This window comes from Nuphar pumila, chromosome 13, assembly GCF_984573655.1.
Source record: "Nuphar pumila chromosome 13, dmNupPumi1.hap1.1, whole genome shotgun sequence".
In the NCBI taxonomy this organism is placed as follows: domain Eukaryota; kingdom Viridiplantae; phylum Streptophyta; class Magnoliopsida; order Nymphaeales; family Nymphaeaceae; genus Nuphar; species Nuphar pumila.
The window spans coordinates 70,500,287-70,572,375 of record NC_143261.1 but is presented as its reverse complement, the minus strand read 5'-3'; the positions used below and the strand labels follow the sequence as shown (position 1 = coordinate 70,572,375).

At 36.6% G+C, this 72,089-nt stretch overlaps 1 protein-coding gene across 1 annotated transcript; it reads right to left on the bottom strand.

Moving 5' to 3' along the window:
• Positions 1 to 24,884: 24,884 nt before the first annotated feature.
• LOC149818643 (Tetratricopeptide repeat (TPR)-like superfamily protein) lies at positions 24,885 to 66,047 on the bottom strand. Its single transcript, XM_089986266.1, has 10 exons — positions 65,862 to 66,047; positions 65,646 to 65,703; positions 64,748 to 64,941; positions 63,745 to 63,852; positions 37,213 to 37,389; positions 36,063 to 36,785; positions 27,760 to 27,846; positions 27,354 to 27,533; positions 25,259 to 25,486; positions 24,885 to 24,977 (listed from the first exon to the last, which is right to left on the bottom strand). The coding sequence occupies exons 1-10, from the start codon at positions 65,931 to 65,933 to the stop codon at positions 24,885 to 24,887; spliced, it is 1,920 nt and encodes a 639-aa protein (XP_089842392.1). The 5' UTR covers positions 65,934 to 66,047.
• Between the last annotated feature and the right edge of the window lie 6,042 nt (positions 66,048 to 72,089).

Genomic DNA, 72,089 nt, shown 5'->3' with positions numbered 1-72,089 from the left:
ACCTATAAAAAAAGAAGAGAAAACTGTGTAGTTTGTTGTACAATACAAAAACATTTTTTTTTATTTATTGGTTTGTGCTTGTAGATATTATATTCCATTAATCTCAGCATGCTTAATGACTATTTGAATAATTCATACACCATCTTTGTTAGGTAAGTAGATTTAGAATTTCGATGAATGAGTTTTTGAGATATTATATGAAAAAAAATCATATATTTTTAGGTTATTTTTTTGGGCGTTATAACTCTGGTACCAAAGCGAGAAAAAAATATTGGCTCATGACACGTTCAATCATTCGACATCGCTCATTGAGTAAGTTTAATTTTGTTATTGATGTAATTATAATGATATATTATGGTAAAAATTTAAATTTATACAAATAAGAACTTAGGTGAAATGATAAGGACATCACATGTATTTAGTGCTAAATGGACTTAGAACTCACGTAGATTCTCGTTTGAAGTAGATGGTTGCACGTCAGCTCCGATTCTGTTTGATTGAAAATGAGCCCTTAGAGAAACAAATGCATGCTCTAGGTCAAATTGCAGGACTCGCAAAGCTCAAGAATTAGATTGCAGAAGAGGTAGTTTCGCCTTAATCATCTGCTCGGAAGAAGAGAGGATTTGCAGACAAAAATAGTAACCTGATTGACGTTAAGAAGCCAAGGAATGAACCCCCTATTGTTGAACCTTTTTCTATTTCATCAATTAATGACCCCACATGATCTACTTCATCGAACCCTCTAATGTTGAGTTATGTACTGTGAATGTTTGTAACATGTTAATTTTTACTGTAATGAATATATATGTATTGCAGGTTCATTTTTGAATGAATGAAATGAATATAATGAATACATGTACGACCATGTTTAGTATAAATGAATTGAATAAAGTTGTATTGCACCCTCTCATTAAAAAGTAGATTCACATGATTTTTTTGCGGACTTTACGAAGTATGCATAAAATATAGGTAAAAAATTATCAATATTTGTGAGGATGAGGAAGTCCGCATAAAATATATGTGAAGATGAGGAAGTCTGCATATATTTTATGCAAACTTCTTTAACCTCTCAAATATTGATTATTTTTCTCCTATATTTTATGCGGACTTCGTAAGGTTTTTTTTATAAAATATATGCAGACTTCCTCATCATCGCATAAAATATATGAAAACTTTCTTAACCTCGTAAATATTAGTTATTTTTTGCCTATATTTTATACGAACTTCATGAGGTCTTCTTGATAAAATATATGCGGACTTCTTCATCTTCACATAAAATATATGCAAACGTTTTTGCATTTATTTCATTCTTTCTTGTTTGCATTCATTCTGTTCTTTCACAAAATGAAGGCCTTCGTACATTGTATTCATTTCATTCTTTGACAAAATGAAGTCTATAATAAATTGCATTCATTTTATTCTTTTATAAAATAAAGTTTCGCATACATTGCAATCATTTTATTCTTTCACAAAATGAAGTTGCTCATACATTGCATTCATTTCATTATTTCACAAAATGAAGTTGTTAATGCATTCCATTCATATCATTCTTTCATAAAATGAATGAATGGTAATACATTGCATTCATTCCATTATTCAAAAAATTAAGTCATGTATATATTGTATTCATTTCATTCTTTCACAAGAATGTTGTTTCTCACTGTCTCTTTGATGAGGAAAAAAAACAGAGTATGTGCAAAAGTACATCCATCTCTTGGGCCTCAAGAATGCTACATATTACTACATCGTCATGAAAACGAGTCTTCAGATGATCAATTGCAACACTCGTGAACTTGTAAAAATATTGTTTTTTATCTCACCCATACCATAAGATGTGCTTATCGAAAAAAAACTCATTGTCGATAACTTTTCATCAATAGTGTCGTCGATCTTCTTACTGTCGATACTTGGCTTTGAAAAAATGACCATACTTTTCCAATGGTTGAAAAACACAAAAACTTTAGTTTTTATGAAATCCTAGCTTTGCTTTTATACTATGATCATACAAAAATTCATATATTTTATAAGATCGAATATCTAATTGTGCAAAGAGACGCAAATATATCACATCCCAAAGTTCTTTATGTTCACAACACAAAATAAGTGTTTTCTTCATGAAAGTCATATTTATTTTGTACCTGATTTTACCAAGGTATTTGCAAAGTTATGATCATGAAAGGGTTCGCAAAACTTGTTTTTACATGCTTCGTGAAAACCACAAAAAAAATATATGAACATAAATTTAAGTGAGGGTTGAAGAAAGGAGAAAGGAAGTCCGCAAGGTTTCCCGCATCTTTGGTATAAAATATGTGATTTTACTAAGGTATTTACGATTTTATAATTAACAAGAAAACTGCATAAATAACATAACTTTTTACACGCTTCATAAATCCCGGAAAAAAATATAAGCATCCATTTTAAGTGAGAGTTTGCAATACCCGACAAGCAAAATGATATATCACATGAACTTCAGGAGTTTCGTATATACAAAGGATAAAAAGGTCCTAACAAAATTGGGTATTTTCGATTTTGGTCATCGAGCATATTTAGCTAATTGTAGAGGTTTTAGAAAAACACATCGTTACAATATGGTTATTTTCCAAAAAAATAAACTTTTGGCCATCCAATCATTTGATTGGACACATAAGGACACCAAAACTTGGTGTACACCTACCAGCTTTTCTACAGAAACACTCTATTATTCAAAAACAAAGGATTTAATTAATAAACAATATAGTATTACATAACTTGATTTCTTTTATAACTTTTGATCTTCAAAATACATCTTAATTTGCTTCTCGAGTGCTGCAGTCATTTACTGATATATGTTCTAGATGGATCTAAAAAACTCTTCCTGCATTGCTTCTTGATTTTACTTCCCTTACTGCCAAACTTGGTCATCGCCTGACATCTTTCGAAGCTTCAGCTTTGAAATTTATTGGGCACGAGTAAGCTTCTGAAGGCTACCAGCACTCTTCCAAACAATCCGATTGGAGCACTCAAGTATTTCCCATATTAATCTTTAACAAGTTGAGTTTAGAAAAGGCAGAATAACATAGTGACAAGCATGACCAAAGGTTGTGGATCCAAGACAAGTTCCACTGAACATGGCATAACTATGGTTTAGCAACATAAACCTGACCCTGTCTAGCTCAAATGGATTCATATGCTTCACACTGTGGCATCACAACTCATTGTGATCTAGTGTGCTGGGTCTATTCCCATAAACAATGAATTGATTCACTGACAAAATCATTTATAATCACCAAAAATGGGCTATACAATAGATAGACTACAAAAAAACATGAGGATGAAAGGACACTGCTGTACCTTTCTTCAACATGCTCCAGATGATTGATGCCAGAAGAATGTGGGAGGACCAAAATGTTTCAAACAAGTGCAGCCAGAGACTTTTCCACCCTTGATCAACAGATACAACTTATGCAGGGGCATACTACCGTTACAACTTTGTCCTGCTTGTTGTACTATATATCATTTGTGGTATCATGTACCCATTCGATTACTTGGACTGCAATGACCCTGGAGTTGTATGCCGCTGCCCTGAAATATTTGTAGATCTTTCCATAGGTAATCAAGGAGAGTGCATCTTTGAAAAATTGACTTTGCAGCTTTTGATAATGACCTCTGTACAGTTCATCAAGCTGCAATAAAGGTCAGGATTGGTTCTCAACAGATTGAGACCTGCCTGAAGAAAAATTTCCAAGCTGCAGACAAGGATGCCATTGAAACAAGAATTTCAGTAGTTGCTCTCAGCTAGATTCTATTCAACAGAAATAGCTTCTGCTGACTTTTTCGGCAACATCCTTGAACTAAGAGCAATAATTTTCTCCACAGGTTCAGCGATAAACCTTAGCTTGGCCATAGGAATAGGCAAGTCTTCTAGCCCAGGGGCTTTCAGTGGGTAACCATGATATTGAGGCCCCAATAAGTGCACACCATCTTAGGTTTAAAAGTGCAACAGCCAAATACTCCTTTGAGTCCTTAAAATTTTCAACTATCTGGTGCTCAACTTCTGGGTCCTCATTGAGCACAAGATCCTCATACTGCAAACAGCGTTCATGCTGAATATTTTCATCTTCTGAGATCATCCAGACACTTAATACTTGCAGTGCTTCCACTGCAGTACTATGAAAACCATGATTAACATAAGCACAGAAAGTGTAACGACAAGTAGTAGGATCAGGTTGAACTTTCTCCAGGTGCATCCGCCCAATAATATGCTCAATTATGTCAATTCGGCGCTGGATCCAGCACAAAAGTTGAAATTGTCAATGCATGCTATTAGACAGAAAAAAGTAACAATAATTTTATGTCAATTGCTGCTAAATCAGGGCCCTAGAGACAGCCAACCTATGCATCAGGATTATCAGGTTTTGCTTTGAGAACATGGAATTGCTCATGTCAAATTGTTTTTCCCCCTTTTAGGATTGTAAAGTGGTCATTACAAGGAAAGGATGGAAATAATTTATTTATTTCTGTTTCAACTGATGCACAACACGGAAAGCCGACTACATTGGGTGGCAGTGAAAAAGATGAGAAAATATAACAAGCAATCTTGTTGCTCCACATATAAAGAAAAAAAAAAGCAATGTTCCGTTGGTCAAATTTCAAGAAGTTGAACACAGTGTAGCCAAGGCTTGCTCATTTAATTGCTCAAAAGTAAGGAAATAAGCCCTACTTTTAGGCTATTCCCTAGCATGAATAATCTGGTAAATGAGCACAAGCAACTTTCTCCAATTTGTTATTAAAACTGGGTGAGCAGCAAGATTGCAAAATATACTTTCAGATAGGAAAAACTACTGAAGAACCAATCTGGAATTCCATGGAGGGGTTACCTTGAAATAAGCTTTTTCAAGGATTGCATTGAAAAGTATAACATCAGATTTAATTCCCATGGAGCTTGCTTGATCCAAAAGGTGTAGTGCTTCAACAAAATCTTCACCTGCCACTGTCTGAATAAAATAAAGCATTACAATAAATAATCTGAAATAATGTGAACTGCTGCATATGTAGTAATATCAGGTCAACTACCAATAGATTAAATCCATGTGTACCATGACCACTTCAAAACAAGTAAAATGCTAAAAAAAAATAAGATAGACCCTAGTAAGAAAAATACATGCAATGAATGACCAACAAATAACATGGTGTTACAGCTGCCACGAATGCAATGTCGAAGAACAAGCTAGCTGCTAGACACAGTAAATTTATGTATGTAGTTCTTTGCGATAAAAACCAGAATGCCAACACCCAGCAACTATACGGAATAATCAAGAGGATTATTTACAAAATGTTTATCCAGGCTGCGAGTGTACCTCAATAAGTGAAGTGAAAGTGCGAATAACCGGTTGGAATCCATCACGCAACATCATAGCCAACAGGGAACAGGCAGAATGATAACATTTAATCATACTGCAACAGTGCATCATAATATTATATGTCATTGTGGTGCAGGGTATCCTAAATAGCTTCATTTTTCTGAAAATTTCAGCTGCCTTGTAACTCTGTATAATAAAGACAATATCAAGAACAAGTACAGTCGATCAATGCAAAATAACTGAAAGGTCCTTATAAATATTACATCAGTGAGAGGTTAAAGCTGACTTACTTCCCTGGTTTCAACGAGTTCATGAAGTACTGTGTTATACATAGCTGTAAATGCACAAGCATCTCTATTACTGACAATTTTTTCTGCTATATCAAAATAATGAATCATCTCCTTAATCATCCCCTCAGCTCCAAGGACTCTCATCTGAAAGAGATCCAGAAAAGCCTTGTCAAAATAAGCAAAAGATGCAAAAAATTCAAGAAAAAAGGTGTAGATGGATCAACCATACTCTGGGATACAAGTACCTATTACTTCCATCTAATTACTTTGTAGGCAAAATATCTTAAAAGGAAATTGCAGACAGAACATCTTAAAGGAAACTTCAGACAAAAGCACTTCAACAACTTAATCAATCAAATAAGGATTCACTATGACTTGCATTAGTTATATCAGTCTATGCACAATATTTATGCAATGCTGGCCAGTTGCTAATTTTTGTATCCAAATGGAATGTTATCATACTAAAATAATTGGACATTCACATTGTATGACAGTTTGGTGTTTAGCACACTTGTGTCGGGTTATGGTGTATCATTGGAACTCACCCTCTCAAAAGTAGTTTCATACTCAATGAAACCATCGTTGCATTAGCAGACCACAAAAGGCATCACTCCCAACTCCATAATTCGGTCACCTGTCCCCAGCCAAAATGGCATAGTGGGCACCACTGACCCATTATGTGCCAATGCCTATTGCTTGAACGTAGTGATTGTTATGAAAGATAATGAAATCATTTCCACCTTTGGTTACTGTGGCTGATCACTTAAAAAGGGTGGGTTATGCAAAAACTCTATTGAGATTTCTCTCTTGCAATAGGCATGGGATGTGATACTTGGTATGACACGGGAACTTTGTAAAATAAGAACACAGCAAAAACTCTAAGCACATTATATGTGTGTGTGCGATTCTGTACATTTTGCATTCAACATTTGCCATCTAAAGCAATAAAGTATAAATGACTTTTTCAGATTGAAATTCAAAAGAGCAATCTAGTTAATCAAGGAAATAAATTGAACAGGAATCACCAAGAACAAAAAAGAAGGAAAACTAATAAACAATCATATGAAAGCTAACTATTGAGTGGGGAAGAATTTTTTTTATAAAATGCAAGCAGAAATGAACAGATATACATCGTTTTTTATGCTATTAGCGCTAAGGATAGTCGGTTTCTATAGAAGGCTATGTTAGTCATTCAAGTTAAAACATGACTCATGAGTGTATATTAACAGGGTCATTTTCATAATTGTTCACAACACACATATTCATGAATAGGGATGTCATACGAAAAGAGGGAAAATAAATGGAGGGTGGTGAGTCTCTTACGCAGAGACAGGAGGGACTGTTCCCCCTCTATCAATGAAATGGAATTATTTCCATAAAAAGCAGTGTACTCTATATATGATTCCTGCTATTTGAACTACACGTATGATTGTTTTATATTCATCATCAATACACCTGTGCATCATATTGACAGATGATGCTGGTGGATCTGGATCAGATCCAGATCTGAATCTGTGTATGTTCATATTTTGTTCTTTCCTGTATTGCCCTTGTGTATCATGCCTTGTATGTGTAGTCAATGTTGTATGTATCATTACTATACAAAATATCGATGTGATACACACTCGCATCGCAATACAATAGTGTATCATAGTTGTATCGTATGATATGGGGTGTATCGTACGATATGGTATGGGTTTATGTACGATACAGAGTCAGCACACTTAAAAAAGGGTCGAATCATAATTTTTCAGTTTTGGGTTTTAAAGACCTCTTGAAGGCCAATTCCCTCATTTGTGTAGAAGCCATTAGAGAGGTATCCAGGCAACCTAGGACTCGTGAGAGCAATTTGGGGGTTAATTCGTGCGTAAGGGAAAGAGCTTTTGTGGTTTGCTATAGAAAAAGTGCATTTCCATCAGTTTTCACTCAAGAAAATGGGTTAAGGTAAAAAATTTATTTATCATGGGTAAAATTACAAAACTACCCTCCAAAAATTTTTTGCATCGAGGGGGGTGTTGCCCCACTATAATCCTCTGCCAACTTACTGCAAAATAGGATCCACGAAATTAAAGATTTATATCAAGGTAGAAATCAGGCACCACACCAATGGGGGCTCCACGTGGTTAGTAGGAGCTGTCAGTGCACATCTCCTTGTGGTGGGATATTGCAGGTTCAAACCCCAATAGTGGTGGGGGTCTGCCTAACCCCATCTTGCCTTTAAAAAAAAAAAAATCAGACTCCACTATGGAAGCTATACATCTAAAAAAAATCGAGGGATCTGGGTATGGTTAGATGTATCAAAGATGAAACGCAAAGGGTTTTAGTCAAAGATGAGGAGATTAAGGAGAGATGGAAAGATTATTTTGATAAGCTATTTAATGAAAGTCATGCTCAGGATCTTGGAGACTTTTCCATTCATTTTCATGAGATGAATCGTGACTTCATGCGCAAGATTCAAAAGAAAGAAATTGCAGAGGCTTTGAAGAAAATGAAATCAAGAAGGGCAGTTGGCCCAGATGGTATACCTATCGAGGCTTGGAAATGCTTGGGAGAGAAAGGTTTAGAATGGTTGACAAATCTTTTTAGCAAGATTTGGCGGACAAATAAGATGCCTAATGAGTGGAGAAAGAGTACTTTGGTACCTCTATATAAGAATAAGGGTGATATACAAGATTGCACAAACTATCGTGGTATAAAACTCATGAGTCATACTATGAAACTTTGGGAGAGGGTGATTGAGTCTAGGTTGAAGAAGGTTGTCATGATATCGGAGAATCAATTTGGTTTTATGCCTTGAAGATCTACTATGGAAGCTATACATCTTCTTAGACAACTTATTGAGAGAAATAGAGAGAGGAACAAAGATTTGCATATGGTTTTTATTGATTTGGAGAAGGCTTACGATAGAGTACCTAGGGACGTTCTCTGGTGGACAATGATGAAGAAAGGTGTTTCTCTCAAGTACATTAGTATAATTAAAGATATGTATGAAGGAGTAGTAACCGATGTCCGCACTTGTGGAGGGGTGACAACCAATTTTCCTATAACGGTTGGGTTACATCAAGGATCTGCTTTAAGCCCTTTCCTATTTGCTATAGTGATGGATGAGCTTACGAGATCAATTCAAGAAAATGTGTCGTAGTGTATGTTGTTTGCTGATGATATTGTTTTGATTGATGAGTCTAGAGCTGGGGTTAATGCTAAGTTAGAATTATGGAGACAGACATTGGAAGCAAGAGGTTTTAAGTTGAGTAAGAGTAAGACAGAATACATGGAATGTCGATTTAGTAAGCAACGAAATAGAGATGTGAGTGTAGTGAAGCTTGGTGAGCACGAAATACCGGTGGATGATTCTTTCAAATATTTAGGATCTATCATTGAAAAGTATGGAGAAATTGATGGAGATGTAAATCATAGGATAAAGGTTGGGTGGATGAAATGGAAGAGTGCAACTGGAGTGTTGTGCGATCGTAGAATGCCATTGCGGTTGAAGGGAAAGTTTTATAGGACGACTATTAGGCCTGCTTTACTATATGGTACGAAATGTTGGGCTGCCAAGAGACATCATATTCAAAAAATGAGTGTAGCTGAGATGTGTATGCTGAGATGGATGTGTGGAAATACAATAAAAGATAAGATTCGGAACGAGGAGATACGTAAGAAGGTAGGCGTTGCACCCATTGAAAATAAGATGAGAGAGAATCGTTTACGGTGGTTTGGACATATTCGACAAAGGCCTAATGATGCTCCAGTTAGAAGGATGGAGAAATGGGAAAATATATTAGTTAAAAGAGGTCGGGGTAGGCCTAGGAAGACATGGATGGAGGTGATAGGAAAGGATATGAATGCTTTGAACCTCACCGAGGACATGGCATTGGATAGAAATGAATGGAGGAGAAGGATTCATGTGAAAGACCCAGAATGATTTTCTTTGTTGGTTCATATCGCCGACCCCAATTGTTTTGGGATGAAGGCGTAGTTGTTGTTGTTGTTGTTGTTGTTGTTGTTGTAGACTCCACACTCCAACAAAGATGGCATCATATGATCTGGCATGACAATGGGGCACTCAAATAATAAATGAAAATCGGGTACAACTATTGTCATAATATTTTTTTTTATTTAATATAAAAGTATGAATCTTGTGGCATGTTCTTAATTGCAAGATATTTAATATTTTGCATTGTTCTTGTGAGATGGTTGATGTTTGATGATGTCTTATGCAGCTCATAGAGACATACATGCTTCATATGTGATTTTATGGTTGTATTTTTTGCAATTCATCATTGTTTCATGTGTTATAATTTTTTTAGAATTTTTTCTAGTTTTTTCTGATTTTTCATAATTTTTTCGAAAGTTTTTATTAAAAAATTATGAGTTTTTACGATACGTATCTTATTTTGAGCCCGACCAATACAGGTAACAATACGATACTTACAACCTTGTGTATAGTTAAGCTGGGTTATTTTAAATTGTTCAGCATGCAACACTTTTAATATATATAGAGGTTAAGCACACAAAATCCTACATTGGAAATTGTGCAGCAAGAGGCCACTATATCATCTGTTCTTTCTTTTTCTTTTCTATTGATAGATTTGGATATCAAGAATACCATGAAACTAATATCGTATCAGAGTGGAGATCGGCTGAATGGATGTGTCAAGGTATGCTCTAAGAGATCTTGGGTTTCCTTATTTTCATCCTCTCAAAGTTTTCTCTCTCCTCTTGTCTTTCTCTTCCGGATTTGCTGTTTCAAAAACCTTTCTTCTCCTCCAAGTTTTCTCACCTTTTGCTTTTCCTCTTCTAATAGTGTTTTCTCAAAGCCCTAATCTTCCTTTTATTAGTTTTCTGTTTTTCTTATTGAAACCTTTATCATCGCTTAATTCCTTGCTGTTGCTAAAAATCAGATTTGGGTCCCAATCTTTTAACCTCTATTTGCTGCACCTATTGATACATATTTTTTCATCTTCCCAATCTTTTCTTGATTCATTAGCATGAACCAATCTTTATATTGTTCGTTTTTTCTGATCTGTTCTCGTCCTGCTCTTTCTAGTGTGCATCAGACCTGAATAATAACAGGTTTCAGATCTGATCTTGATCATTGTTGGGATTATTGATCACGTCATCCATATATTAAACAAAATTATTTGGATTGTGCATCAAGTGTTTATATTGGTGTTATCCGTTAAGATTGTGGATCGAGTCTGCATCTAACCTCAAATAGGGCTATCTCTTATGGTCGTTATTGCTTGGGGTATTTTACTTCGATGTGACGCGATTATTTGTTATGTTTCTCTCTTGACGTTACATATTCCAGCAGTTTCTTTTTTATCTTTCTTTCATGGATTCCAACTCTCGGCCCTTGTTGTATTCTATATTTTTGCCTCAATTATATTATGAAAGGCTCAATAATTGCAATTTTCAAACTTGGAAGAGGAAAATAATTTCTTTCATTAGGAGTTAAGATCTCTTTGAGCATTTTGATAGTCCATCATCCCTCAACCAGAGTATATTATAAGAGATGAGAAGGATGGCATAAGGGTTGTGACATCTTTTGTTCATGTTATAAATTCAAAATCTGTCACTTGGATGAAAAGGGACCAAGCTTTGGTAGCATACATTATCTCCAAATTGTCTCAGTAGGTTAAAATAGAGATTCCCGATGATTGCACTACCGTAGAGCTTTGGACAAAGTTGGTCCAAACATATTCACATATATTTGAGTCCAGAGTTATGTTTCTGAAGAAGGAATTCTAGAATTTCAAAAAAGGGCTATTGTTCCTGATGGAATACCTTAACAAAATGAAGACTATTATAAACTAGCTTGCTATGGTAGGTTATGAGGTGACTGAAAAGGATAAGGTTTAGCAGGTACTCAGTGGACTTGGTCCAGAATACCATGCCCTCTCTACTACTTTGCAACTTGTTTCCCAGTTCTTCCTACTTTTGAAGAGCTAAGAGCAAAATTATTGCATTATGAGATGACATTAGGCACTCTAATTAGGGAGCATGATGTGTTTGGAGATAATAAGTTTGCCACCAATATGAGTCAAAGGTGTGGAAGAAGAGGGTCATTTCGAGGTTGTAGAGAACGTGGTCATGCAAACAATCAGGGAGGTCAAGGCATTCTACCCACACCAAATACTCCTCCTAACATTGGTAATCAAGGCCAGTCGTCTATTCCCACATGATACATCTGAAAAAAAACAGAACATGTCAAAGCTAACTACTGGTTTAAGGATGATCCTAGATATAATCCAAGGGCTGCACAAAAGAAAAATAAGGACAAGACTCAAGCTGACGAACAGACTAGTGGAGAGAGCATTGAATGATAGATTTTTAGAAACAAATAGTTGTTTGTTGCACTTGCAGGGCTTAATCTAAAGAAAAATGAACAAGGAATACGGTATATTGACTTGGGAGTTACTTCACATATTTCAGGTGATGAAGGTAAACTTCTCAAATTGATCCTGTACAAAAAGTGTTATTATTGGAGATGGAATTTGCCATTTCATCACTCGTGTTGGAAATGCATTTATTTCTCTAAGTCTGGTCCTTTAACTTGTCTAATGTTTTCTTTGTTGGTAATATTAAAAAGAATCTAGTGTCTGTTTCTAAACTTTTTTATTATACAAACTCATATGTTGTTTTTACTCCATCTGTTTGCATCAAGGATCTTCGCACGAAGAAGACATCTGCTGAGGAAGAGCGACGAGACAATATATACATCATTAAACAAGATCCTTTTCCAAGTTTGATGGTCATGTTTTGAAGATTGAGTTGGAGATGTTGAGTTCTTCATGTCTTTTCAGTAGGTCAGAGTCAAATAAGTCAACTGTTTGTAATAATTGTTTAGCCCGGTGTTGTTAAAAGGCATAAAAAATGTGCCTTGAAGCAAGGCGCATCTATATATGCCTCAATGCGCACCTACAAAGTGCAAGAGGGCATGAGGTGTGCACCTTGTGTGCTTTGAGGTGTGCTTTTGCCTCGAGGTGTGCCTCACACATGAGGTACACAACTCATATTCAAATGGTCAAATGGGGTCAAAGGCCCCATTTGACCTTTTCTATGTCATTAAAAAAAAAGAGCAAACAAAATAAAAGTCGTGAAAGGGAAAGGGGTTTAGGGCAAACCTTCTTCCCCTCCTCCACCTCCCTTCTATCGACTGGATGATACTCTCTCTCCACCTTCTTCCCTTTCATTTTTTTCCTTCTTTCAGTTGTTTCCTTCTTCTTTCGTGCCCTTTGTTCTTCTTTTCTTTATTTCATTGTTCTTTTGTTTTTTTCCATCTCCTTTCTGTCTATCTTCTTCTTTTCTTTTTTCCTTCTTTTTTTTTCTTTTCGTTTTTAATCTTTCATTCTTCTTTTTCTTCTTCTATATTCTTTTTTCTATATTTTTTCTTCCTTTTTTTCTCTCTTCTTTTTCTTCTTCTTTGTTCCTTTTTTCAGTTTTTTCTCTTCTTTCATGCCCTTTGTTCTTCTTCTTTTCTTTATTTCATTTTTCTCCTTCTATTTTTTTCCCATCTTCTCCTTTTTTCTTTCTTCTTCTTTTCTTTTTTCCCCTTTCTTTTTTCTTTTCTTTTCATTTTTAATCTTTCTTTCTTCTTTTTCTTCTTTTTCTTCTTTTTCTTCTTTTTCTTCTTTTTCTTCTTCTTTGTTCATGTCATCTATTTTTCTTCCCTTTTTTTATTTTCTGATGTATGCTTTATGATGAGTGCATGTGTGTGTAGGTGAACATGCGGTGTGTGTGTGTGTGTGCTCTGTCTATATGCATTGTCTATGGCACATTGATGTTGAATTTTATAGATAGGGAAACACTCATATGATTTCATCCAAATCATAATGTACTTCCCTGATATAGTTTACATATTGCAACAGTTTGCTTCTTCTTCAATTTGTGTAAAGAAAAGCCAACATATGGTGTATGTGACATTTTGTAAAATGCTTTCACCAGTAACTTAAACCGTGTGAATTTTGTTGCACTTTCAATTTATAAAAGTGCATTAACTGTTATGTTTAATAACTCTAGTTGTTGATATTTTATTAGTTTTTACTTCACAATTCACATATTTATTTATTTACGTTGTATTTATATCAATTATCTCTTGTTCCATGATTAAAAAATCACATCTTCTTTGTTGGATCAATTAAATTATTGTGTTGTAGTTGTTGCTTGGAATTCATTTTAGAATTTAGTGTAGGTTCTTCACTTAATATCCAATTATTCATTAATAGTATATAAATGATGCATCTTTATTTTTTGTTTTTTTACTTCGTCAATTTTTTAATATTTTTTTTAAGCTTATGCTTTACGCCTTGCTTCATGAGTGAGTCTTACACCTCGCTACGCCTCAAGACTATTCACAACATTGGTTTAGCCCCTTGTAGTCGTTTGTTTATTAAAAGATTAGTTTCTTCCAATTTGATTCTAAAGTCTAGTTTGTGTCATGAATCTGATGGTATCTGTTTAAGTAGTTAGTTGTCTATGAGTCATGTACTTCTTTTTTATTCATTCAATAAAAGAGCTTTAGAACCTTTTGAGATGAATGTGTGAGGCCCATCGTCTACATCCTCTTCTTTTAGTAGTCACTATTATGTCTCTTTTATTGATGATTGGTCTCATTATACCTAGATTTACCTTATGAAAGGCAAGCATGGAGTGTTTAACAATTTTAAGAAGTTGAATGCCATGGTTAGGAACCAATTTTCAGCTTCTATTCTGAATTTTCAGTGTGATGGTAGAGGTGAATACTCTTCGAGAAAGTTTAGTATCTCGAAAACAATGGAATCAACCAAAGAGTGTTTTGTCTTGTCCTTGATTATGGTTGGTCATTGAGTCAAATGTTAAAAAAAAAGCATTCTTTCATTGAGAACTCAAGGAAGAAGTGTACATGGAGCAGCCCCCTAGCTAGAGTGGAAACAACCCGACTAGTGTTGTGAAAAGCGTTGAGGCGTAGCGAGGCGCTCCACCAAAATCTGAGGCGAGGCGTAAAGAGTAAGCCTCAAAGTTTTTTTTTAAAAAAACTTTAAAAAAACTATAAAAAATATCTAAAATTATAAAAAAATAAAAAAATCTTTATTGATGAAGCAACAACCAACAGGAAATAAAAAATCTCAAATAAATACTGAAAAAAATATGAAATTAACATGTAAAAGTAACATTAATGCAACAACTTAATCTATGTAAGTATCTAAAAAATAAAACATGGGCATTCATTAAATTAAAAATGGTTTCACTTTCTACAGCTGCATGCTTTCTTGAATTAAAAAAAATAGAAAAATTTAAAAAAAAGATAAACATCGTACATCTGTGCATGAACTGCGGCATAGAATATCAGTAAGCATCCTTGTGGACAAAAAACAAACGAATTATTCTTTTCTAAAAAGAATCAAAACTGCCCTGAAACTTAACATATAGATCACTTTCTGTCAATGTGTTTAATACAGAAATTCAAAACTGTCATTAGGCTTAATACATCTATATCCTGTCATGGAACTTAACATAAATAAATTTCTGTCAATATCCTTAATACAAAAATTTATCAAAACCGAAAGCATGCAATCAATCAAATAAATCTAAGTTGAAAAATGAAATCCTATGTAATCAACATAGAACACTTTGTTTGCTGGGACCCAAGAATGCCAAAAATAAGAATGCACGAGAACTGTTTGCTGAAGTGTGCTACTCTTGGTTCTTTCTTATACCAGGTCTTTCTGACCTGGTTTAAACAAATTGAAATATTATGAACTGTATTTTGCAGCTGTTGTTACTTCAGAAATAAGTCTGACACATTAGAGGAAGTTGAGAGAGCAATGCTGGCGACATATTGTGAGAGAGCAGATGTAAAAGATGGACAGACAATTCTGGATATTCGGTGTGGCTGGGGATCACTTTCTATATACATTGCTCAGAAATACAATAACACCCATGTCACTGGAATTTGTAATTCTGAATTGATGCAGGCCTTCATTTGGTATGGTGTTACTGAAGCCAGGAAAGGCAAATAGTTGAATGAGCACTGGTCACCTCCCCAATAAACAAAGGTGGACTAGGCATCACCAGGTTAGATGTCTTGAACAGAGCCCTGCTGGAGACTGGGGGTGGGTGTGATGCACTAAAGACAAGATCGGGCATTGGGTGGTTTCCAAACATGCCTTATTAAGTGTTGAGACTTCCCCTAGAGCTCACATGTTTTCATGGTTGGTCTCTCTTGACAACCCAGTTTAACCTTAAAAAGAGAGACATTCATGTGGCCAGCAAATGCATTATGTGTGAACACGAGGAAGAAGACTATGCAGAGATCCTACCTCAACCGGCGTTTGGGACTGTTGTTGTTGCGAGAAGGAGGTCGTCGGCGACGGTGGTCCTGCTATCGTGCACGAAAACGAGAGGAAGATGGGGGGCAGAGGGAGATAGGAAGTGATAAAAAAATAAAAACACATAAAAGGGGTCGGTAGGGCTTTGTTTAAGCCCTATTTTTTTGGTTGAATGAGGGTTTTGACCCTCATTTGACCAAATAAATCGAGGCGTGTGCGCCTCAGTCCAAGGCGCGCCTCACCTCAAGGCGTGCGCCTCAAGGCCTATGAGGCGCACGCCTCAAGGGTATTGCACCTTATGTCTGCGCCTCAAGGCACAAAGCCCCTCGCCTTGAGGTGAGATGCGCTTTTTGTGCCTTGAGGCACATTTTTAATAACACTGGACCAGACTCATTACGTATACAAGCTTAAGAGAGCAATTTATGAGTTGAAACAAGCTTCTCGATTGTGGTTCGAGAGATTTTCTTTAAAGATTCAGAAGCATGGTTTCTATAGATCACCTCTTGATTACTCTTTGTTCATTCACAAAGGCAAGGAATAACTGGTTTAATATTTATGTGGATGACAATTGTTATAGGTAGCTTTGAAAAACATATTAAAGAGATAAAAAAACATATTGAACAAGAGGTGTATGTTGAGAATAGGTGGTTTTAAGTGAAGTCTTTTTATATTAGAGGTTATTTGAAATAATTTTTTTCATAAAGGGCTTAGATGTAATTAGTCTTTTTAGCCTCTCTCTATTTAACATAGAGAGATGCCCTAATGAAAGGGTGAAGAGTTTTTCTCTGTGCAGCCGTCTCACTCTCTCTCTCTCTTCTATCTTTCCCTCTATCTCTCTATCTACCTAGGGTTTGGTGCTTCTTTCAACGTGGTATCAGAGCCACGTGCGATCTTGGGTACCTGAGCTCTAATCTCAGCTGCCTTCAAGCAATAAAACCTCTTGGTGGATATTGCATCTCTGCTGATCAGCGATCAGCGCCTCTTGGTGAAGATCAGATCTGGCGACAGATTTGTAGTCAGACCTAGTCACGACAATGAAGATCTGACTGGAGGTCATGACTCACATCTGAAGCCAGATCTGGAAGGTGGATGAAGACCCAATGGTCGTGGGTGCCAGAACTCGTCGTGTACAGGGTGAAGATCTGAAAAAAAAGGGGGAGAAATCAGATCTTACTCAGATCTGGGTATGTTTGTTAGGAAGGCTTGGGAAAGAAAATCAAGTCTTCGATTTTCTGTCATGGTTGAAGTCACCAGCTGCTACCCATCAAGTGGAGATCGGGTCTGCTGAAGATTGACGTGGAAGTTGACTGTGGCGTGTGGATCATGGTTTTCTGCCCTGATTTTCTGTTGTGATGCCGTGATTCCTTGTTGTGTTTATCATTGTCGTGATGCTGTAATTTCCTGCACTGTATTGTTGTCGAGTTCTTTGAAGGCCTATGTTTCTGCGTGCTCAAGTTATCGCTAGTTGTGAATCTGGATGGTGAGTTTATCTCAGATTCTATTTTGTTTGTAGATTTCAGACGATGAATATTAGCAGCCCTCCTGTGTGTGTAGATCTGTTCCCTGCTGTGTCGTGATCTGTTTGGCTGGAAAGTATGTGCTGTGAAAGCAGCATGTTAACTTATTGCAGAAATGTTTTTAAGCAGCAGGCATGATTCCCTGCAGTGTGGGAAAATATTTTGTTTGTGGGAATTTTTTTTTTGTCGAGGGATTCTGTGTTGAGTTCTGCTACTGGTTGTCTTAGTTGCTGATGCGTGATGATAACACACGCTATTCCTTGTGTCACTTGAAGCCTGTCCAGATTTTATCTCTGGTGTGAAAAACTGTGTAGTCGCAGAAAACTGATGTGTGATAGTCTGAAAACCAGACACAACTTTATCGTGTTGGATGTGTGATCTTGATTTGCAACAAATAGCCATCTGCGGTTGAGGTGGAAGGTGCTGGTCAAGGTTCTTTAAAAATTTTAAGTTTGGATCTGAATAGTAGCAAGTCGTTTTTCTCAGATTTCATTGGTGAAATCAAAACTTGATATAGTCGGGTTCGTAGTTGATTGTGGGTGTGCGCGTGTGGTTGCTCCTTGATTTTGTGAATCTAGCCAATTGTTTATATTATGGCTCACGTGGTTAAATCAGACGCAGATTTCTCCAATGATTATGTAACACTTAGCAGGGCTGAATATGACGAGCTCCTTGCATTACGATCATCCACTTCGAAGTCTTCGGTTGCAGAGGTTGTGTGCTCGGCAGGTGATGGCCTATCTGGTCAAGGTGATAGGTGGATCATTGATTCTGGAGCCTCTGGTCACTTGTGCGGAAATTCGAGTAATTTTTGGGGTTTAAAACCTGTGACTGGTCAAAAAGGGATACGTCTTGCTGATGGTAGTTCTTCCCCAATTGTAGGGCAGGGAAGCATGTCTATTACTCCTACTCTTCAATTGTCGCATGTTCTTCATGCTCCTTCGTTTCCACAGAAGTTACTATCCGTCAGTCGAATGACAAAAGATTTGAATTGTAGAGTGATTTTTTATCCTATGGGGTGCACCTTTCAGGACTTGCTGACGGAGAGAAAGATTGGTGGCGGCTATGAGAAAGGTGGTCTGTATTACCTACACCAACCAGAAGTTTCGGCCTATTCTGCTGGTACATCATCCTCAAGTCCTCTATTGTGGCATCATCGTTCGGGTCACCTTCCAGTGACAAAACTTCGTCGTGTCATTCCTCATATACTTCCCTCAGTTTCTATTCAGTGTGAAACATGTCAATTGGGAAAACATTGTCGAAGCTCTTTCCCCACTAGTCAGAGTCCGTCAAATTAAGGATTGTTTGATCTTCTTCATGTCGATGTGTGGGGTCCGAGTAGGATTCCAAATAGGTCTCAGTGTCGTTATTATCTAGTTATTGTTGATGACTTCTCAAGGTTATCGTGGGTGTTCCTGTTAAAAGATCAGTCTCAAGGTCCTGTCATTCTTAAATCTTTAATTGCCGAGATAAAAACTCAATTTGATGTATGTGTTAAAATTGTTCGCACTGATAATGCTCTTGAGTTCAAATCCAAAGACTTCAATTCTATTCTCGTAATGGGATTCAACCTCAATTTACATGCCCCCATACCTCCCAGCAAAATGGGGTGGCTGAGAGGAAACATAGACAAATCCTTAATGTTGCTCGGTGCCTTATGATTCAATCCAATATGCCTGCTTCATAATGGGGCGATGCGGTTCTGACAGCTGGTTTTCTGATAAATCGTATGCCGTCAAGCTCTGTAGAAGACCAGATCCCTATTCAAATTCTCCATCCAGAGGCTCCTCTCTTCCCTATCCCCCCTAAAGTGTTTGGATGTGCGTGTTTTGTGCATAAGCTGGGTCCAAATCGAGATAAACTTGCTGCGCAGTCTATTAAATGTGTTTTTCTTGGGTATCCTAAGAACCAAAAAGGATATCGTTGCTACAACCCTATATCTCATAAAGAGTATGTTAGTGCGGACGTTACCTTCTTTGAGTCTATTCCTTATTTTTCAAGTACTACTCTCAGACTACAGGAGAGCCTTGGTGATATCCTTCCTCTGCCGATTCTCCCTTTCCGTTAGAGTCGCTTCCTCCTCAGTCCTTGGTTCCAGTGTCAGGTGTGTCTCGCTTCTGAAACCCTCTCATAGTATACACGCACAGGGTGCCTCCTACCTCCATGCCGCCATCACCTCCTTCTCCTCAGGTAAGTATTTCTGAGCAAACTGTTGCCCCTACATCTGATGTTGATCTTCCCATTGCTCTGCGCAAGGGAAAGAGACAGTGCACTCTTTACCCCATCACGCAATTTGTATCAGAAGCTAATCTTGGGGCTTCTATGAAGAATTTTATTTCTGCTCTGTCTGCCTCTTCTGTTCCGATTCATCACAGTCAAGCTCTAGTCGACTCCAACTGGATGCATGCTATGCGTGATGAGATGGATGCCCTATGGTCTCGAGGCACTTGAGACTTGGTTGATCCTCCCACAGATGCAGATATTGTAGGCTGTAAATGGGTATATAGCATTAAGTATAACTCGGATGGGTCGATTGAACGATACAAAGTCCGGTTGGTTGCAAAAGGCTACACTCACACTTATGGGGTTGACTTTTTTGAAACTTTCTCTTCAGTTGCTCGTCTTGGCACTATTCTTCTCGTTCTTTCTGTTGTTGTGCACCATGGATGGCCCTTGTTTCAGTTGGATGTCAAGAATGCCTTTTTGTATGGGGATTTGCATGAAACTATCTACATGCAACAACCTCCAGGGTTCAAGGTTCAGGGGGAGTGTCAGAAGGTGTGCAAGTTGAAGAAGGCTATTTATGGCCTGAAGCAGAGTCCGCGGGCATGGTTTCACAAATTATTTGAGGTAATGTCGAGCTTTGGATTTGTCAGGTCAGCTTCAGATCATTCCTTGTTTATCAAGAAAATCAAAACTGGAATTGTTGTTATGGTGGTATATGTCGATGACATCATATTAACAGGGAGTAGTGCCCAAGATATTTCTGCAACAAAAGATCATCTTCAGAAGCACTTTGTTACTAAAGATCTTGGTCACCTTCGATATTTTCTGGGTATCGAGGTTGCAAGAAACAAAGAGGGCTTAGTGTTGTCTCAAAGAAAGTATGTGTTGGACTTATTAAAAGAGACTGAAATGCTAAGAGCTAAGCCAGCTAATATTCCAATGGATCCCAAAACTCACATGTTCGATGAGAAGCCTGACTATGTGGATAATGCCAGCTTTAGATCCTTGGTGGGTAAGTTGCTATATGTGACTGTTACTAGACCTGACATTTCATTAGCTGTGAGTAAAATCAGTTAGTTCATGGACAAACCTACAAAAGTTCACTGGGATGCAGCTATGATGGTTCTTCGGTATTTAAAGTCATCTCCTGGTAAAGGTCTGTTGTTTAAACGAAATCCATCGTTGGATGTGGTTGCCTACACTGACGCAGATTACGCAGGATCTGTCGAAGATAGGAAGTCAACATCTGGATTTTGTGTGTTTGTGGGAGGAAATCTTGTTACCTTGAGGAGTAAGAAACAAACCGTTGTAGCCAAGTCGAGTGTTGAATCTGAATACCAAGCAATGGCCCAGACTGCAGCTGAGATTATGTGGGTAAAATCAGTCTTGACCGAGCTTCAGGAGAAAGTATCCCTTCCTATGTTGATGATGTGTGACAATAGGGCTGCTACATATATTGCCAACAACCCAGTGTTTCATGAAAGGACTGAACATATTGAAGTTGACTGTCACTATGTTCGTGACCTGGTTCAAGCTGGGTTTATCTGCACCGATCATGTATCTTCTGAAGATCAAGTAGCGGATGTTTTTACCAAAGCCCTAGTGAGACCTAATTTCTCAAAATGTTGTGACAAGCTGAGCATGATTGATATCTATGCTCCAGCTTGAGGGGGAGTGTTGAGAATAGGTGGTTTTAAGTGAAGTCTTTTTATATTAGAGGTTATTTGAAATAATTTTTTTCATAAAGGGCTTAGATGTAATTAGTCTTTTTAGCCTCTCTCTATTTAACATAGAGAGATGCCCTAATGAAAGGGTGAAGAGTTTTTCTCTGTGCAGCCATCTCTCCCTCTCACTCTCTCACTCTCTTCTATCTTCTATCTTTCCCTCTATCTCTCTATCTACCTAGGGTTTGGTGCTTCTTTCAACAGTATAAAATGAAAGATCTTGGGAAGCTGAAGTACTTCTAGGGTGTTGAGGTCGACAGAGGAAAAGATGAGCTTACATTAACCCTAACATAAGTACACTCTTGATCTTTTAAAAAAGATTGCAAGCCCTTGCTAACTCCTAGTGCTTTTCATCAGAAGTTGAGTATGTGTGACGAAAAGTTGTATGATGACCCAACCAGATATAGAAGCATTGTAGGAATCATGCAATATAGGGATGGCAGTGGATCGGGGGACAACGGGGGGCCGCCTCGCCCCGTTTGGACCGGGGTTGAAGGTCATGAAACGGGGTTGGAGGCGGGGATGAAGGTTAAAATCTATCCCCATGCGGGGATGAAGGCGGGGATGGACTTAAGCTTTCCCCGCCCCGTCCCCGTCTCAATCCCTGCCCCTCCCCACCCCCAATCCTTTAAGGGATGACTATAGACCGAGGGGAAACGGGCCCCCGCCCTGCCTCACCCCCGTTTGGACCAAGGATGGAGGACATGAAACGGGGATGGAGGTGGGGGTGGAGGTTAAAATCCATCCCCGTGCGGGGATGGAGGCGGGGATGAAGGTTCAAATTTTGAAACGGGGCGGGGGTGGAGACCTTGTCCCCCGCCCCCGCCCTGGTCCACTACCATCCCTAATGCAATACCTCTCTTTTACTCGTTCTGATGTAGTTTATCTTGTGAATCAGATATCACAATTTATGCATCAGACTAGGACTGGCATATGAAGGTCATCAAGAAGATTTTATGTTATCTTAAAGGGGCTCTAGGAGGTGGTTTGTCATTATAGAAAGAAAAGGGGAGAAGATATTCTACAGCAATGGCATTCTTAGATGTGGACTGGGAAAGTGATCCGGATGAAAGAAGGATAATTTCAGACTATTGTGTATTTGTTAGAGGCAATTTAGTTTCTTGGTCCAATCATAAGCAAAAGGTTGTGGTGTGGTTGAGCACAAAAGTAGAGAATCGGGTTGTGGCTACAGCATCTTCGAAGTTGGCTTGGATTAGACACTTGTGACGCGATTTGTATGACAAGATCAATTTTATTTTGTGATAATTAGAGTGACATCAAAATCTCCTTGAATCCAATACATCATGGCAGAACAAAGCATATAGAGATTGATCAACATTTCATCAGAAGCAAAATAAAAGATGGAGAGTTAGAAGCCAAGTTTGTTTGGACAAAAAAACAACTAGCAGATATATTCACAAGGGGGTTGACTACGCAACTCTTTTGGAACTTGAAGTTCAAGTTGTCCATGGTGATTACCATGTATAACTTGAGAGAGGCTATTGAGAGATGATGCTGGTGGATCTAGATAAGATCCAAGATCTGAAACTGTGTTACATTCATATTCTTATTATTGCATGTATCACCCTCTTGTATATGTATTAAAGCTAGGTTATGTTTTGTAATTGTTCAGCATGTAACAATTCCAATATTTATAGAGGTTAATCCAAAGTTGTCAGTCAGAAAAGCGGAAGCAGGAAGTGATTCGGGAAGCGGAAGCGAGGCACTTCCAAAATTTTAGTAAGCATGAAGTGCGGGACAACTTAGAAGCGAACCAAGAATCGTCTCGGAAGCGACCAGAAGCAAACCAGAACCGATCTAGGAAGCGAGGGGAAAGCGAAAAAAGTTAAAAAAATAAAAAAAAACACAAAAAAAATTAAAAAAATAAGGGAAAGTGCGCTTCCCAATTTTTTTTGGCGGGGGAAGCGCTCTTCCCAATTTTTTTTGGCACTTCCCAGCATGTTTCGAAAGCTCCACGTTTCACGCTTCCGAAACGCGCTTCGGGGAAGCACACTTTCGGTAACCCCGGGTTAATCACATGATATCCTACAATGGGAATAATGCAACAAGAAGCCCCTCTATCATCTGGATTTTCTTCATCTTCTCTCTTGATTGCTTTGGATATCAGAAATACCCATAAAACCAATACATCATAGCACCACTTAGGAAATATTTTTCAAGACGATTAAATATGATGTTCATGAGGTTAACCAAGAGCTTATCACTACCGTTAGCATTTAGTGCTGACTAAACTTTGTCAATTGCTGGAATTCCATAAAAGAAGCATTGCCAGGTCACTTTTCTGCAATCATAGTCTCACAAGGTTGTTACTAAATGCATAAATAGAATGTCCATCAATGTTTGTAGTATAGTGATAAAATTGAGATTTCTCAAAAATAGGTGATAGTTGATACCAAAAAACATTCTGACTTTTGAGAAAATAGTGACTTCTGAAAATATGATTCCACCCTCTAAGTTCTTTTTCCTTCACTTCACGGCACTTGAATGCTATTAAAGATTGAGGAATACTTGGGACACAGGGAGCATGATTTAAACATCCAACATTTTACTAAGAAGGATTGAACCATTAATTCAGAATCACTAACCATCTGTTCTGATATGAAAATTTATTCCTGGTAATGAGCGGCTTGGTATTAATTTGATACCTAACTATAATTGACAGTTATAACTTTCCAAATTGTAGTTAATCTAATACATTGGCAGTTCTTGAATCAATAACCAAAAGGCTACAACAAATGCACCTGTTCATGGCTAGTTGTGTAATTCATATTTCATGTTGTTATTTATCTTTTGTGATTATGCTTGCCACAATGTCTTCTTATATTATTTACATTTTATTCTTCTCAGACGTCTTTTATACATTTTTTGTGCAAGTGATTAAAAATCTAAGGAAAGGTAACAGCTAAGAGATTTTCATTTCTAAGGAAAATGAACACAGACAACTTACATAATTATTTGGCATATACACTACAATTCTTTTACTATACTATTCTTATATTAATAGTCACATGGTCATGCATGTCTGTGCATACAAATGATTCCACAAAAGAACAAAAAATAGATTTGAGACAGGATTTGATAAAATAAGTACCATAATTCAATTTACATAATGAAGAAATGAAATGTCCAAAGGTGCTCTCCCATGTGGCAATATGGTCATTCTCGCAAAAAAAAGAGAGCAATAATTAAGCAATAAGCATGATTCTAGAAAAAAGAATGAATTAGCCTCTTGAATAAAGTTCTATGAATAATGAAGAAAGTTCTAGAAGTCTTCACCAGCTTAAACATTCTTGAACCGCAAGAATATTGCCTCATACTCGTTATATCACATATTTCAACAGATCCAAATACAATTATCTTAAGGCCAAAATAATTCTCGGTATCTAGTGAAGGGTGGTCATTTTTTTGAAGCATATCATGAGTTTCTTTGTTGGCGCAGTAATTAAACAAGCTTTTATGCAGCCTTCTGCCTGACAAATTGCAGATATGACAAATATAGCTCGTGGTTCTCATTATGATTTGCATAAGATGATGTCAACTTTCCAGCCTAATGATACATTATTAAACTAAACAATGAATATTTGCCTTCCTCTTAAGATGAAAATCCAAAAGCACACAGCTTTCATCAACATCCAGAACCTCTTGAATTGAACTAACACTCAGGCCAAGAGTTGAGACAAATATTAAAATGCTGTGGTAGCACCAACATCATGTAAGTTGGAATAAATTTATGATACCAAATATGTAAGATTGGTTTGATGAGGATTCTCATAACTCATAAGTCATAGTACAAGAGTAGAGAAAAGACATACAAATGAATGCAAATACCAGATTCTCCAATGATTTTGAGCTATGCTGAATTTCATTATTTGCCATGTCCATCTCAATAGCACTTATTCGTTTTGAAACATGAATCCTCGACAGCATATTTCCTTTTGTATATGGGGCATTCACTTTTCCAAGTAAAGAAAACAGCAGCTCATATGTCCTAATATCTGGCTTGATCTTCAAATGCTTTATTTTGTCAAAAATACGAATTGCACGTTCAGGTTCATCCTGCAATGGTGGATTCAACACAACATCCATGACAAGAATGCAATCAGATACAAATAGAATAGCAGAATCTAACAAGAAATCTGTCTTTTTTTTCTTGTCCATAAAAGAATTTTGTTATTTGCTGATCTCAGAAGTCAATCAGACTGTTAAAGGCAACTATTAATTATGTGACAATTTTGTACAGTTTATGCATGGAAAGATGCATGCAAATACAAGCAAAAAAACTTCAAAATAGAAATGTCGTAGAAAAAAAATTAAGTGCCTATAGAAAAGTTATGTGCTAAGGAATGCCCATGAAAACCTGAATTTTTCTCCTTAGTTTTCCTTCAAACAGAAGCCATCGTTTGAATACAGTTCAATGAAAGAAATTACAGAAAATTAATGGCAGTTACAGATAGTTAAAAAGTTATGGGTAATGAAGATCTCTACGAGGCAATCATTATGCAATATATGCAGGCATATTAGGGAAACATGAAAGAACTTCTATGCCTAAGTGCAGAATGAAGGGATTTCTAGATTTTGAAAGAATACAGTCAAATTGACTACTAAGTGTCTTAGAAGTTAGGTGAATCTCGTCCAAGTGATACAGCTGCTCCATGCATGCATATAGTACAGAATGCAATGTCAAGCACAACTGGTAAAAGATTAATATATGATTTTATTCCTTAATATTGAAAGGGCTCTATGAAAATTTAAAGAAAAAAAGTGTGGCCGATCTGAAACATTTTCTTCCAATTCAGCACATCATAAGCTGATCATTCTAGACAAGAGGAAAAATGCAGCATCCTCCATGACATGGCATTCAGGATATCTAATAATACTGAATATGTGGTTCGACAAGAAAACCCAGGCAAACTTCACCTTTGGCGCAACCATGGAGTGGGAGCAACCTTAATTCCCCAAACATCCAAGAAAGCCCCAAATTTTCACATTCCATAGATTCCTCTTTACATAAAAGACCCATTTGATTGCAAAGCAAAAGTTACTGGTACCATAAAAAGAAATGTGCAGTAGTAGCAAAGCAAAAATAAAACAAGAGGTAGCTACTTATTCTTGGAATACATACAAACCACCAAGGTTTTTTTTCTCAAAATGCTCACAAGAACTTGACAGTCTAGATAAATGAGTATAGAGAAATCACAGTATAACGGTAGGAAATTGCCAAGAAATTGATTTTTGTCACCTAAGAGAACAGAAGTGGCTATCAACCACCATAATGCAGATTTGGCAAGCAAGCATTGACGTTGATTTGATATTTTTTATCAGATTGTCCCAATTCTTTACTTAAGAGGTCCATACTCTATACATTCTCATTATCTTTGACTTGACATCTATTAAAATTGGAGTGAAATTGATTTTTAATTTGAAACATGGGTGTTGAATTAACTTTGTAAATAGTAATTCCACGAGCCAAACAATTATTACTACAACTACTTGTCTGATGTTGAATTATATTTATCTTTAACTGATGATTCTAATTCTGACTGGGTAGGTGCATTTGACACACTACCACATTCACAGAAGTCCGTATCTTTCTAAATCAATATGAGTTGGACCCAACCTGGATATGGATCAAACATAAATAGTAAAATCAGGAGACAGATCCATCTGAGCCATGATGATCATAGAACCGTTCCTTGAAACTAGAAGAAACCATGTCAGCTAAGCATGATGATCCTATCTGTACATAAATTGTTCTAATAAAATTTCAGTTTCACGACATGCAATATGCCTGAAACGCTAACATTCTGCACAAACTACCAAAGGCCATGAATTAATTCATTGTACAAGGAATAGTTCCAGAATGCAAAAACTTAAATATGATAATTGATAGGAAAAAAACAGAGAATATTAAACTTCCATTTACCTGAGTCTCACATGCAGCAAGCAAGTAATTAAAGGGGTACATGTACTTTGGTGAATTGATATCCAGTTGGTCCAACATAGCCTCAGCTAAATCCAATTCCAAACACTTGCTGTAACCCACAGCGAGGATTGAAAGGGATGCATTATCCAATTTCAATTTTATGTGTTCCATTGCTTTAACCTATTGGGCAAAGACACATAAATCAAAGGTCTCAAATTAAAATAAAATATATCATATTTTCCTTACAGAAAACACAAACATATTATAAAAAACTTATAAAAATTGTTAATAATTCCCAAAATAAAACTAAGCCAGAATAATGCAGTAATAAGAAACATAAATCTGTGATCCAATTTGCTATTATATTTTAGTATTTGCAGAATACTTATTTCAATCACAACCTTACCACTTCCATAATGCCTTTAACAGAGACAGCAGTCTTTAGCAAACCCTTGTAAGTGTATAGAGAGGGTTCCAGTCCAAGGTCATTCATCTGGCCAGTAAATAAGACATTACATAGTTAGTTATTTGGAGTCTACAATTTCCTCAGCTAATCTCTGCAATTATATAAGTCTGCTAGTCATGATTGAGATAGCATCCCATGAAACAGCACATTCAAAGGTAAACATATGCCAAAAGAAAGGCAGTTTCACCCAAAAAAAATCAGAATAAGAACCAAAACTATTGTAGCAAGAGTTACCGGAAGCTTCTTAGATAGGTGGGAAGTCCGCTTCCTGGAAACTCGCTTCGGAAGTGCGATACCCCTTGCTTCTGAAACTTGATGAGAATCTCGATTCTCCCATGCTTTCCGCACACTTCATCTATTCTAATTATATGTTTTTTCACTCTATTTTTTATGTTTTTTATGTGTTTCCTCTCATGCTTCTCACTCACTTCCATGTGCTTTCTCTAAATTGGCAGTCATCATTTTTAGATTTTGCTAAAAATTTAATTCTTACACTAAAAAATCATGAAATTTAATAAGTCACTTTTATTTTAGTTTTTTATTTGTGTTTCATTTCTATTCCCATTCAATTCTTATATTGCTTTTTTTAATCCTCGCTTCCTGCTTCCTATACATTTTAAAATGCATCGCTTCTCGCTTCTGCTTCCCACTTCCTCTTCCTAGTCTAGCAACCTTGAGCAAGAGTATGCCAAGAAAACATATTAAATGAGTTTTCTTCTATATTCAGGAGTAGAGAATAACAAGGTAAAAAGAATGTGTAGGATTACAAATGTGCCACGTATTCACAGATGGAATGCACCCACATATACACAGATAGACAAAATCTTTTTTTTTTGAGAAAAGTGTTATTAATATCCAATTCAGAATGTACGAAAAATCAGTCTGGGCTGTTGGTTGACAAGAGGTCATCTATCAAGGGCTGGAACAGAGGTAATTGCAGCCTGTAAATAGGCTCCAACCAAGATAGACCAGTGTGACCTCAATTATATTTTACAAAAACAAAGACATCAGCCATTTAGTACTTGTGCATAGTAGCTACAGGTATAGAAATTTCCCCAAAAACACAATTATTGCATACTTTCCATACAACCCACCATGCTGTGATAACCTAACTCTCCAAACAAAACTCCAATATCTGCTGCTCCTCAAGGATTGAGGCCCAAGAAGGAGATCCTTTTGACTAGTGGCTTCCTCAACGACTATAAAATCCAAACTCAGCCAAGTAGCATAGAATTAGTGTTGAAAGAATTTATAGTACCAGGACACATGATCGACTGTCTCCTCCTTTTCATAACAAATAATGCATTTATTAGCTCCACAAAGCCTCTACTTATTAGATTGTTTATAGTGAGAAGCAGGTCCATTGAGACTAATCACACAAAACATTTTCATGGACTGGGCCCCAAAAACATGATCTACGGAATAGTGCATACCTGTCTACAACAGTGACTTGTAAAAAGAAGCCAAACAAAATGTCATTTTCTTGTCGCAATTCCATGTGTGGTCTAATCCCTCCTTCCCTGTACTGGTCTGCTATGATCTTATAATCTAATCCAAGCATTGGGCCCAAAGTAGGATCCGGACTCACATGCAGATCCACTACCAGTGTGTAATGAAACAAGATGTGCACAATCACAATGCCAACATGGGGCTACACAAGTGCACAAATATAATATGGTCTCTAATGGACCGATAACAATCTCATAAAAGAGATATACAAAAACATGAATTCCACAAGAGCACAATGGCATAAATTGGACACAAGCACAAGGTAAAAACTGAATTTTATATAATAGCTAATAAGCTTAGAAAAGCTTATTTTACAATGAGTAGTGAGGCTCTATTTACAGAACCTCACATATAATGAGAGGGAGGGAGGAAACGATCATATTTATAACTGTTGGGGGCACTCCAACGACTAGTTGGACTATCACTCTAACAGCCATGTTTGACTGACACAAAAAACAAAAAAATACAAAAAAGACTTAACAGTCCATATTGGACTGTATTATATTACATTCCATTAAATGACCAAAATACTCTTGATATGTGTATATTACACAAATATACGTATATCAGTTAGCTATACAAATATATACATTATAGTTTAACACTCTCCTTCAAACTTACGGTGAGATCACCGAAAGTTTGCTAAGAAGATACAAAAAACTTGGTAGAGGAAGAGCTTTGGTGAAGAAGTCCGCAATTTAAAATTCAGATTGAACATATGGTAAAGTAATCATCCCCTTCAAGTACTTTTCACGAACATAGTGGCAATCCATCTCAATATGTTTCGTGCGTTCATGAAATGTGCAATTGCTGACTATATATATGGCACTTTTGTTATCACAGCATAATTTTGAAAGTTCTGAAACATCAACACCCATATCTAAAAGTAATAATCTCATCCACATGACCTTGGTTGTTGTTGTAGTCATCGCCCTATATTCAGCTTCTGTGAGAGATAAAGACATTTTTTGTTGCTTTTTGCATCTCCAAAAAATGAAAGAATCTCCTACAAACACACAAAAACCTATAGTTGACTGAAGGTTATTGGAATCTTCTCCCCAGTTAGAATCAGTATAAGCAATAAGATTTAAAGATGATGAATAGAACAAAAATAGTCCTTTAAATATAGTTTTCTTGATGTATCGAACTATTCTTAACATGACACTCATGTGAACTGATGTAGGCGCATGTTGAAACTGACTTGCAACATGTACATCATGTGCAACAAACGTCTGCCCTGGTAATAGGTAAGTACATTAATGATCCAATGAGTTGCCTATAAGGAGTTGGATCATCTAATTAAACCTCGTCTTCAGCTCTCATTTTAGCATTTATCACTTCAAGAGTATCAACATATTTTGTCTGTGATTTTCAAACGTGCAACAATATCAGTTGTAAACTTTATTTAACACAAAATGTACACTCTTAGTGAGTATGCTACTTTATTTCTTAAAAAATATCTCAAAAAACTAAGGTCAGTCATATCAAAAGATTTCTTAAGCATAATCTTAATTTCTTCAATTTCCTTCTGATCATTCCCAGTGATAACATATCATCAACATACACAAGCAGAATGATAAGAGAGGTACATGTAGATCTTATAAAAAAAGCAGTGTCAGTATAGCAGGATTTAAATCCAAGATTTAACACAATTACACTAAACCGATCATACCATGTTTTAGGAGCTTGTTTAAGCCTATATAAAGTTTTTTAAAGACAAAGAACCATTCTATTTTCAATAGTCAAACCAGGGGGAGGATCCATGTAAACTTTTTCATTTAAATTTTCATTTAAAAAGACATTATTAACATCTAACTTATATATAGGTCATTTTCTAAAGAATGTTACTGTAACTAGAGCCCTAACTGTGGTCATGCGATCTACTGGAGCAAATGTTTCTTCATAATCTATTCTATATTCTTGAAAATATCCTTTTGCAACTAATCTTGCTTTATATCTTTTTAGGGACCCATCACTCTTTGTTTTGACTTTAAATATCTATCTACATCCTATTATCTTCTTTTCCTTAGGAAGATATTGAATTTCTCAAGTATGGGCCTTGTGTAATGAATCTAATTCTATTTTCATAGCTCCTACCCATTCTTTTAAGTTTTTAGCTTCTTTATAGTTAGATGGTTCATGATATGAATGAATTGCTAGAAGGCATGCCCTATAGTTTGGAGAGAAGGATTTATATGAGACAAACCTATTTGGAGGCCTATGTATCTGTTCAGATCTCCTAACACTAAACTCTTCAACATTTGTGGGTTGACTATATTTTTCAAAAGCACATGGATGCTCCCCATTATCTCGTCTAGAGTATTATAAGAGATTATGAATTGGTTCTCTTTCTTCACTTGGTCCATTATTTGACTCTAAGTCATCAATATCATCATTATCAATAATTTCATTATTTGATTTAGGTAACAAAACAAACAAAAAGACATACTCAAATTCTTCTTTAGGATTTTCAAAATCAAATTCATTTTCATTTTCAAGAAATGTTACATTTCTAGAGACATAAAGTTTATCATGTTTTGGATCATAGCATCGATAGCCTTTTTTATTTTTGGCATATAAAAAAAACACATTTTATAGCTTTAGGAGAGAGTTTGTTATATTTTTCAAGAAGCACAAAGCATTTACATCTGAAGACCATTAATCTTTTTAAATCGGAGAGAGATTTTAAAGAGTTTTTCAATTGAAGATTTGTTTTTCAAAGTTATAGAAGCCATTCTATTTATTAGATATATCGTGGTGAGAGCAACTTCAGCCCAAAAACTTTTTGAAATTAAGATAGGGATGTACCATAAAAGATTTCCAAGCAGCTAGCAATGATATGACCATGGTCTTGATTTGTCATTCATCCATATTTATGTTGATTTAGCATGATTACACTAGACCTATTACAGTCCAATGATTATCATGCCACGAACTTATATGCATAGAACTTTCGATAAAATCACACATGGCAGTGCCATATCATAATGGTTAGGTATAGGATAATAACTCTCCAGTAGTTGGATAGATTAGTTCTATCTATCTGGACATATGAACGTCATACTTGGCAGAGGGGCCAGATTCAACTTATTTATCGTGTGCTATCACCAGGATGCAAACACTAAGAAAAAGTTCAAAAGCTTTCTATACTCTATGATCAGGCAGGTATATGGTTCATTAAAAAAATATATCCAAATTCCTTGTGTTTTATGTCATACAAATACTTAGCATGTGTCCTGTGTTGCCATATTAAGACAGAAACAATAGCTGAACACAACATCATGACACTTCAGAGACAACTAAACTATGACGATTCATCAGTCTCAATTGGTGAATTTACAGAAGAAGCTGAGGAATCAAGAACTCGTTTCAAACAATTTGCTTTTGGGGGAGAAGACAAAGAAATTAATTCAGAAAATCAAGCAGAATTTCTATTCGATATGGTTAGAGCTGATCCGAATGATCAAAAAATTAGTAATCAATCAATAAAAATTGAAGAAATGAAGAAAAAGGTTCCTCGATGGTTATACAAACTGACAGCCGATTTTGATTTTGAAGAAGAGGAGGAGGAGGAGGAAGAAGAAGATGATGAGGAAGAACCCACAGATGATCACGGGATTCGTTCAAGAAAACGGGTGCGGGTGCGGGTGCGGAGGGTATGACACAACAATTTCAAAAAATGAAGGTACAGGGACACCGTTATATATATATATATATATATATATATATATATATATATAGAGAGAGAGAGAGAGAGAGAGAAGAAGAAGAAAGAGTTTGGGTTTGGATCATATGTGGATCCATATTAAGGTTCACATTAAAAATTTTAAAAAAAGAGGGGGAATGAAAATTTTATTATAAAAGGGAAGGTCTCTCTCTCTCTCTCTCTCTCTCTCTCTCTCTCTCTCTCTCTCTCTCTCTCTCGGGCAGATTGGAAGAAGAGAAAGAAGAAGAAGGTTCAGGGTCCGATATGCTCTCTCTCACTTCTACTTATTTTTCTTCCTCCTCTTCCTCTTCCTCTTCCTCTTTCTCTTTCTTCTTCTTCTTCTTCTTTCACTGATATCAAACAAAAAAATGGATTGGGTCAAGGTTGGATCCGACCCGGAGCAGTGCGGGACCCAACCCACGGCGTACCCCCACTTTGTCTGGTACCCACCCCCGTGTTGATGTGTGTTTACACGGGTATGCCAGCCAATCTGGCGTCTCTGTGTTACACAGGACATAATCAATGATATTTGACTTTTCCTATGACCTAGATTCTATACTTTTCCGTATTTGCTTTTATTTTTCTGAATTTGTCAATGATTATGTACTTTTCAATTTTCAACTTGTATCTATTATTTAATGTTAATCACTGTAACAGTGAATGGATTTTCACTTTAAAGATGACAATGATGTTTTGTCTACTTAGGTCCCAAATTTTGAATCCATGTAAGCAGGAAGACCAGTACCAGTAGCCAAAATGACATGAAAGAGGCACTTGTTCATGTGTTGGTGGCAAAATAATGATCATAGTGATAGATTTACCTCTAAAACAACCTTTCACAATTTTAGCTTATTCATCATCCTCCACTCTTTATCCCTTCATACGATGGCATCTTCTCCAAGTATTTGACATATTGTTGCAGTGAACCCTTACAGAAATCAATACTTATTAATAATTTTTCCATTGCAGCCCCTAGCAACCCTTTGCAGCAAAAAATAGGCAGTCACAACCAAACTTCCTTCCTTGTTACTCCTCTCTCCAGATAGGAAATTTACCATGCAGTGTTAGAGGAAGTAGCAACATACATCAGAAATACAGAATATTCAGATCGGCTACAAAGACAATCAGAGGAACTCAAACTTGACAGCTAGTGCATATATTGGATGGATATCAGACTGATTAGACTAATGTGCTTCAAGCAGCCAACCAAGGATGGCTCGGTCCAGGCATCAACTTTGCCCTAGCATGGTTAACCTGGACAAAGGGCTGACTCAATACATTATCAGGCCAAGCCTAAGCCCATACACTCCTTTTCTTTCAGTTCTTCTTTGGCTTCCAAGAGGACAAGCCTAGCACCACTCTAGCCACACAGTGTACAATAAGCAGAGTTACCAGAAGCGCCTAGGTAAGTGGGGAAGCACGCTTCGGAAACGCGAAACGTCATGCTTCCGAAACGTGCGGGGAAGGGTCATTTTTTAATGGGATCCCATCACGCTTCCCCCATTTTTTTCATTTTTTTTTTGTATTTTTTATTTTTTTCGCTTCCCCCTCGCTTCCTAGGTCGCTTCCGGTTCGCTTCCGAGACGATTCCCAATTCGCTCCTAAGTGGTCCCATGCTTCCTGGAATTTTGAAAGTGCCTCGCTTCCCGCTCCCGCTCCCGCTCCCGCTCCCGCTTCCTGTATCGCTTCCCGCTCCTACTTCCTCAACTGGCAACCATGACAATAAGTGAGCCCCATCCTGGATTCAGACCCAAATGGAACCAAACCCATGCTCAAGCCAGATAAGACATGGGTAGGACATGCTTGAGCCCAGCTTTTCCCTGTGCCCAGTAGGCGCTTATGCGCCCAACCGCCCCTGTTCACCACCAGTGTATATAGTGCACTTCGTCTAAATGAGTGGTATTTGTATTTAAGTTTCTTTATTAGGTGCAGTTTCATCTTTTGACCAGTTAGATGCTGATTGTTTGGGGGGTTTACATTTTCTGGTCATTATATAAATATGGTGTCGGGTCATTCATTTCTGGTATAAGTTAAGAGCAGAATTATTGTTCTTTATTTTGTGTCTCATTTCAAAACTATCACTGCCTACCAAGGATTCAATGATATCAAATCTTACTAGCACTATCTATAAAATACTACAGAAATGTATACAAGAGAACAAGTATGTGCTAAAGGATGAAATCTGTATCATATAAAAAAACCCATGAAAGGAGATTAATCTAAAGTATCTATATAATGCTTGAAAAAAATTAAACTATCTTGCTATGGCTTGGTATTGCAATCTTTGTGTATTACAAACCATGGTTGCCAGTTGAGGAAGCGGGAGCGGGAAGCGATACGGGAAGCGAGGCACTTTCAAAATTTTAGGAAGCGAGAAGCTTGGACCACTTAGGAGTGAGTCGGGAATCGTCTCGGAAGTGAACCGGAAGCGACCTAGGAAGCGAGGGGGAAGCGAAAAAAATAAAAATACAAAAATACAAAAAAATTGAAAAAAATTGGGGAAGCGCGGGGGAAGTGCGAGGGAAGCGAGGGGGAAGCGTGATGGGAAGTGTGCTTCCCATTAAAGGGAAGCGCGCTTCCCATTTAAAAGTGGCGCTTCCCCGCACGCTTCGAAAGCGCGACGTTTCGCGCTTCCCCTTTTACCTAGGCACTTCCGGTAACTCTGTTACAAACACATAAAGGGGCATGGTTCAATTAGGCTACTCAATATCTTTGCAGTGTCAGTAAAGAAGTTTTTGGGTGCCACAGTATCTTTTTTTTTCAAATTTGAATCAAGTAGCATTATTGAATAGCAGATTATTGCCAATTACGTGGATATATATGTCACAATGGAAGGGCTAGTGATATTAGTTTATGCACGTTAGTCACAATGGAAGCTGCCCGGTAGGTCATAAAAAACAAGGGCGAAAAGCAAATGAATGCAATTGCCTGTTGAGTTACAATTTGGGGCACATGTGTGCTGATGAGTGATCACCCACAAGGCAAATGCATCAGAAAAGAAAAAGCGACAGGATGTATCAAGCAATACCTGGACCAGCAAGCTCTCAGCCAATTCAGCATCTTTGGACTGTGCACATGCGTGAATTACATCATTAAAACACCACGCCACCAGCTTCTTAACTCTCCTTGGAACTCCCTGTTGCATGTGAAAGCCCTTGGTACCTCTATACTTCTCCATCTTTTCTGAGTTATTCTGAACTTCACTAGTATTATCGCTAGAGTAGAGAACCTTTCTGCAAAAAAAATTCTCCTCAAGGGATACTTTTTTTGACATGGTAGGAGAGAAAGAACTATTGCTAGATCTGTTGTCACAATCACTGGAAAGGATGTCTGGTTGCAATTCCTCACCAGAAACAAAAACAGTGTCATTCTTCCAATTTGAAACACTTGGACTTTTCTTGATTGAGGAAGTAACACCCTTGCTTTCAGTAAAACTACTCTCAGGCACAAAGCAAGGAGAACCATTGCCATCTACATCATAGCCCAACAAATTTAAGTGCTTACTAATCAAGGGTACAGGAATATCAAGTTTCGATGAGTAACGTCCCCGTTTCCATGACAGTTTAGCTGTGTCTTTTATGTATGCCTCTTTCACCATATGTTGTAAGGCTGCATGTGCAGATCTCAAGTCGCCTAGTTTTGAGAATGCCCAGATAAACTTTTGGAGGCAGCTAAAACTTGGAGTGTAGTATCTTGTGCATTCCTCCCAAATCAAATTAACTGCAGTGAGATTTTTTTGCAGAACAGCAAGCTGCAACATTTTTGTACAGTTAACAGCTAATTATCATTTCTGACCTCAGCACAGTAAAGATCTAGTTTAATAAATAATCATTGAAGTCACAGAGAGAAAGAGAGAGAATGCATTATGTAAGCCAATTTGTGTACATATGAACATGCATCTCCACATAGAATTCACAATGTAAACTTATTGGTAATTTGCATATATCAACTTTAATCAATTTTGTAGCCTCAATACTTAGCTACATTAATGATCACACTCTTAGCATGAAAATGCATAAAAGGTGTACACATAGAACAGTTCACCCAAAACGAGAACTTTCTGATCACCAAAGTTAACAATCTCGTATTGAAAACAAAAATGTTCAACTAGGAAAAGTTAAGTTTACAAGGTTTTCTATGCTACATGAAGAAATCAAGAAATTTATGGGCTAAAAGACCTTAAGAAGCTCTCCGTAAGTTTCTTCCGACCTGCCTATAAAATGTTCATCCATCATTTGCAAACATTCATTTGCAAGAACTGAACTCTGATCAGTTCCTCTCAGAAAAGCATTGTAGATGGACAAAAGAGGTTTTGTATGATGATTCTCCCCAAGCAACTTCAGCCAATTAAGTGCCTGAAAAAAGGAATAACGAACCATTTTATCTCATCAAAAAGAATCTAAAGATCTCATAAAAAACAAATCACATAAAGGGAGTGCTACATGTAACAGTGCCATGTGTCATAACCAGAGCAGTGACAATGTAACCATAAAGAATAAAAAAACATAAATACATGATAGAAAGTTCAAAAGTGTTGAATCTTCTCCTTGAAGTCGATCTGTTAGAGGAACACAAGAGAGAGAGAGAGAGCAATACTCTATTTTGTGGTTTTATTATCTAAAAAGTGTATCAATACAAAAGTGTCCCCCTTTTATGAGAACAAAATAGGGTAACAAAGAAAGTGACCAAACTACCCCTAACATTTATCCAAGGTATATAAGACTCCATAAAAGGGGTGTAGTATACATAGGGTAATTACATATTGCACATAAGTCTTAACACTCCCCTTCAAACTTGGGATGATGCAACGGAATCATTCCGAATTTGGGAAGAAAGGAATTGAAATAAGAGGGAGTAAGACTTTTTGTAAACACATCTGCTAACTGATTCTTTGAGTTTACATGTTCTAAAGCAATAATTCCATCTTCATAGGCCCTCCTTGTATAGTGACAATATATTTCAATGTGTTAAGTTTGCTTATGAAATTCCGGATTCCTTGCAACATGGATAGCACTCATATTGCCATAATATAGCTGAGTCTTGGCCTCACTGGAGATCCCCAACTCTTTCAGCAACCATCATATCCAAATGATATGGGCAGTGACTTGAGCCATAGATTTGTACTCAACTTCCGCTGTGGAAAGGGCAACTCTCTGTTGCTTCTTGTTTTTCCATGAAATCATAGAGCTTCCAAGAAAAATACAAAAGTTGTATTGCGAGTGGAACCTCCAAAATCCGCATCACAAAAGGCTCTTAACATAGTGTCTGATGAAGATGAAAAGAACATACCATAGTGTATCGTGTCTCTCACTGATCCAAAGAACTACAGCTAAATGAACTATTCTAGGAGCACTCATAAACTGACTAACTACATGAACTGCATAGGTAATATCTGGCCAGGATATAGTCAAGGAAATGAGGTTCTCAACTAATTGTTTGTACACCACAGGATCTTCTAACTCAACACCAGCTGAGACCCTCATTTTCAAATTTGCTTCAATAGAAGAGACTGTTTTGACTTCATCTACCAGCCTTGCCTTCACCACTAAGTTTGTAGCATATTTATGTTGAGACAAGTACAATCCTCTTGGTGAGTATGTTATCTCAAGCCCAAGAAAATACTTCAAACACTGCAAGTCTTTCATCTTAAACATTGTAGTCAACTCCTCTTTGGTCTCCTTAACTTTTTCAATGTCATCACCTGTGAGTATCATATCTACATAAAGAAGTAATATGCATTTTTCATGTATGGAAGAAGATACAAACAGAACATGATCATGATGACTTTACTAAAAACCAAGAGATTTCAAAGATGAACTAAACTTCTCAAACCAAGCTTGAGGTGTCTGTTTGAGTCCATATAATGCTCTGAGAAACTCTTCCTTTAGGATCTAAGTAACCCTGGAAATTTCATATATACTTCCTCTTTCGTATCTCCATTCAAGAAAGAATATTTAACATCTAACTGCCACGAATTTCAGTTTGACTGCAGCCACTGCAATCAATGTTCAAATAGTTGCAATATGTGTTACAGGAGAAAACGTCTCAACAAAATCAATCCCAAATTGTTGACTATAACCCTTAGCTACTAATCTTGCTTTGTATCTTTCAACTGATCCATTTGCTTTTGCTATTATTTTATAAACTCAATAGCTCCCAACAATATTATTTCCTAGTAGAGGTTTTACCTGTTCCCATGCATGCTCTCAAGTGCAATGATTTCCTCAGCCATAGCTCTTTGTCACTCCTCTTTTCCTGTTACCTCTACATAAAACTCAGGCTCAATATAAGAATAAATTTAAGTTAAAAATGCACGATGTTGAGGAGATAATGACTCATAGGATGTAAAACCCACGAGTAAAAAAAAGATTCGGACCCGGGTCAGATTCGAATCCGACCCGGACCCACTGGGGTTAATACCTGCAACACAGGGGGGCTAGGGTTTTAAAACCCTTTCTTCCCCCCCCCCTTCGCAGACGCGGGCCTCCGCATCCCCTGAAAGATTTCCACCGCAACCCTATTCTGCAGAAAATAAGAGAAGAAGAGAGAGAGACTTGCAGGAAAAAGGGAGGAGGTTGCACACGTTAACCCCTCTCAACCCTAACATGATTACTTATATAACATGATTTACAATATGTGAATATTACATAATGCCACTGATTAATGAAAAGAATATAGCACATGCTGAAAACCAATATAAGTGAGCAGTTTGGATCTATCAGACGTTTGGATCTAGACCCAAACATTCCCATACTAGATGCACGACCTCTTATCACCCTCCCTCAAGTTGTACATGGTCCTGGACCATGAACAACTTACTCTTGAGAAACCAAAACTGATGTTTCGTTAATCCTTTAGTGAGAAGATCTGCAACTTGTTCTTTTGTACAAACATGCAGTGGTTGGATTTCCTTAGTCTCCACCTTTTGTCTGATAAAATGCTGGTCTATCTCAATATGTTTTGTGCGACTGTGATGAATAGGATTAAAAACAATGTTAATGGCACTTTGATTATCCACCATTAACACTGAATCCTTGACCTTTTCTCCAAGATCCTCAAGCAGATGTCTAATCCAAGTCATTTCGGCAGTACCGGCTGCCATAGATCGATACTCAGCTTCCATGCTAGATCGTGCCACAGCTTTCTGTTTGCGACTACTCCATGACACAAAATTTTGCCCAATGAATATGCAGTAACTAGATGTAGACCTCCTCTCATCAGGGTCTCCCGCCCAATCTACATTTGTATAAGTAATAAGCTTATGCCCTGTCCTACCTCCCTCACTCTTACGATAGACAAGACCATCTCCCATTGTTCCCTTCAGATAACGTAATATCCTTTTAACTGTATCCATATGAGTCTCTCTTGGATCATGCATAAACTGAGAGACCTGATTAACAGCATAAACAATATCAGGCCTAGTAAACGTAAGATACTGTAAAGCCCCAACAATACTTCAGTATCTAGTGGGATCGATGCATAACTCTCCATGATCTGCACTTAATCGCTGGTTTAAAACACTAGGAGTCCCAACAGGTTTACAATCCGTCATAGTTGTTTTATTCAACAAATCAAGAGTGTATTTCTGTTGCAGCAGAATAAGAGAGTCGGTCTGCCTGTCAACCTCTATCCCAAGAAAGTATCGAAGGTCTCCAAGATCCTTCATTTTAAAAATTTTCATTAGAAGAGTCTTCACTTCCTCTATATGTTTCTCTGAACTCCCAGTGATGACAATATCATCAACATATATGAGCAATAAAGTGATTATGTTTTCACTTTTGAAAATAAAGAGGGAGTAATCTAGGGCACACCTTCGAAATCCACATTCTTGGATTTTGAGAGAAAAAGTTGTCAAACCACAATCTCGAGGCCTGATTGAGACCATAGAGAGATTTTCGCAATTTACAAACCCATAGCCTAGGATCTCTTTCTGCATATCCACGAGGTTGTTCCATGTATACTTCTTCATTTAGGTCACCACGAAGGAATGCGTTTTTAACATCCATTTGACTTAATTTCCACCCATTTTCTACAGCCAAAGATATTACTACTCGAATAGTGCCCATTTTAACCACAGGATTGAATGTCTCATCGTAGTCCTCACCAAACTGTTGTGTAAATCCTCGGGCCACGAGTCTCGCCTTATAACGCTCAATGCTCTCATTGGGTTTATATTTTATTTTATAAACCCACTTGGAGCCTACTACATTCTTTCCTTGAGGCCTAGGAACAATTTCCAAAGTTTGACATTCACGCAGGGCATCCATTTCTTCATTCATTAAAACGGGCTCATCTTGCTTTGCAGCTTGAGTCATGAAAAGTTTAAAATCCAAAGAAAAGTTTTGTAGCTTACCCATTTATGTATGGGATGTTGTGTCCTCCCAGATCTCCTATTTTGTTGTTGTTCCTAACTCCTATTATTAACACTTTCATAACTCCTACTCCCTTCTCGCCGAGTGTATACAAATCCTGAAAAACGACGAGGCATCGCGTCATCCTTTCTCTCTGCATTAGATTGCAAATCTTGTATATCATCTGAAGGACAGGATAATGAATTGTTGATCTCATTTACATAAGTGTTCTCTGCGAATAATTTAGCACTCATCCATGGATCATACACTTCAACTAACTGTGAAGGTTCTACATACGTACCAAAATTTTTTTTCTCATCAAACACAATGTTTCTAGAGATTTTGATCCACCGGGCTGCGAGATCATAACACCTAAACCCCTTATACTCATCTGCATATCCAACAAATTTGCACTGAACAGCTTTGTCATGAAATTTATTCCTCAATGAAGCATCCATATGGACATAACATATACTTCCAAACATCTGTAGTCCACTGTAATCAGGATGACACCCAAACAAAGTGTAATATGGAGATTTGAACTCCAAGAGTGACATGGGTAAACGATTTATTATGTGAACAGTTGTATGAAAAGCTTTTGTCCACAATGATGTGAGCACATTACTATCATGCTCATGGTTGTTTCAACAATATGTCGATGTTTACGTTCGGCAACTCCATTCTGCTGAGGAGTGTAGGGACAGGAAACTTGCTGAGTTATTCCATTATCTCGTAGAAAAACAATAAAGTTATCTGAAGAATATCCCCCCCCCCTCACCATCACATTGGAAGCGTTTAACTTTAGACGAGAATTGTGTTTGAATCATTGCATGAAATTCTTGAAATAATTGGAACACTTGTGATTTATGCCTCATGAAGTAAATCCAAGTATATCAAGAGTAGGAATCAATAAACAAGACATAATATCGAGAACCAGATAAAGAATCAATGGGAGTTGGTCCCCATACATAAGAACATATAAGCTCAAAAGGTTCAGAAGCCCTTTTATTCAGAACATTGAAAGGAAGCACATGACTTTTGCAAAGTTCACAACTTGGACACTTCTTGACATTCAAAACAGCAGTCAAACTGGACACTGGAATAAGACTCTGTGGCACAAGCTTTTCAATAAAAACATGACTACAAAGACCCAACCGGCCATGCCATAAATTTGGCTTATTACATCAAAGAGAATTATCAACATCTGACTGAAGACAAGAACTATGAACTGATGACCAAGAAGATGAAGGATGACTTGGCTCCAAGGCTAACTCCAATGAAGATGATGAAGGACTGGCAGGAGGCTCCTTGAAGATATACATGTTTCCTTGTCGCTCCCCCTTAGCGAACGTCGTCTTCGTTTGAAGATCCTTGACATACACAAAGGAGGAAGTGAATTCGACAGAAGAATTTGTATCGTCAACAAGTTTAGAAACTGAAATAATATTCTTATTAATATTTGGAGCAAGGACAACATTAGACAAAGACAAAGAAGAAGATGACATAGAATGTGTGCACTACCAATGTGAGTAATGGGGTAAGTTTTTCCATCACCAGTGACTATATTCCCTCTACCGAAATAAGGTGATAGACTAGACAGTTTACTTGCATTTCCCGCCACGTGGGTGGTTGCCCCTGAATCAACATACCATTCTCCTTCTTCGTTTTGCTTGATCGTCATGTTTGACAGTGCAGTCATTAGCAATTGTTGTATATTATCTGGTGAGGCCCTTTGGCTCTGCCCTATTTGTCTATTCTCTGCTTTGTTTCCTTTATCCTTGTTTTGGGGATTGAACCAACAGTTTGCTTTTATGTGACCCTTTTTGTTGCACTGGAAACAGGTAGGAACTCTCTTTTGACCCCCTGACTGAAACCCTCCTGGAGTACTAGGTGTAGGAAGAATGACACGACCCCCTTGTCCAAACCGACCACGCCCTCTTCCTCCTTGATATCCTGCATTCCCACGTCCATGTCCAGGTAATGTGTCCATAACCAACATATTATGTGAATTCCGACCTTGGTCACCACTGCCTGTCAAGTGTTGCTTCATACTCATCTCATGTTGCAATAGCTTGGCTTGTAGCTCTCCAAAAGTGGGCAACACAGGTAAGACCTCAAGAGCTGTAGTGAAGGCCTAATACTCTAGGCCAAGTCCACTAAGAGTTTGTTGAACCTTTTCTTTATCTGAAATCACACTTCCAACTATTCCCAACTGATCTGAGATGGTCTTAACACGATTGAGATACTCCATGATTGACATCGATCCCTTAGATTCTGAAATTCCTTCTTCAAGTAAAGAACCTGAGCCTTTGATATTTGAGAATATGTCTCTGCAAGCGTTGCCCATAATTGTTCTGCTGTGAGGCCATCTGTGATGGAGATTAACACTTCTTGAGAAAGAGTGGAGGTGATGTAAGCAACCACACACGGATCCCGTTTCATCCATGTAGTATATTCTGGATTGCGAATCTGCTTAGAAGAAATTGTCTCTCCTTTCTCATTCTTAATTTCCTACAAAATAAACTGTGGTGGGGCCGGTGTAGAACCATCTAGATGCCCAAAGAGATCTTGGCTCCTTATGAAAGGAGTGATTTGTCTTTTCCAAGTCAGGTAATTAGAATGGTTAAGTTTTTCAAAAATGAGATGGGGAAGAAAGCTCGAGGACATACCATTTTGAGTAAAAGAAGAATCCATTAAAGATTGAAAGCACAAATATTCAACCAGCAACACAAACTGAATGAGTTGTTCCAAAAAATTTGTAAACCTATGCCCGTCAACCTTTTTTTTTTTTACAGTCTCAGCAGTAAAATGAACAGATCGTCTGGTCGATGTTTAGACAGGAGGTGCTGATTTATGAGCCTTGTAAAATTCAGTTGTAAATAACCGCTCACAATAAACAAAGAACACCAATATATGTGATCTTACGTTGTTGGTTGAAAAGGCACAAAAAAACTGGTTTTGAGAAAACAGTTAAGAAGACAGTAGAATAGAAGTTTTATTGATTCAGCCTGCTAGCAAACAGAATGCAATAGGAATAGAAGGAGAATAAATCAAATATCCACAGCAGAAATATAAGCAAACAGAGATTTCATAGAATAAAGAGAGAGTATCAGATCGGAGAATAAATCAGATGTCCACAACAAAAAAGGGGCTGAATGATTTGACGTCAGGCCCAAAACAGAAACCGATTAGATTTGACGTCAAACAAAGGCAAATCTTAATGACAGCACAGGAATATTAGGTTTTGAGAAGAAAAAAAACTGATTAAAGATAAGAGCACGAAGAAGTTGAGGTGATGAGAGAAAGAAACAATAGGAATAGAAGGAGAATGAAGAGAAACAAGTACCCACCGTTGGATTGACTGAATCAGATCTCTCTGGGCATACCTTCAGGCAAGACAGTCGAACCTTGCTCTGATATCATGAAAGATTTCTACCGCAGCCTTTTTCTGCAGAAAATAAGAGAAGAAGAGAAGAGAGCAAGACTTGCAGGAAAAAGGGAGGAGGCTGCACACATTAACCCCTCTAAACCCTAACATGATTACTTATATAACATGATTTACAATATGTGAATATTACAGAATGCCACTGATTAATGAAAAGAATATAGCACATGCAGAAAACCAATATAAGTGAGCAGTTTGGATCTGGACCCAAACGTTCCCATACTTGATGCACGACCTCTTATCATCCCCCCTGTCTGGTAAAAAGGGGTTTTCCGATTCGGCACCCCCTGGTGCCTTTAAGCGCACCCAATGGTGAGGGAGGAGCCCTCACCCCTGCGCTCTTCCTCCTCCACCTCTTGACTCCTTCTCCCTCTCGCGCCCTGCGGCAGCATCGACGACGCCGACCCCCTTCCAGGTACGCCCTCCTTTTCCTCTTCTTCTTCTTGCTGTGGAAGGGTCGGCGGCCCCTTGATGTGTCTTCCCCTTCTCTCCCTTTATTCTGCATTCACCGGCAGGCAGGCGGCCCCCTGCCGCGCTTCCCCTCTCCCCCCTGTGGTCGCTGAAAGGTCAACAGGAGGTCGACAGTGTTACGACAATGAAGCCATACATGATACTTCAAGTACAAGGTTTTGATGATGAGCAAGTGGAATCAACTGCATTTCAGCTAAGGCTATGAAGAAATTGAAGAATTCGATGAAGAATCTTTGAAGACTAATGTGCAATTGTTTAATTCATTAAAAGTCTTAGATTCTTGTAAGAGCCTTACTTAGAGTGCATATTTAGGTTGCATTTCACCTTAAAAGTCTTTATAAAAAACTTTTCTAAAAGAAACACTCTTGAAAATCTTTTTAGAAAACTCTTTTCTTAAATTTTCATGTTTATTAGTCGACCAGTCGACTAATCCTTTCGCGCCATATTTTCTAAAAAGTCATTTTTGTCAAATTAGTCGACCGAAGGTTTTATCAGTCGACTGGACAGAATGTTTGTTTTCTGAAAAATTAGCAGCAGTCGACTAATGGTTTTATCAGTAGACTGAACAGAACATGTGTTTTCTGAAAATTTAGCAGCAGTCGATTAATGCTTTTATCAGTCGACCGAACAGAATATTTATTTTTCAGAAGATTTTAGCAGCAGTCGACTGAAAAGTTTTTTAGTCTACTGATGATATTATCAGTCGACTAATTTCTCTCTAGTCGACTAAGTTTCAAAAGTTCAGATTTTCAAACGGCTCGATTAACAGATCAGTCGACCGACGATAACTGTCAGTCTACTAATAACTAACTATTAGTCGACTAACTGATGTTTCAGTCGACTAATTTGTTGTTTTCCTGTAACTTCAAAAAGGCGTGTCTCTTTGTTTTTCAAACGTTTTGATCATTCAAAATGGACAATTTTGACACCCTTTCATACTCTCAACGTATAGAAAACTTTAACTATAAATATGAGTGCATTTTACACTTAAAATAACAAGAATTCAATCGATTTGAATCATTTACTTATTGCTTTTCACTCCTATTCATTCAAGTATTTGTTTTCTCACTCATTTGATATTTTCACTTCAGTTTTTCACTCAAATCACTTTGAGAGATAGTGAATTCGTGAGTAGAGTATTTCAACAACCTCAAAAGTCAAATTGCATCTCATTTGCATTCAAAAGAAAGGCTCATAGGTTGTATTGTAAGTTACTTATTTTTCTGTAAAAAGGACTCCTTGGTTTAAAGGAGTTGTTTACTTTCAGTAGGGTTGTTACTGAAAGTGGGACCGGTTTTGGTCTGTGTGATCTTGTAGTTTACAAGGTTGATAGTGGAAATCTCAAGCGGGTTTTGCTTGGAGACTAGATGTAGGTCGGGTTAGACCAAACCAGGATAAAATCTTGTGTTCTTTGTGTGTTTGCTTTTCGATTTGCAAAATCCTTCAATATTCCGCAGACAAATTTTAAAAGCACTATTCACCCCCCCTCTAGTGCTCGTTGTCTCGATCCTAGTGCACTTTCATTTAATATCATAGCACAGGTTTGCTATTACTTTGATTTGACCATCATCTAGCATGGCAACTACAACATCTCAGCACAAAGAAGGAAGCTCCTTTGTTCGTCCTCCTCTCTTCGACGGAACAAACTATGGTTACTGGAAAGTAAGAATGACAATATTCTTGCAATCCATGGATATAGATATTTGGAGAGTTGTTTCAGAAAAGTACCAAACTCCATCAACTGATTTCAGCCAATGGACCGATGAAGAAAAGAAGATTGTTTCACTTAATGCCAAGGCAATGAATGCATTATATTGTGGCGTTGACAAGGTAGAGTTCAATCGCATCTCCAATGCTCTACAGCAAATGAAATCTGTCATACTCTTCTCGTGACTCACGAAGGTACGTCAAAGGTAAAGGAATCTAAAATTGCTTCTTTAGTTCATAAATTTGAATTGTTCAAAATGAAGCAAAATGAATCTATATCGGACATGGTGACTAGAATGACCGATATAACTAACACTTTGAAATCTCTTGGAAAAGAATATTCACAAGTGGATTTAGTCAGAAAGATTCTAAGGTGTTTAACTCCTGAATGGGAGAGAAAACCACTGCTATTGAAGAAGTAAATGATCTTAAGACTCTCACTCTTGAAGATTTGGTTGGTAACCTTATGGCATATGAAGTCCAACTTCAAGACAGACAAGAAGAAGAGCTCAAGAAGAAATCTCTTGCTTTTAAGGCTACTTCTGACTCAGAAAATTCAGAAGAAGATGAAGATATTGCCCTCATCACAAGGCAATTCAGAAGAATCATCAAAAAAGAAAGATTTCAAAGAAAGGTAAAGAAAGCAGATTCTTCCAATCCCAATGAAGTCAAGTGTTGTAACTGCAAAAATGCAGGACATATCAAGAAAGATTGTCCTCTTCTCAAAATCAAGCTCAAGGACCAATTCAAGAAGAAAAAAGCATTTCAAGTATGTTGGGATGATAGTGACTCCTCTTCCGATGAAGAATCAAATGAAGAAGTTGCTAACATGTGTTTTGTAGCACAAGAAGATTCGGTAAGTCAATTTGACTATGATGAATTATTTGAAGCATTCAATGATTTATATGCTAAATTTAAGAGTCTAAGTTCTAAAAATAAAGAGTTAAAAACTGAAAATTTAACTCTTGTCTTTCAAAATAAAGTGTTACTTCAAGAGATAGAAGATCTCAAGAAGGAAAATTCTTGTCAAGCATTTGAGATAAAAGAAATTGGAGTTAGAACCAATCTCTTACAAAAAGAAATATCTAGTCTAAAAGAAAAATCAAATGATCTTCTTTCCATAGTGACCAAATTCACAAATGGTCAAGAGAATCTAGAAAAACTTCTTGGTTCTCAAAGATGCTCGGTTAATAAAACCGAATTGGGATATAGCTTCTTTGATACTCAAAATAGACCAAACTATGTGGTGAAAAATCAAAGACATTATTCTCAATCATTTGTTCATAGAACTAAACTTTCTAGTTCTAATAGAAATGCATTTAATCATGGAAACTATAATGCTTATTATTCCAGACATTATTATTCTAGACATGATAAATCCTTTTATAGAAAGAATATTTATTATCAAAGGAAACCAAAATCCAAATGGATATGGGTTCCTAAGACTAACTCTCATGGACCCGAAAATAGAAAGGGGTCAAATGCTCTGTTTTCTAATTTTGTTGTAGGTACACAACATAAGGAGCAAATAGATATTGGACAGCGGTTGTTCCAAACATATGACTGGAAGGCCGAAGTTATTTTTCACCCTCCAAAATAAGGATGGAGGAACCGTCACCTTTGGTGATAATAACAAGGGAAAAGTAATAGGCATTGGTAATATTGGTAATCCAAAATTTCCCTTGATAGAAAATGTTCTTTTAGTAGATGGTTTAATGCATAATTTAATATCTATTAGTCAATTATGTGATAAAGGTTTTCATGTTTCTTTTGAAAATGATTTATGCTTAATTTCTGATTTTCAATCTAAAAAGATCATTTTTAAAGGTAAAAGAAGGAACAATGTGTATGAACTATATCTAGATGAATTACCCACTTTTAATGAAAAATGTCTTATTGTTTCAAATGAAATTCAATGGTTATGGCACAAGAGACTTGGACATGTTAACTTTAAAATTATTTCAAAGTTATCCAAGAATGATCTTGTAAGAGACCTACCTAGAATACCATATAAGAAAGATCACTTATGTGATGCTTGCCAAAGGGGTAAACAAATCAAGAGTTCTTTTAAAGCAAAAGATATAGTTTCAACAAAACGTTCTCTTGAACTTTTACATTTAGATCTATTTGGACCATCTAGAATTCAAAGTTTGAATGATAGCAAGTATGCTTTTGTTATAGTAGATGATTATTCTCGGTTTACATGGGTGATTTTTCTAAAAAGCAAAAATGATGCTTTTTCGGAATTTTCTAAACTTTGTAGAAGAATTACAAATGAAAAATCTACATCAATAATTAAAATTCGTAGTGATCATGGTGGTGAATTTGAAAATGAATCTTTTCTAAAGTTTTGTGGACTTACACGGTATATCTCACAACTTTGTTTTTCCTAGAGCGGCTCCTCAAAATGGAGTTGTTGAAAGAAAGAATAGAACTTTGCAAGAATGTGCTAGAACCATGCTTCAAGATAAAAATTTACCAAAATACTTTTGAGCTGAAGCAATTAATACAGCATGTTATGTTCTAAACCGTGTTCTTAATCGACCAATTTTACATAAAACATGTTTTGAATTGTATTATGATCGTATACCAAAGATCTCATATTTCAAAATTTTTGGTAGTAAATGTTTCTTGTTAAATACCAAAGATAATCTTGATAAGTTTGATTCAAAATCAGATGAATCAATATTTCTTGGATATTCGTCTAGAAGTAAAGCTTATCGTATTTTCAATAAAAGAACATCTTGTATTGAAGAATCTTTACATGTTGCATTTGATGAGAATTGTGAGCAGGTTATACCTCTAAGCGAAGGAGAAGAAGTAATACTTCAAGAAGAACCCTTGATAGAGAGTACTTCTCAAGAAAATATTCTTCTTCAACCGGTTTGGAAAGAAGTTCCTAATCATCCACATGAACAAGTTATTGGTGAAATAAAGAGCGGTGTCCAAACTAGAAGGCAATTAAAAAAATATATTGCAAATGTTGCTTTCATATCTAAATTAGAACCAAAGAATATCAATGAGGCCTGTGATGATGAATTTTGGCTTTTGGCCATGTCTGAAGAACTTAACCAATTTACTATGAATGATGTTTGGGATCTAGTTGATAGATCAAAGGATCATCCAGTAATTGGAACAAGATGGGTCTTCCGAAATAAGCTGGACGAAAATGGTGAAGTCATTCGTAACAAAGCAAGGCTAGTAGCACAAGGCTATAATCAAGAAGAAGGCATAGATTTTGATGAAACCTATGCACCAGTGGCTCGATTAGAGTCAATTCGGATGATACTTGCTTTTGCTAGTTACATGAACTTCAAGTTATATCAAATTGATGTTAAGAGTGCATTCTTAAATAGACACATCAATGAAGAAGTTTATGTAGAGCAACCTCCGGGCTTTGAAAATGAGAAATATCCAGAAAAAGTCTACAAATTGAAAAGAGCTTTGTATGGACTCAAACAAGCACCAAGAGCGTGGTATGAAAGACTACGAAATTTTCTAGAACAATCTGGTTTTTCCATTGGTTAGGTAGACTCCACTTTATTTATTAAAAATCTTAATTCAGATATTCTTATTGTGCAAATTTATGTTGATGACATATTATTGGTTCGACTAATGATTCTCTTTGTAAAGAATTTGTTAAAGCTATGCAGGAAGAGTTTGAAATGAGCTTGATGGGCGAATTAAACTACTTCCTTGGACTTCAAATAAAGCAAACTGAAGAAGGAATCTTCATCAATCAGGCTAAGTATACAAAAGAACTTCTCAAGAGATTTGGGATGGACTCATCGAAATCAATAAGGAATCCTATGAGTACAACTACTTCTCTTGATAAAGATGAAAATGGTAAAAGTGTAGATACTAAGCTCTACAGAGGTATGATCGGATCTCTATTATACTTAATTGCTAGTCGACCTGATATTATGTTTAGTGTGTGTATGTGTGCAAGATTTCAAGCTAATCCAAAGGAATCTCATTTAACTGCCGTAAAATAAATTCTTCGTTATTTGAAAGATACTTCAAATTTTGGTTTGTTTTACCCAAAATCATCTTCCTTTGATTTAGTTTCATATAGTGATGCAGATTTTGCAGGAAGTAAATCTGATCGCAAGAGTACTAGTGGAACTTGTCATTTCTTAGGAAATTCCTTAGTCTCTTGGTTTAGTCAAAAGCAAAATTCAGTATCACTCTCAACAGCTGAAGCTGAATATATAGCGGCTAGTTTAGCATGTTCACAAGTACTATGGATGAAACAGACCTTAAAAAATTTTGGTTTGAATTACTCCACAACAACTATTTATTGTGATAATATTAGTGTTATAAATCTTTCGAAAAATCCTATTCAGCATTCAAGAACTAAGCATATTGAAGTTAGACATCATTTTTTTAAGAGATCATATGTTAAAAGGAGATATTTCGTTAAATTTTATTTTCACTAAAGAACAACATGCCGATATCTTCACTAAACCTCTTAAGAATGAAGATTTTATGAGAATTAGGAGAGAACTAGGTATTTGCTCATTTTTAGATTTGTAAAAATGTTGTTTTTTTGAACAAAATCTCAAAATCGCACTTTATTAGTCGACCGATAAAATTCTAGTCGACTGATGTTTTAGAATTTTAGAATGAATCGCACCATATTAGTCGACCGATATATTTCTAGTCGACTGATGATATTTTTAGAATGAGTCGCACATTTTTTAGTCGACCGATAAAGTTTTAGTCAACTAAAATTTTTAAAAAAATTTAAATGAAGGGACCCGATACCCCTTGGATTTTTTTTACCCGTTCTTTTTAAAATAGGCATCGTTTCACTTCGTTTTCGTACCTTTTCGCTTTTCTTAAAAATGAAACCCTTAAAACAAAAACCCTCTTTCTCTTTTGCCTCTCTCTCTTCCGAAAAACCCTCGGAGTGTCGTTCGATCCCATCCTCGCCGGGATTTTCTTGCCGTGACAAGGAGACGCTGGAGTCTTCTGGCCGTGATCTTGAAACACCGGAATCCTCTTGCAGTAACTGGCGCATCTTCAAAACACGCCGGAACTCTCTTGCCGTGACAGTGTATTTTCCGCCATTGCCGGAATCCCCTTGTGGTCGACTTCACACTCGCCGTCAGCCATCGTGTCCTCCTCTGTTTCTGTTTCACAACGCCGGACAGCGTTCTCCATCTGCCGGAAATCGTTTAGAAGCCGACATTTTTTTTGGTAAATCTGTTTTTAATCATGCCTTGTACGAAGTCTGCATCTGCAAAAGGTTTAGGTTCTCCTCCTCCTACACCTACTTCAAGACATGGTTTTTCACTCAGATTACTCCGAAATCCTCTTTTATATGATACTTTTGGATCAATTTCTGCACTACCTATTTTACCAGGCCGAAATGTTCTATTTCACTTATTTTCTAGTTACAACACAAGAGAATTATTTCCTGGTATTTCACATCTTTTTTATGCTTGTGCAGATGCTCTTCACTATCCTTTTCTTATTAACTTGTTTTACACAAATCTACAAATGGATCATGAAAGTGGAATTTTGTCCTCTCTTGTTCGTGATGTTGAAATCGAGTTTAATTCGAAACTACTTGGAGAAATTCTTGAAATTCCACCTTCAGACACTCTTTTCAACACTATTGAATTAAATGATGAAAGAGTTTTTGAACAAATTCTTCTTTCAGATGCACCTCACTGCCCTCCTTTAAAAAATACTAATCTTCAAACTCGTGCATGCATTGCTGGACGAATCCTTGCCCACAATGTTCTTCCTAAAACGGGTTCTTTTGATTATTATTCCACAGATCTATCTACGGCTCTTTATGTTTTATTTGAAAATATTTCTGTCAACTGGGCCAATGTGTATTTTACAAATTTGTGGAAACAAAAACCATTTCTTCCTTATGGTTGTCTTTTAACTCGTATTTTTAGACATTTCAAAGTTCCCTTAACAAATGAAAAATATATTGAGCAAAAAGAGTTCTTTGATCAAACAATTTTTAAAAGAATGAAAATTAAATATCTGCCTTCTTTAAATATTGATCAAATTGAACCATCTGATCCTACTAAACCATCAATTTTTGAACCTTCACCTTCTACGACACCTTCATCACATGCAAAAAGAAAGAAATTTTCTACAAGTCAAGACAATGATGAAGTTATGCAGAGACTGGAAGCTTTGGAGCTGCATCAACACACTTTTCGTGAAGATGTGACTCAACAACTATCTTCGATTCAGAAAGATATTACTTCAATCAAGGATTTGCTCAATTCACTTTTCTGATCTTTGTTGTCTAAACTTTCATACTTTATGAGTTGTAATATTTTAAACTTATATCTCTATTTTGCATATGCTATTTCTGCGCTTACTCTTTTTTATTCTGACAAAGGGGGAGAAAAAGAGAAAAAGATAAAAGATCTTGCAAGAAAAATGTGAAATTAAGAGAAAAAGTAAGTTTTGATTGAATGCATTTGTAAATGCATGAAATAATGATGAATGGAAATGCAAACCAATCAATATGTGATATATGTACTAACTTTTAATGTTTTGCAGCATATTGATAGGGGGAGTAAAATCTCCATCTATGCATCTAAATGCTTTATCTTTGATTAAGTTTGTCATCATAAAAAAGGGGAAGATTGTTACGACAATGAAGCCATACATGATACTTCAAGTACAAGGTTTTGATGATGAGCAAGTGGAATCAACTGCATTTCAGTTAAGGCTATGAAGAAATTGAAGAATTCGATGAAGAATCTTTGAAGACTAATGTGCAATTGTTTAATTCATTAAAAGTCTTAGATTCTTGTAAGAGCCTTACTTAGAGTGCATATTTAGGTTGCATTTCACCTTAAAAGTCTTTAGAAAAAACTTTTCTAAAAGAAATACTCTTGAAAATCTTTTTAGAAAACTCTTTTCTTAAATTTTCATGTTTATTAGTCGACCAATCGACTTACCACTCGACTAATCCTTTCGTGCCATATTTTCTAAAAAGTCATTTTTGTCAAATTAGTCGACCGAAGGTTTTATCAGTCGACTAGACAGAATGTTTGTTTTCTGAAAAATTAGCAGCAGTCGACTAATGGTTTTATCAGTCTACTGAACAGAACATGTGTTTTCTGAAAATTTAGCAGCAGTCGACTAATGCTTTTATCAGTCAACCGAACAGAATGTTTGTTTTTCAGAAGATTTTAGCAGCAGTCGACTGAAAAGTTTTTTAGTCTACTGATGATATTATCAGTCGACTAATTTTTCTCTAGTCGACTAAGTTTCAAAAGTTCAGATTTTCAAACGGCTCGATTAACAGATCAGTCGACCGACGATAACTGTCAGTCTACTAATAACTAACTATTAGTCGACTAACTGATGTTTCAGTCGACTAATTTTGTTGTTTTCCTGTAACTTCAAAAAGGCGTGTCTCTTTGTTTTTCAAACGTTTTGATCATTCAAAATGGACAGTTTTGACACCCTTTCATACTCTCAACGTATGGAAAACTTTAACTATAAATATGAGTGCATTTTACACTCAAAATAACAAGAATTCAATCAATTTGAATCATTTACTTATTGCTTTTCTCTCCTATTCATTCAAGTATTTATTTTCTCACTCATTTGATATTTTCACTTTAGTTTTTCACTCAAATCACTTTGAGAGATAGTGAATTCGTGAGTAGAGTATTTCAACAACCTCAAAAGCCAAATTGCATCTCATTTGCATTCAAAAGAAAGGCTCATAGGTTGTATTGTAAGTTACTTATTGTTCTGTAAAAAGAAGGACTCATTGGTTTAAAGGAGTTGTTTGCTTTCAGTAGGGTTGTTACTGAAAGTAGGACCGGTTTTGGTCTGTGTGATCTTGTAGTTTACAAGGTTGATAGTGGAAATCTCAAGCGGGTTTTGCTTGGGGACTGGATGTAGGTCGGGTTAGACCGAACCAGGATAAAATCTTGTGTTCTTTGTGTGTTTGCTTTTCGATTTGCAAAATCCTTCAATATTCCGAAGACAATTTTTAAAAGCACTATTCACCCCCCTCTAGTGCTCGTTGCCTTGATCCTAGTGCACTTTCAGACAGCCCCTACCGTGCCTTCCACCCTCCTTTCTCTCCTTCATCTTCTTATGTCTTCTTTTGATCTTCTTTTCGTCCGACAGGGGGCCGACGCCCCTTGCCCTTGTTCCGATCATCGAACAGGGGGGCTGGCACGCCCTGTCCCTTGGTCCTTCCATCTGACAGGGGGTTGTCACCCCTTGCCCTTGTCCCGATCCCCTGACAGGGGACCAACGCCCCTGTCCCTTTGTTCTGGGCATCGGACAGGGGGTCGATACCCCCTGTTCTTTGATTTTTTCCAGCCGGATAGGGGGGTCGACGCCCCATGTCTCCTTTTTCGATCGACAGACAGGGGGCCAGCGCCCCCTGCTCTTTTCCTGTCGTCGGACAGGGGGGGTCGACACTCCCCTGGTTTCCCTTGACCGGTTGGCAGGCAGAGGTGATGCCCCTGCCACTGCTGCCACCTTCTTTCATGCGGTAGGTCGGCAAGGGCCGAGTCCTTGGCGCCTTTTTAGGTCGGCAAGGGTCGAGCCCCTGCCACTCTACATTTCCGAGTGGATCGGCAGGGGCCCATCCTCTACCGCCTCTTGTGTTTGTCAGTGAGACGGCAAGGGTCGAGCCCTGTCGTTTTTTCGCCTTTTCGGCATGTCGACAAAGACCAAGCCCCTGCCCTTGTTTGTGATAACAAGTCGGCAAGGGACTTAGCCCCTGCAGCCTTCTGTCTTCCCTGCGGATCGGTAAGGGATGGGTCCCCTGCCGCTTTTTGCCCCTGTTGTTTTCCGCGTCTTTCCACTGCCCCCTTCTTAGGGTTACCATCAGAGTGGCGGGCAGGGGCTGCTCCCCTATCCCTTTGCTAATTATTGATAGGCGGACAGGGGATTCTGTTCTTTGGTATGGCTATAGCTTTCTAAGTTTTCACACTTTTGCAGATTTACGCAATGGATCTCGCTCGTACCCCGCGACTCGAGCCCTACATCACCTACACTCGTAGGCGCACGCAGCGTCGCAACCTCTCAAGGTAGGGGAAAGTCACACGAGGACTTTGGATGAATTAAATAAAGATTTAGGAAATTGAGATAATGACAGATGATACTTATATAACTCGGGATTTACTTTTTCTTTCTTGTCCTTATATCCCTGAAATTATATGCTTAGCTGACATTTTTCATGCTTATTTAGTTTTGTAGTTTTTTCTTGTCATTAATTTTTTTTACTTCTAGTTGTCGTCGTACCGCATATGCTTAGATTTGCTAGTATTAGTTCTAGCTTGTGTTTCATCTGTGCGTTGCTAGAAGCAACTAATTGTATCCCGAGTCGGTTACTCGGAAGGAATGATTGGATCTACGACGATCCTAAGACTTGTTTGATATTTCTTGTTTCGTAGTGATAAAGCATGCCAAGTTATATTACTGATTTTATGTCATACGAAACACTATGTTGGGATATCCTTCGAGAGACCCATGACCTACTATCGTGGCAGGACCTTTAGACAAGTACAATATATACATTACGATAAGTAGTATGAGAGGTCGTTGAGCACCTCGAAGTGTGCATTGAGCACTTTGTTGAAATAAATGAAAATAATGATGTTCGCCTCCACAGGCCAAATGCTCAAAGAGCAATGCATGTCAAGTTTGAACTAAATGAATTGCAACATATTAAATGTTTACCCTCTCATCGTAGTCGTACCTTTAGATAGTTACAACTGTACCTTTGGACAGGTACGTCTAGTTTGTGTTACGATGATTGGATGATGGGGTTGTGGCAACCTCAAAACGTGCAAATAACACAGTGTTGAGATCACATAAATGGTGATGATTTGCCTTCACAGGCAAGATGCTCGAATTGGTTGAAAGATCAGAGCATGCAGAATGGGTCTTCAGCTAACTAACACCTGACACACCCATTCAGACCGCTGACTCTCATCAAAAGAGAGAACGGGAAGGTACAAAAACTCTGATAGACAGACCATTAATGGTTATTATAGGCAAAAGACTCAACTTCCCCAGTCATCGGAGTTAGGGAAAAAGAACTACAAAAGATAGCTTTCAGGTACTTCTGTAGAAGTTGGATGCATCCTTTGGAATAAGTGGCTTTTGAGAAATTCTGTCTCGGTCACGGACCATCCCCTTAGGAGCGAACTCAACTAGCTATTCGAGGTATTGAAAATACATGGCATAATAGACCCCCAAACTAGTTTCAGTTGTTTCTACGATTCGTGTATTATGCGTACCCGCACGCAAGCTAATATCGAAGCATAAATTAGCATGTTCTCATTGCTAGTTGAACTGTCTATGCTTGTTGTGGCATTACACTCATCAATCAAACTGCTTACGTAGTTCTTTACTTGAAACAATTAGCTATTCGTGTTAGTTAACTGCATATAACGTTACTTACATCTCGTGTTGCATCTTTCCTTCAGATTAATTGTACTTTGCATGTGAAATAAATTGCTCATGGTAGAGTAGATTTACTTTCTCGCATTTCAATTTCACGTGTTGATTATTGCCTTTAATTAAATAAATCGTTTATCTTATGAATGTCTTACTTTATTTATTCTACATTGTCTATTTGTGCACGTACCAGTTTGTTATAAAACTGGCCCATTTCATGGGCAGGTGGCAAATAGGACTTTATAGACGGTCAATGGCGTGATGCAATATGGCTCGAAATCACTCTCTTTCTGCTAGAGTCCTTAAAAACCAAACCTGAAATTTGAAAGGTTTTCTCTAAATGTTTTCAAATTTTACAAGTTAAAATTTTGGGGCGTTACATAGGATACAAAATGAGAAGGACGAATCAAGGTTCTAGAGCTTTTACGTACCTGATGGAAAAGAGGTAGGGAAAATGAAGATTCTAAAAACTGGTGGCCGGATTCAGCTAACACATGAATAGGATCAGAATTGGCCTCTTCTCTTTTTTCTCAATGTTCCTCCACTTGATCCATAAAAGGAATTTCAATTACATTTTCTTGTCTTCTTGAGTAAATTTGTCCATATCGACCCTCTCTAGATTGAACTTGTTCCCCTTGAATCTCCATCCTTTCATTTGCACTTTCTTTTTCATCAAATAGAACCAAGAATGACAGGTCTGATTTATTTCTTGTCTTTCTTTTATGTTGACAGAAATATAACATGTTCTCATGAAAAATAACATGTTGAGATCATTGTCACCGATATCGCCGATATTTTGAAAATATCATGATATTATTGACCATTTCAAGGTAGCCAATAATATCGGGAATATATCACAATATTTTCAAAATATCGCCAATCACAAAATAGTTCGATAATATCGAGATATTTTTTGAGAAATTTTTTTTTTTTATTTTAAGTTTGCATTTCCTATTTTTTTGTTTTTTTTTATATTTTAAAACCTTTAAAATATGTTTCTTTATATTTTTGAAAGAAAACTAATGCAAAACTTATTATTTTCTTAGCTTTTTTTGTTATTTATATTTTTTCCAATTTTTTAAATGCCCAAGATTTATCAACTTTTGAAAATCTCTCCAAGAAATACCCTCGCCAAGGAATTACCTTTAACGATACCGGTGATTATGGTCGAGATATCCACACCTTTTTTCCAACAGGATCACAACACTTGTATCCAGTGTTATTAAAAATGCACCTCAAGGCGCAAAAAGCGCGCCTCGCCTCAAGGAGAGGGCCTTTGTGCCTTGAGGCGCAGGCATGAAACGTAAAAGCATCGAGGTGTATGCCTCATATGCCTTAAGGCGTACGTCTCGAGGCGAGGCGCGCCTCACAGTGAGGAGCGCACGCCCCTAATTTGTCTATCGCAACCCCTCTCTCGGTCTCTCCCACCTCTCTCTCTCTCGTCTCTCACAGTCTCTCCCTTCTCGACCTCCTCCTTCTCTCCGGAAGCAGTCGCGACGTCGGCAGCCCTTGCCAGACCCCAGGTAACCCCGACCCCCTTCATTCTTTTTCCTTCGTGTATGCCTCCCTCTCTTCAATCTCTCCATTAGGCATAGGCACGACCCTTGTCGTGCTATTTATTCTGACAGGCAGGGCCCTTGGCCCCTGCCGATTGTGGTCATTGTCAGGAAGTGGCCAAGGCCCCTGCCATTTATTGTTTCTGTTGTTTTAAGCAGGCAGGGGCCTTGGCCCTGCCATTTATTGTTTCTGTCAAGCAGGGGCTGAGGCCCCTGCCATTTATTGTTTTCATCAGGCAGGGGCCGAGGCCCCTGCCATTCGATGATTCAGGCAGGCAGGGGTCGAAGCCCATGCCGTTCGAAGTTCCGTCAAGCAGGGACACTCTATTTTTCTCTACATTAGGTCAAGTATGGTTTCTTTACTTTCTCAGTTGACTCACTTAAAAAAAGAAAGAAAAAAAACTAAGATGCATTTTCTAATTATGATATGATGTTTTTAATGCATCATTATAGGTTATTGTGAGGGTGACGACATGTACGTTCTCACTTACTTCATGTGTTTGTGTTTCCATTAGTTTTCAATTTATATCAAGTTGTTGCATTAATGTTACTTTTACATATTAATCTCATATTTTTCCATATTTATTTGAGATTTTTTATTTCTTATTGGTTGTTGCTTCATCAATAAAGCATTTCTTATTTATTTATAATTTTAGATAATTTTTATAAGTTTTTTAAGTTTTAAAACAAATTTTGAGGCTTACATTTTGCACCTCGAGGCTTACGCCTCGCCTCAGATTTTGGTGGAGCACCTCGCTATGCCTCAACGCTTTTCACAACACTGCTTGTATCCTTTTTGACTAGTAGCAAAACCAAAAAAGCAACACTTAGACGGTTTTAAGAGACAACTTATCTCTATATCTATCAGGCAACAAAACATATGCACCTAATGTAATATCTTATATTTTTTCATGATTTTTAAAAAACAAAAAATATAATTTTTAAATTATATATTTATATAAAATTGATAAAATCATGGAAAAATAATTAAATAAAAGGTGACATCAGTAGGGTCTGGGCATGGCCTAGAGCCCACTGACATGAGCTATTTGAGTTAATTATAATTTGAGAAATTTTTAGTTTTTAACCTTTAAATTCAAGCGAAATTCAGGTTAAATCCAGACAAAACTCAAGTATGACTACCGTTAGATCTGCCTCGGAATATAGATTGCGTAGGTGACCTGCTTTTCCGAATTTGGATTACGGTTGGCCTGAAAAATGCATTTTTCAAAAACGATCAATCTCTATTTTAGAACTTTTTTTTATTGGATCGGACTGGATCAACTCCATTTAATCCAAGTTAGTATAGATCTAGACCTAGTCCAGGATCCATATTGACTAAAATCTGGTTCAGGTTGGGATCCATATGGATTTGGATCTTGGATCTGAAATTCATCCATGGCAATTTTAAAACTACTTTGAATTTAAAGTTTAAAAAAAACAACTTTTAAATTAAAGTAAGGATGAAGTAGAGTTCTACCCAATAAAGCCTTCCAGAGGGGGGGCGTCACCCCCTTGGAATATTCTTTCAGAATATTAAATAAAAAAATTTAATTAAATAAAATTTAAGAGGATAATATCTAGAAGAGGTAGAGTTTTACATTTAGTAGAACTCTACTCTTTAAGGAAAGATCTAGAGGGGATGCCATCCCTATCTAGAACATATTAAAAAAATAATATAAAAAGGGGTCTTACTCTCTCGCTCTCTAGAACTCGTGTTCTAGAGAGAGAGAGGTAGAGAGAGAACAAAACTCGTGTGAGAATAAAAAAAAGAAAAAGAGGGAAAAGGAAGAATAAGAAAAGGAAAAAAAATAAAAATACAACTACATCCATCGGTTTTTCTGAGTTCTTCACACTTCGATTTAAGGTACGGGTTTCTCTCTCAATCCGCACGGGATGGAACATGCATAAACTGATTTAGGCATGAGTTTGGAGGAGAAAGGGGAAATATATATATAGAGAGAGAGAGAGAGATTTATTTTTATGATTGTCAATTTTCCCTTGTGTATCTAATCTGAAAATATGCATGTTAATGTTGTAAAGCATGCATCTGAATACATATACGTCGATTTTCTTGATCTTACACCAGAAAATATCCATGTAGTTCAGGTTTATCGATTAAGCATTCATTTAAAAATATATATGCTGAATATATATATATGATTGGTCGGGTTTTATAACCATGCATCTAAATCTATGGTTGCGATTTAGATTTGTAGACCACGCATCTGAATATATATATATATATATATATATATATATATATATATATATTATGATCATGTACATGGATCAGCCAGCATGCTGATTAATTGTTATTTCAAGTATGGCCGACCCATGTACATGATTATGATCATGTACATGAATCAGCCAGCATCCTGTTTACATTTATTTCAGTCCTACCAATATTTTTTGTCATACATATATGTTCTTTGAAATCATATTTTTTTTTCAGCTATTGGTATGTATCCATATGACTGGCCGATCCATGTATATGAATTTGATAATTTGATCATGTACATGGATCATACTAGCTGTGGAGATACTTATGTTTGGTCGAATCATGTATATGAATCTGATTATGTACACGAATCTGACCCGTGGATTTCATATTTATTCTTATGGTCGATACATGTACATGATTTTGATTATGTACATGAATCGGACCAGCACAATAAAAATTCTGCATAGCCGATTTGAGTACATGAAAATGGTCATGTATATGTTTATGATTGGAATATGTATTTTTTGAGTTGATACATAAATATGATCCTAAATTGATCAGTTTGCAATTGTGCAGTGTTTGCATGACTATGATCGTATGCATGTTGGTTGATTATATGCATGAAATTGATCATAAATGGTGTAGTCTGCAAGCATTGTATTCATATGCGTATGTACTCTTAATGTGCATTCATATTTTGTGTTTTGAATATACATTGTAAACATGTTTAAAAACTGTGTATGTTATATGTTCACTAAAATTTTGCAATTCGCATAAATCATTTTTGTGATATGTTGGTGGTCAGATGTGAATCGCTGCGGGTCATGTAGGCCAAGAGCATGTGTTGTTCTAATGTTGTTGATTTTATTTATGCATTGCAAAATCTATTCTTTAAAAACTTATTGGTTGTCTAAATTTAATTACACTATTAAATTGTAAGGGTTAGTGCCCGAGATTGTTTTTTGCATGTTGATTTGCAAAACGGTTCTTGTTTAACGAACTTGAAATTTTATTTGAAATGGTAAAAAATATCAAACTATGTAATTAATTTCTTCCTTGATGTTCCTTTCACAGTGTGAGAATCTTGGATGGCGATCATGAGGAACCGTGAGGATACTAAAACTCTGTGTGCAATTGTGCCCCAGAACCTGATATAGTGGTTTACCTCCCGGCCATGGTTTTAAAGAAATTCAGCCACTTTGCCTGAGGGTGGTGTTGTTGACTCAATTGTAGTTATTGGTATACCAAGAAAGTAGTGTCGGTGGATGGTAATTTTCTTGATGTTCCGGCATTAGATGTTGATTTTTAATGTTTTGATGGATGGTGTTGATTTTTGTTATCGATCGAGAAACAAGTGTGAAACATAATAATAAAATACAAATTGTGTGTTAAGCTACAACTGATAACCTAACTTGAACTTCGAGAATGTATGTCAGTTTTGAGTATCCGCGGGTTTAAAAAAAAAGTGAAAATTAAACTTGCGTGCATATAATAAAGACATGGATGTAAAAGCAACTCTGATAAATAACTTAATAAGTTATTCATGCATGTTTATTGAATCATGCATATTTTACAGTTCAGCATTAGTTCATGCATATTTGGTTTTGCATGATATCTAGTTTTGCATGATATTTGGTTAAATGCTTGAATGCATATTTGGTTTTGCATGATATTTGCATTAGAGACTTTACCAATTTAGTACTCTTTCATTAATGCAATTCTTGAGAGGCCAGATCAAGTCATGACTATACTCATCTAAGAGTCCTGAACAGGGTTACAAGAAGTGACATAGGACCTAAGGAAGTGCACTTCCTCAAAGTATGTTTCAAAAGCGCAAAATGTGACGCTTCCAAAACATGCTAGAAAGTGTGCTTCGCTAACGGGAAGCTCGCTTCCCTTTCTTTTTTGTTTTGTTTTTGTCTTCTTATTTTTTTTTCTCTTTTTTTGCTTCCCCCTCACTTTCTAAGCGCTTCTAGTTCGCTTCTCTTCTCGCTTCCGAGAAGAATTCTGGTTTGCTTTTAATTCGTCTCGCATTTTCTGCTTCCTAAATTTTTGGAAGTGACTCGCTTCCCGCTTTCACTTCCCGAATCGCTTCCCCAATTGGCAACTCTGGTCCTTATAAGCTTTAATATCAACTCAACCTGGAATATTGACAAGTAATACCTGTCCAGGTCTTCAAAGTTCAAACTATGGCCACACTGACCCCAACTTCCTTTCGAACAAAAAAAAACTATGGCCACATTCATCCAATTAAATAAATGCCCTTGTAAGCCATGTAAATTCATTCTTGTTTAATACCCAAGAACAATGTAAGCATGCAAATTTTGATGTAAAGATAAAATCGAAACTCTGAATGCTGAGTCATAGTCCAATAACATGGATCTAAATAACATAATTTTACAAAACCTGAAATGTGAAAGGCAGATAAAAGTTAAAAGCTAAAGTAGTTTATACCAATTTATTTCAACAGCAACAGTAATTGTTAAATGAAAAATATGAGAGTGAATCTAATAAACCATTAGGGAGGTTGCCCATACCTGCTCGAGGTAGCCACCTTTAATCAGAGATAAAAGTATAAGCATGCAGCATTTCTGATTGATTTTAAACTTTCTTTCATCCATGAATTTCCAAATCTCCATGGCAAACTAGGGGAAAATCAAAAAAGAAAAACTCAAATATCCCATCGGAAAAATAAAACCTTATGCCAGTAAGTTTCACCAGACAATGGCATGTAAAGAACATGGGAAAATCATGCCTCTGTCCATAGCCATCAGAATTAATAGCAGCAAAAGAGAACAACCAGAGATTGGTTAAGCAAGCAGATTCTAGAAGTTGCAAAGAATTAATGGCGGTCCATATGTTCTCTTAACATTCATGGTTATCTTTGCAATTATCACACCACTTGTATATTATAGCTTTTCTTAGTGCATAACACGCAAATCACTTTTCCAATGTGCCTGAATTAATGATATATGAGAACAGCTACACGACCACTGATCATTTAAATCTCCCTTTAAATTAAATACAAAAACTTTGAATTTAGATTCATATACGTGTGTACAATCATATAAGTGTGTTTATGTATGTGTCCTCCCGCATGTAAGAGTATGTCTCTATATGTGTCTTTCTACACATGTACGTATGATCATGTACAAATGCCCCTTCTGGGACAAATACAATATAATTACTGAAAGTTAACAAAGATTACCTAAAAGATTAACTTGAATAATGGAAACTTAAAGAACAATAAAAAACAGAAATTATTGCGAGAAAATACCTGAGAAATTGCCAAAGACACAAAGGTAATAAAGTCGTGATGCCATGTTAGATGATTTTTAGTACTTAACATTATCCTTAGATCTGCTTGCGAATTGCCACAGGCTTGTGAACTATGGTGAGTAATTGATACAAATGTAATTACTAATTTCAAGAGAGGCCTTTAAACAAGTTTGTCACAGTACGTCCTTGGTTCCATGAGTATTAGTGAGAGGAATAATGCTTGGTATTAATAAGCACATATCAAAGAACTCAATAACCTACCAATGGCTCAGGAGCTGTAGAGCAGTACCCAAGAATATAACGAAGATCCTCAGCAGTCAAATCTTCATGTTCATAGCCACCATGCCAAAGGAGACCAGAGGCCCTCTCCTTGTCCCCAAGTCGTAGTGCATCAACAATCTGAACATTCATATGTCTTGATCTTGATTGTTCCAAAAGCCCTGCATATCTGTAACCTGAATGAAATGAATAAAAAAATATATGTTTACTCTTCCAGAGCGCTTTAATCGGTATAAGTTATCAAAGTATTCAGTTAAAGAGAGAGAAAGATCTCCAAAATTCTAGAGTTGACACGTACTTCCAGAGCAACCAACAATTCCTGTTTCTCTATTATGACAACAACCGAACATAATCTCTCACCAGCTTTGGCACTCCCACAAAACCCCACACCACAACTCAGTAAAACAGGATGCTCGTTCTTACAAAATCTAGCTGCATTACCCGAACACGAACTGTCTCTAGACAAATTTCCTAGGTTTCCCTACAACCCGATTTTGGTTTTTTGAATCGGACAAAAAAGCGCCAACTTTGAGCTTCGCAAGGATGCTGAGTAAAACGTATGGCCAAAGGTGTTGATTGGAAAGCATCCACTAATCCAGAAAACTGGAATTGTTTGAGAAATTTCACTACACTTTCCATCAAATCTTTAATTACTGGGCAAGTGACTGCATCCAACAACACACCAAAACACCCATTGTCCAGAAAAATGGGACGAGTCGAAAATTTCACGGTGGTTCCCAATTTGTCCACTTTTTCCAGGACAAAAAGAAAAGAAACAAATGCGTTCAAACACACCCCCACAAATGTAAAAAACAACAAGAAAAGGAAAGAAATGAAAAAAGTTTGTCTATGAATTCAAAAAAACACGCTGAAGCAGTACCTCGTGAATGGGCAAAACCCCAATCAAATTTCATCAACGCGACAATGCTCTTCCGAATCTAAAAAAAAGAACAAAAAATAAAACACGAAGCATCATTAAGGCATGAAGAACACCCAAACTCTTGAGTAAAATGGAAAATCAAGAGGGAAAAAAAGTGGGTTTCCTCTCTTTCTTTGGGAAAGCTTGAACGGAACGAGAAAGAAGAAGAAAGATTACGGTTTCGCGATGAGAGGGGCTGCGACATGAGTCGGAGAGAAGCCGAAGAGGAACGCTTAGCAATCTGAACATCAGGTTCGACGACAAACGAACGAACAAAGAGATTTGATGGACGAATCAGAGGAAGTCGAATGCAGATCAACCGCGAATAGCGATCGTGGAAGCCCTCACGTCGACGAGAGGTTGCCGAAGCGCCGAAGCAAAGGACGATCGAAGGGGGCGACGCTTATTGTGTGCGAGCACTGCAGGGCTCGGCTTGCTGAGGCGCGGCCGCTGCTCCTGGTTGTAACCTACGTTATGAAAATTCGTGGACTCGAAGACACGAGATTCGGGATCGACTCGCAAGTTATTAAATATCTTTCAAATATGAGAAACGTTTTTTGATACCATAATATTTAAATTGTTTTTCTGTTGAAATATTATGGAAAAATAAAAAAATAAAAAAATAATGGTCGTGTGAGGCGCTGTTTGAATCCTCGTGTCTGCATGTCTCACCAACGACATGCGGCCAAAAAAAAGGGCGTGTCCTTGTGACATCTGTTTTAGTAGGCATAAAATGGGTGGATTTGTTTGGAACCCTGATCCGAATTACGGTGTGTGTGCATCTTAAGTGGATCCTAAAGTAAGATTTTTGTTAGGGGTGAAAGTGGATTGATTAGATGCAGGCCGAAACATGCTAGATCTAATTCCGTTTCGTGTTCAGTTAGCCCCGATTATATGGATCGTATATAATTAATTAACATCCAGATCCGAAATGTATATGTTAATTCTGGATCTAATATAAAAAAGATCAAAAACATGCTCGTTACGGGCTGCAGTCAGAAGTCAAAACGAATTTCAGAATCGGAATTAAATCAGACCTAAAATACCAATCCATATCCAAAATTAATAGGAAGATCCAAACTGAAATGCAATTTGAATGCACTTTCAGATTTTTTTTTTAATATTCTCAAAGTTCTTATTTGAATGTAATGCACTTTCAGATACTTACAATATCATAATCCGGAAATATGATATTGGAATCCGATCAGACAATTAAGTATTCCAGATTTGTTTGCACCCCTGATCCCAATGTACGTGCAGGATGGATTTGGATTTCTATGATCAGATACACGGGTCGGGTACTTGATCCATCAGCATGTTATCAGACCCTCCCAAATAACAAATGGTCGGGTTTGGGTTTTTGTTGAGTCACAAAAATAAATCCCAAACTTGGATCCATATTATTTCAAAAGTTTACTTTAATTAAAATATGTATAAATCACTTAGGTCTGGTTAGGTACCTGGCAAAAATCATAACCTAAACAAGGTCAGGTTCGAGTTGGCCAAAATACTATTCATGTTGGCACTTTTTATGTCAACTCAGAAATTCAATTTTGAGTCAGGTGCTCGATACAAACCCAACTCATTTGTTTGGAACCCTAATCTGAATCAGTGTATGTAACGCTCCAAAATTTTAACCCGAAAATGTAACCAATTCTTCTTTTTAACTCATTACAATACAGCAAAATTATTCATTTTTGTTCCAATTAAAATTTCCAGTGGGTTACAGTTATTTCAACTTAGCATGAAACTGAAACTATTCTGTGTATACGACTTGTCCTGGTCCAAATCGTGAATCGGTTCTAACTCAAAAATCTCAAGACAAGTTATAAAAGAGAGTACCAAATTAAACCATTCATCAATGAAATGAATTGTTTGTAAACATTTGTCAAAACAAATTAACAAGTCTTAATATTCATAGACTAATTTTTAAAATAAATTTTGAATCTAAAATAGTTAGTTCTTGGACCACCCCATGTTATCTCGTTATCACGCATGCTTGTTTACTCATTACTTAAATGTTTATGATATAGGGGTCTGACTCAAGTCTCAGTAAGGACACAATAACAATGCATGTATGTACAAAACTAAACATATATAAAATTATATATCATTTCAAAACAAATATCATGCATCATAACAATCATAATGCATTCAGTTGAACAACTATAACAATTAAATTCATGCAACATGTTACAGACCAAAAACATATCGATGATTATGCATTTGAATTATTAAGGCATGCTTTCAATACAAGTTTATTATCAAAATAAATTTGCTCAAGTGTAAGGTCTTATTTTAATTGTATGCCTCCCTGTAGGTACTTACTTACAAGATTAGGCATCGAAATAGAGGACACCACTCAGTGTTTATTATGCCATGTATTTTATTTTTTCTAAGTACCTCCATTGATTCGAACTCACTGTAATGACCTTGAATTCACCTTCAAAAATACATGTTTTTTTTAAGTGAATGACGTTATTATTGATCTATGGTCCAACTCTAACCGAACTAAATACTAGGAGACCTATTTTTATGCAAGCACTAGTATATATTAGCTCACTAGAACTAAATTCACAAAAGAGACACCAAAGACAAGATCCCTTTGTCAAAAACAAAATATAACTCTTTTTTCAATTTGAAAAATATTCCACGGATTCACGTTCCAACACACCAGTCATCTATTTCAAACTATAATTTAAAATGAACTAGTTTAAATCAATTCCATAACGTTTAGAAACTAGCAACCATCATAAATTCTGCCATCTCCAGTAAGTCATTCCCGCCATCACTTGCTCAATTAAGCTTGAACCTCAACATCTAAATATTGTTAAATAATGGGTGAGAACTCACAATTCTCATACAAAATATCACATTATCGAATAGTAAAGAATAAAGCATAAATCTACCAAACATCAAGTTTAAAAAATATTTATGCATACATAACAATTTAGATATGCATGCAACATAAACCAATTCAAACATACTTGCAATATCATATGATACAAGAATCAATGCATATATGTTACATACACCAATGCATATACGATGCATGAACCAATGCAAATTGCATGAATAACCTTTATATCCTTATTGACATTTGCTTTTGAATACATATACATGTTTAATGTAAACCAATTTAAGTTTTTTCCTTGACCCCTCTATGGATATTGGCACACGCAAATCTTGAAGTTCAAGGTAGATCACAAATATATCTTAATCACACACAATTGTATTTTATTATTCACTAAGATATCACACATATCCCTCAACCAACATCAATAATCCATACACTAAGTCAAAACATCAAGCATCATCACACAATGTTGGAACGACAAGGGCTTCTACACCCTTTGACGTCACTTTTCTTGGTATATTAATATGCTACAGCTAAGCGAATATGACCATTTCTAAGCAAAATGGTGAAAAGTTTCTTACAACTGTGGCTAGAAACATGAGCCCCTATATTGGTTTTTTTGAGAAAAACAATGTTCACAACCCCCCATGACCATTATCCAAGACTCCCACCATTATCAGAGGGCAGCCAAGGAATTAAATTATTAGTACATTGTTTAAATCTCTTATACCTCTTTAAATTATCATATGTTCTTTTCAGAAAAACACAAGAGATTCAAATATCCACAGCATGCACTTCACCATGCATCATTCAATGAGGCTACCACCCCGCTCGATTATAACATTGTATCATTATGTGTCAATAAGTGCAATTAATCATATGCAACATAACACAATATAAATAATGCATTAACATAATTATTACAATAATATTTCACTAGCACACAACCTTAATAAATCTACATGTAGCACAACCATAAGTCACAATATAATCAGATTTACCTCGTCAATTGTCTCATGCATACACATATTTCACATTATGTAGCATATTATACCCACTAACCACATACTATAACAACATGATTTACATGATCATCATAAGCACATATGACATCATGCTACATATCATCACATCATGTTGCATATTAACACATCATGCTTTATATTATAGCATTATGACATAAAATTACATCATAACGTTCAAAATATTTTCACAAGTGATGACACAACCTCAATAGTTTCGTATATTGTATGTCAATAGGTTGTGTGCCCATTTGGTCCACTTTTGAAACCAAGTCATATTCATCTTATTCACTTTTGGAACCATAACATGCATACAAACACAAGTTTCTAATTCAAGACTGTTAGGACAAGATTTATCAGTATAAATTTTGCCATAATTCATATAAAATGATTTAGGCTCTAGAATTTTTATTATAGATTCTTCAACATGTTATAAGAGTTTAGAAAAAAACCTAGATTTAAACACATTTTTGTTTAGGAAATAACAATTTCGAGAATGTAGACTGTTTTCTGTTCACATAACAGACTTGTCATGTTCGTTTTTTCTAAAGAAATAACAATCATGAATTACACAAAATAAAATAAATTTTGAGATTTTTATTGTGAATGGCTTGCTATGCCTGACATAATTTTTACAAAATACAAACTTCAATTCATTTTCAATAGAGAATTAAAATTCTTGTAATATAGGCTATTTTTATTATTTAACAAACTATTTTCGAGTAATTATAAGTTTTGGACTAAAATTTCATGACTTTTAATTTCTAAACCTTAAGGAGTCGACCTTCAAAATTTTTATCATGTGTTCTCACATATACTAACACACATAAAAATATTAGTCATGAATCTTGAATCTTTTAAAAAATATAATATTTACAAAAATATGCAATCTCCACAGGCTCCCCTGTCAGGACAAGATTCTCATGTCGACTTGCAAATGACATATCTTCCTAACTACAACTCATCTGAGTTTACAATTTTTAGTAAAATTGTTTCTATATGTCTGAAATATCTTCATAATTTTTCAAGATTTATGGGCTCATCGATTTTGAGAAACATATTTATTTATAAGGTTGATCGGAATAAAATACACAAAAACATGTAGTTTTTAAGAAGCAAACAAGAACATCGTGTTTTTCATTAAAAACATAAAGAAAACACATCCCACAGTTTTGATCTACCAAGAACACATTAGATTCATGCTTACATACATTTGATCATGCTGTAAATATTAAATCTAACATATAACATAAATTTAAACCTAAATCTAAATCATTTTCACCAAAAAATGGGTTGAATCGCTCATACGAATTAAAACAAATATTACAAAAGTGAAATAGGGTTTTAAATATTAATCCAACCTAAACTAAACCATAAGAACACAATTCCATGCTTGTCTGACCTATACTAAATTTCGTACATGTTGAACAATGTAGAATCTCGTACCTTGAAGCGAATATGAATGCATAAAATATCACACATGCGAACGAAGACCAAAAGACAACAAAGCTCTCCTGAAACATCATCAAAATGTGAAAGAGGTAAAAAATCTATTATCTAAAGTGGTTATTGTCCAAGGCCAAGATATAGACCTTGTATCAGACCCAATACATACAAACAAATAAAAACATGAGTATGATCAGATCTCATGGCAGATCTTTGAAAAAACTACAAAGAAAAAGATCTTACCTAGGATACCAAGCGCTCAACTAGGGATGGCTGGTCTTCTTATCCCTTGCTCTCTTTCTCTCTCCCAACGTGTTTCTCTCTCTCTCTCAACATTTTTCTAAAAAACGTGAATGGGGTCTAAGGAGACTCAACCCTCTTTATATAGAGGAGGGTTAGGTTTCCTATTAGAACCTAATCTCTCTCTCAAAAGAGTCTACTAGGTGACGCCCCTCTCTTTTAGAGAGATCCCTAGGGATGCCCCTCCCCCATTCTCTTTAGAAGTCTACAAAATATGAAAAAGTTAAACCTAATTCTAATTCTAATTAGACTCTTACGTATTTAAGGTTTTCTAATTATTTAAAAAATAAACAATTATTATGGACAATAGACTCCTACATGGACTATGGATTCTATCTAAAAGGTCCACGATCTAATATAGGATCCACTCCTATGATCCAACATGATATACTAACCCATATTATTAATTAAATACTATTAATTGATTTTAATAAATTTACATTATATTTTTTAATAAATTAAATTAAATAAATTTTTGAATTTAAAAAACAAAAGCTAAGTATTTTATTCCTGCCCCCTTAAAAGAATTTTATCCACGAAATTAAAATGTACCAAATAGGTGTGGATATCGCTCACACATTTCGTTCTCAAGTTCTAAGTTGCCCTCCTCCAATCTGTGATGTTGCCAACACACTTTCACTAACAGAATCGTCTTACCACAAAGCACCTTCTCCATATGATCCATAATCTCCACCAGTATTTCATATGTTGTCTAGTTTTCATATACATTGACCACCTCATACTAATGAACATGTGAAAGAGTTCTAGTATATATTTCTT

Coding starts and splice junctions, on each gene's coding strand:
- LOC149818643 (XM_089986266.1), bottom strand. CDS start 65,933: ATGTTCAGATTGCTAAGCGTTCCTCTTCGGCTTCTCTCCGACTCATGT. Junction 65,704..65,861: donor GCCCCTCTCATCGCGAAACC/GTAATCTTTCTT, acceptor TCTTTTTTTTAG/ATTCGGAAGAGCATTGTCGC. Junction 27,847..36,062: donor CTGAGAGCTTGCTGGTCCAG/GTATTGCTTGAT, acceptor TTTACTGGCCAG/ATGAATGACCTTGGACTGGA.